Here is a 71,023-nt window from a genome sequence, read left to right as displayed (position 1 = left end):
AGGCCCCTTCTCCTCTCCCCCTACCCACTCCTCTGGGACAAGGGAACACGGAGGAGACAGCGGCAGAGAGCACAAGGGGAACGAAAGGTAAACACCTAAAAATTATACCTGGCTGCCATACATGTAAGAGCTAGCATTATCTCATTTCATTCCATGCCCATTTAACAGATGAGGAAAACTGAGACTCAGCAAAGTGCCGTCATCTGCCCAAAGTCATACAGCTCATACATGGAAGATCCACAATTTTCACTCAGGTCTGTTTAAGCCCCAACTCTCAACCACCATGCTGTGCCACCTAAAGAATTTTTTTGCCTCTTTATTATTCCTACTCTCTATGAGAATTTTCTTTTCTTTTTTCCCAGTCCTGATTTTGTCTTCTGTGTATATAAATGTATTTATAGTCACTTTAAGTAATTCACTGGCATCAAGATAACATCTGGGATGTGAGAGTAAAGAATTGAGAGTAATTTTTATAGCTTAAAAAAGGTTGCCATGCACCTTTAAATGAAATTAAAATAGTGAAGAGGCTTCTTCCAATATGATTCCTTCTAAGAGACTTCACCTCTGAAAATCTGTGTTTATCAATGAGCTCCCATTCAGTCTTTACCACTTCAGAGAGAGTAAAAAATCTAACTCATAAACCACCATCTTTTTATTACACTCCTCTCCTCTGTCTGCCTGTCTCTCTCTCTCTCTGTCAAACTATGGTTAATCTGAGTTGCCCATGGCTTAGCTTTATTCCCACACTACTGTATATAGGAATATTTATTTTTGTAAGGGAAAAATATAGCTGAATTCTTTTTTTACAAAAGTGAATGTTTTCTCGTCGAGTCCACACTTCCCCCACATTTTCTTTTGTTCTTCTTTTCTGAACTGAATCCTTTGGCCGCTTAAAAAAAAATTTTTTTTTTTCCCCAAGTCATTCTGGTCAATTTTAAGCATCTCTTTTTCAGGGTTTTGACATTTGAGAAAACTTCATCTAGGTCAGTGAGTATCTGCTGCTGAAAAGAATCTTCTGGAATGCCGTTTTGATTTGGCCTGACCTTTGTCGGCAAGTTCATGTCAAAGGTCACCAAGCACACAGAGTTGGGGGGTCGGCCAAAGCCCAAACAAGTGAATATGTGTCAAAAGCAATTTTCTGAAAGTGTTCGCCTGGACAAGCAGGCGGTCGGCCCCAGTGGTTTTTAGCCCCCTGAGCGTTCAGGGTGTTTCTCGTCGGGGCTGTGGGAACGACCCTTCAGGTGTCTTCAAGAAAGTCCCCGCCTTCACCTGCCTTCTCCCGCAGGTCACGGCAGAGCCTTGGCTGTCGGCCACCTGGTGGGTCTTTACTGAGCTGAGTTTTGCTCCCAGTTAATGTACTCGTGAAATTAATTGCTGCTTCTCAGGCACCGACGTTTATGCCAAAGCTGCACCTGAGAGCTGTCACGTGGGTGTTTTCCTCTGATCTATTTGCAGCTCTCACGTCCCACCCCTTACCCCCAACCCAAATACTAGGTTATCCCCTCCCCAATGTCTTCAAATCCTTTTCAGTGATAAGGCGCCTTGTATTGTAAACATTGATTTGCTCTTTTGAACAGATCCTTTTCGCATTACTCAATGTTCAAACGTGCTAGAGAAAAAAAAATTCCATTCACCCCTATGCTCCCCAGAGACAGTCACTCTTAACAAATTCTGGTGTCCTCTCAAAGATACATTGTGCATGTGTCGTCAAACATGCATATAGAATCTTTTCGCCTCCTTTTTACAAAAATGGTGGCATCATTTACCCATTATTCAGAGTGTTGCTCTCAGTGGAAGCCCCCTGCAATGCTGGCACATCTGATCACCACACCAGCTGACATTTCCCAGGGCTTTCTGAGCCCAGCACTGGGCTAAGCCTTCTATGTTTCTTTTCTCACTTTGTTCTCCCCATAAGTAATGAGGTTGACACTATTATTGTCTTAGCTTTGCAGGTAGATTGGAAGTTCAGAGAGATCTAGTGTCATGTCTAAGTGACATAACACAGCTAAGAAGTGGCAGAAATGGGATTTGAACCCAGGTCTGTCTGACACCAGAGGTCCCCGTGATATGAGCTGGTTGTTCTAAGGCAGAGACCAGGTTCATCAATCTGCATGATCCAGAGCATAGAGGGATATAGGCACCAGATGTTGAGCTGTGAGCCAAGCACAGAGCTGAAGGCTCAGGGTTCAAAGCACTGGCCGAAAGAGAAACACCCTATGCTGCTGACCGCTGTCTAGTGAAAACAAGTAAAGTGTTAGACACTGTGCATTATTTTTTAAGAAGTTCTTGCTTCTGGACCAAGGCCAGACAAATCCAGGCTGCTTCCTATAAATCACAGTGAGTTCAAAGTGAACACGAACCTTAGGGCTGTTACTGTCAGGATGTGGAAACAAAAGCTTTGGAAAAAACCTGGTTGAAACTAGAGTCATCCTCCCAACAGCCTTCAGAAGGAAAGGAAGAACTCAAGTGAGAGACTAGGGATTTGGGGAAATAAATGATGAGTCAACATAAAGCTGTCCTCTACTCTCTTACCCCAATAAAAATGCCCTACGGTGTAGGGTGCAGGAAGTAGGGCACTGGAGAAAATACACGAAGAAAATTGACCAGTGGGGCCCTGAATCCAGGGGATGATCTTATTCATCTTTTCTACCTCAACTTCCTCTTCTTTTCTAAAAAATTTTATTTATTTATGTATTTATGTATTTATTTACTTATTTTTAGCTGCGTTGGGTCTTCGTTGCTGCGTGCAGGCTTTCTCTAGTTTCAGTGAGTGGAGGCTATTCTTTGTTGCGGTGCGTGGGCTTCTCACTGTGGTGGCTTCTCTTGTTGCGGAGCACAGGCTCTAGGCACGCGGGCTCAGTATTTGTGGTGAACAGGCTTAGCTGCTCCGCGGCATGTGGGATCTTCCCGGACCAGGGCTCGAACCCATGTCCCCTGCATTGGCAGGCAGATTCCTAACCATTGCGCCACTGGGGAAGCCCCTCTACCTCAACTTCTTTAACCTCTTCCTCCAGGAAGCCTTCTTTCCTGACCTCCAGACGGAGTTGTTTTTCCTCCTCTAGGCTCCGATGGAACCACATGCTTTTTCTAATTTAGTGGTTGTCTCTTAGACTTGTACCTGCCTGCTTTACATGAGTGTTTTCCCCTAAATCAAAGGTCTGCCAACCTTTTTCTGTAAAGAATCAGATGATAAATATTGTAGGATTTGTGGGCCATATGGTTTCTGTCACAACAACTCCACTCTGCCATCGTAGCGTGAAAGCAGTCACAGACAAAACATAAACAAGTTCAAGGGTGGTCGTGTTCCAATAAAACTTTATTTATGGACACTGAAATTTGAATTTCATATAATTTTCACATGTGGCAAACTATCGTTCCTCTTTTGATTTTTTTCTCTCCAGGCTATTTAAAACTACAAACACCTTTCTTTGCTCTCAGGTTGTCCCAAAGCAGGTGATGGGTCACATTTGGCCAATCAGGGAGGGCCCAGGTCCAGATGTCACTGTAACTCTTAACCAATGAGTTCCCAGTAAGTGCAACTTGAGAAATAGCTGTTGAAGGAATAAATTGCACAAGGAGGGGGAGGAGGTAATGGTTAGAGACATGAACTCATCAGAAAAATATTAAATTTGCAAAAAAAATATTAAATTAGTTTTATTTGCTCTGAAGCGTCACTGCTTTTTCTCCCCTGCTGCATATTATGAAATGCTAATTAGCTCCCATCACAATCATGGTTCACAGGTCTGTTTGATCTCCTTTGCCAGGGTGTATACACGGCACCCTGCAGACCGAAATAACTCAGCACAGCCCTGGACAACCGCTCAGCTCCGTGTCTCAGAGGGAGGCCGGGCAGGGAGGCCCAAAGGAGGGAGCAAACTGGCAAGAAGAAATAAAACTGACCTCAGAAAACTTCTGTTCCAAGTTCATGTTGCTGGGTTGTGAGCGAGCTTTCCCGCATGATGGGAAAGTACTATGCCCCACAGGTAGTTAAAACGGTTGGGTGTCTGGTGCCGACCTTGCTGGAGGATGCACGGGGCACAGCACATTCTTTATCTGACCACAGACCTCAGGTGTCCCCAGGGCATAAGTGGTCTGCTGACAAGCAACCCACCTGCTCCCCGTTAGACCTCTATCCACCTGGGCTTCCCAGCTGGGCGCTACAGACATTTGGGGTGGGATACTTCTGTCGTCAGGACCTGTCCTGTGCATCGTAGGATGTTAGTGACATCCCTGGCCTCTAGCTTCTAAATGCCAGTAGCACCCCCTACCCAGGTTGGGAAATAAAAAGATGTCTCCAGGCATCATCGGATGTCCCCTTGGGGGCAAAATCCACCCCCCCCCCACCCTACCCCTGGTTGGGAAGCTCTATTGAAGACCAGTGACCGTGATCCTGAATACCTGTTCTCAAATCAGAGCCAGCCTGGGGTGAAACGTTGGCAAAATGAGAAAGAAAAAGGATACCAGAGGGAGTTTTTCATAGAGTGAAATGTGATTGATGTACCAAGATTGTCCTTCCTAGCTGTTCGTGCAAAGATGCCTTTTATGAAATGAGGATGCTGGCAGATGGCAGCTTTTTTCCATGAATGCTTACACCTGGCCAAATCAAGAGTTGGCAGTCCTATGTCAACCCACTCATTTTGTTGTTGTCGTTGATGTTTGACGGAGGGAAATTCCAGAGTCTAGGAAAGGCTGCATCAGAAAAATTGGATTTTTCCATTCTCTCTCCTTAAAGAGCTCCCAACTCCAGCAATTCCTAGTGGTTCCTCAACTATAAAATGAAATTAAACGTTGTGCCCATTTCATAAGTCTTCTGTAAAGAATAAATGAGAAATAGAACTTAAAGCACAGGCTTAGTTTCTATCCTGAAGATCCTTCAGCTTAGAGCCTGTAATTCGCTGGGATTCATGTAAATCTGGGATAAATGTTAGGGATTATTATTATTATTGATATCTTACAACTCCGTACGAGATATGACAGATATATATCTGCCTTATCCAGAGGCTCCATTCCTGGCAAGTTCTCTGACTCACATCATTCTGTGCAAAACAAAACAAGGGAGGTCCTTGAGGGTCCCCAAACTCTGTGCTCAAGGAAGGCAATTAACAGTGGGGATTTTTCCAACAGTCCTTTCTCCCTGCAAACTTGCCCACTTACAGGGCAGCATCCAGAGAGAGAAGGGAGAGGAGGCGTAATTACAGATTCGAAACGTGGTTCCAAAGAGCAAACAAGTCCGCGCTGGCAGCGCCCTTTAAGGACGTGTGTCATTCACATGTCGACACCCGCTAATTACAGGGTAGGGAACAGGAAAGTTGGTTGGGAGTGGCGGGGTGGTCAGCCAGCCCCCTCCTGCCTCTTCCTTTTAAGTGCTCATTAGGAAATAGTTCTCTCTGGGCTGATTGACATTCCTAACAGCCCCACCTCCATGCCAGCTTTCATGTCCTCTGGCTGGTGCCCCCAAAGGGCCTCCCCGCCCCTCTGTGCTGTTCCTGCTCCCTCCCCACTGCCCAGCAGGAGGGTGGGGAGAGGATGGGGCGGGCCAAGAAAGGTCATCAGGGGAGGCCATCAAGGGCACGGCCTGGACCTCCTGAGAGCCCTGGTGCCAATGCCACCCGATGTTTGGGGGACTTACCCACATTCCCTTTTGATCAAGGCAGAAGTCCTGATTCTCAGAAGAAGAAAACAAAAATTTAAGAAACTATCTTTTAATAGGCGTTTTAGACATGAAACGGCTCCCCGAGAACCATGGTTTGGGAGGACACGTAGAAATGAGTCAGAAACATACGGATTAGATTTTCCGTATGCAAAACCCCAAAACAATCTAAAAGGCAAGGAACAGACTGTAACTAGGCTGTTCTCGGGGTTGAGCAGCTGAGGAATTGTGGCCTTCCCCGAGCCAGAGGCACCCTCCTTCCAGACGGCTCCATCATTCCTTCTTTTACTCATTCTTTCGACACATATTTTCTGGGTCCTCCCACATGGCGAGCAAGCACCGGGCAGACCCTGGACATGTAAAACCAGAGGAAGCAAGCTCGTGGAGCGGGGGGTCCGGCTGGAGAGACGGTGGTGTTCGGGTAACCCCGCGAGCTCTCCCTGAGCAGTGCCGGGGAGGAAGCGAAGCAGAGTGACTGATGGAGTATTGAGGGGGGCCATGGGGGACGCCTTTGATTTGGGAGTGTGGCCAAGGCCCTCTGAGATGACTTCTGGCTCTTAGGACTTAGGTTCATGTCGTGCAAAATAAAAATACAGGGCAGGCCGTGGGGAGCTGGCACTTGAAATAAAGAAGGAAAGAACCAGCTTGGATAATAGGCATAGGTAGTCCATGGCTTCTGGGCGCTTCTGTTAGTGTTTCCTCCCCCTTATGGTAAGAGTTATTACGTGTACATTGTTTCCAAATTAAATTCTCTTCTGAAATTTCACCAACAGCTTCGATGTTCCTTCCTTCTTGGCTGAGACGGATGAGCTGGATGGAGGAGGGCACAGGAAAGCAGACCTGCTGGCTGGGCGCAGGGTGGTCCTGGGGCGGGGGACGCGCCCATCCCCCATCGCTCTGATGGGGGCTTCCCAGCCAGGGCTGAGCCCTCCCAGCCCTCTTCCCCAAGCATCCACCAGCTCTCGCAAGAGTCACGTGGGAATTGCACTTACAGTTTGCACACGAGCAGGACGAAGCAGAGGGCAGTGAACCCCGCTTTCAAAATGGATGAGCTACAGCTCAGAGAGGTGCAGGGAGTCGCCTAAGGTCACCCAGTGCGCAGGCGGCAAAGCCAGGACTCCAACACAGGACTCCCGCCTGCAAGTCCCACGTCCTCTCCTGCTTCCACCGCACATGCTTCTTTTAAGTAGAACCCACTGTGTGGGGAGCGGTCTGAGCTCCGTGGGCGAGGATGCGCCCAGCCTTTCCCGAATCTCTGCCCTGGAGATCAGTCAGGGCGAGCGAGCCCTTCCGGGGGAGTCACACCCAGAGCTGGTAACAGCAAAGAGGCCAAACGAGCACACAGGGCGGGTGGGGGAGACGGCCTTTGAAATGAGCCTGGAAAGGGAGGTGTAGGGGGAACAGGAGCCAGCACCCAGTGGGGACGTGCCCAGGAGTCAGGGGCGGGGGTGTCTCCGTGTGGCTGGAGCATCTCGGGACATCTCTTCTTGGCCACATATTGGCTAAGCCACCTGTTCTTGGGGACTCGGGACGCTGTGTCTCCCCCAGTCTCACTGGGGTTCTGGGGAAGGATGTGCCCTCTGCCCTCTTGGGGCTCCAGCCCGTGGCCGTGGGTCCCGTCTGGGGATTGTCTCACTCACTGTCTACACATGCTGTCCCACTATGGACACCACTGGGCTGTGGACCCCAGACCCCCTCCTGACTTTCAGTTAAAAAATCAAGCCCTCCCTGGAGACCTCTGTACGCAGCACCTTTCCCCTGAAGGTTTAGGAAAATGCAAGCAACTTAAAATGGAGGCATCTTCCTGGTAAAAGCTTCTCTGCCATTTCCACTGGTTTAAGCCCCAGCTTCTCCCCTCTCTTCTTCTCCTGCTTTCCCCATCCCCTTTGTTTACGTTTAGTGATCTCGTGTGTCTTGTCTTTTCCTAACTCTACTTAAAGTACTTCCTCACCTCCACACCCCTGGACATTTATGAAGACATTTTCCTAATACTCAATTCTCTACTGTCAAAAAATGCCGACACTTGGAGGGTTGAGATCATTCTATTCACTCGTCTGCATCAGGGACTGGGAAACTTTCTGTAAAGGGTCAGACGGTAAATATTTTAAGTTTGTGGGCCACACACCCTCAGTTTCAATCATTCAACTCACACTGCCTTTGTAGCATGAGAGCAGTTGTAGACCACGTGTCAGTGAATGCTTGGGGCTCTGTTCCGATAAAACTTCATTCATCAAAATAAAGCCCTGGAGCTGTAGTTTGAAGACCCCTGTTCTAATAATCAGTTATTTAGCCGAGGGAGAGCTACCCTACCCACCTTACTTTATACTTTATACCCACCTTACTTTCCAAGCATCAAAACCACTGAATCACAAGACAGGTATTTTCTGAGCACCCACTGCGTGTCCAGCCTCGTGCTAGGTGCCGTGGGAGGGTGCAGAACAGTTCTGAGAAATCTGCTCATGATTACCCAGTCTTGGAAGATTAGATAAGGGAAAACCCATATTCACCTGTGTAGTGGGTTGATGGTGTCCCCCCAAAATTCACATCCACCTGGAGCCTCAGAATATGACCTTATTTGGAAATAGGATCTTTGCAGCCGTAATTAAGGTAAAGATCAAGAGATCACATTAGATTAGGGTGGGCCCTAAATCCAATGAGAGTTTTCGTATAAGAGACAGAAAAGGACACACAAAGAGATACAGAGAAGAAGGCCATGTGAAGACAAAGGCAAGGACAGGAGTGATACTGCCACAAGCCAAGGAATGTCAGAGCCACCAGAAGCTGGAGGAGGGAAGGAACAGATTCTCCTCTAAAGCTTTCAGAGGGAGTGTGGCCCTGCCAACACCTTGGTTTTGGACTTCTGGCTTTCAGAACTGTAAGAAAATAAAGGTCTGTGGTTTTAAGCCACGCAATTTGTGGCAATTTGTTCTGGCAGCCCTGGGAAACTAATATTAGTATATTGGAAAATTTCCCAAAGTGTTCTTCACTCCTGTCCCCTTGAGAAAAAGAAGCAAAGGTCTCATCATGTTTGTGTGTCAGATGTTGGGTGGGATTTCTCTTCACATGAACCATGAAATGGAGACAACGCTATATGGGTTTGATCCCTGACCATAGAACTGTCTTGCTTTCTACTCTCATTAAATGACTCTCCTGCAGTAAGTAATATAAAGCAATTCTGCCAACAGTCTCTCGACTTGCATCCGTCTCGGGGGTAATGAAGCCAATGAGGAGGAGACCCCAGCTATGATGTCACAGCCCAAGAAGAAGAGGCCAGTCAGAGCCAGGATGCTCTGGACGGACCTGTGGGAAGAGGGAGGATGTGGACGCACTCTTGTCTGTTCAGAAGATCATGATGCTCAGAGACCAGCTTGCCTCAAACCCTTCCTGGAGGGGAAACATCCATATTGCAGAAAAGGAGACCTCAGACAGTCAAGACAAATCTAAGAAGTGGCCGGAGGTGGTACAGATGTGGGCGAAGAACTCAGGGCTTTGGAGCCTGATTGCCAAGGTTAGACTTCTCTTTCCACGTGCGTCAGCTCCACCTCAACCACAAGGGATGGAGGAGGCACGTCTTCCCAAAGGAAGGATGTTGGGTGGAGTTCTGCCCACTACGGGGCAGAAACCATCAACACAAAAGGTGAACAGCTCAGAGTGGGTTGTGTGCTATACACACTTGTGCACACATGCACGCATACCTGCACACGCACTCCTACACACAAGCCTCTCTCTACCCTGTGAGGCTTCCAGCTTTGGGCGGAGGGCAGGCCTTCCCTGGGGCAGCAGGCAGGACCCAGTGTTTGTAACCGGGCTGCCGAATGCTTCACACTGGATAGAGGATCAGAGTTCTGAGGGTGCCAGCAACAGGAACTGACTCTGGCTGACGAAGGAGAAGAGAATTTATGGGCAGGACAGGGGGAAGTGGCAGGGCAGTGCTGAATGAATGAATGAATGAATGGATCTGACATCTCCTTGGGAATCAAGGAGCTGCTGTTTGAGGAATCACACAGGCATCCTGGTGAGCAATCACCTTTCCAGGGATCTCTTTGGCACTCGATTTCCCCTCATATTTACAGTGTGCAGCTGTGGCCTCTGTCATTCCTAGGCACACAGTAAGGATCACAATATTCGCTGTTTTTAGAGAACTTTTCATCTAATGCCCTGCAGGGTCACTGCAAATGGCTGTAAAATCTCCCCAGAAAGGCACAGGAAGTGCTAATATTATACCACGTTCCCCACCCAAAGCAGAAGCACAGCCTCCAGCCAAGCTGGCCTGTGTGATCTCCCCCCGGGGTTTGGGGTGCCTTATCTGGGAGTAGTTGAGCTCACGCCTTAGATATCACCAGTATCCCTGCAAGGGAGGTGGAGAGCATTCATGACTTTCATCCCAATTGTATCATCCCTCTGGGGAAACAGGGGTGGGGATTATGACCCCAAAAGATTCCGAAGCATCCTCAATGAAATTTTGGGGGGCGTCCTGCAACATTTGCTCTAGCTTACCAACACTTTTCCCATGACTACCTCAGGAACCTCAAGGATCTGATTACTTTTTCCTGATGATGTTCAAAAGGTGCTTAAAAAAAAAAAAATCTCCCCACCATCCTGGGTCATGTGGCAGAGCCTGGGTGTAATTTTATATTTTTCAGAAGAATGGTTTTCTTCATATTTCCAAATTGCAAGGTCTCAAGTGGCGTAGCCATTTCAATAGGTCACGGACAGGATCGTGATGATCTTCATTTTACAGATGAAGAAAAATGAAACATTCAGAGAGGCCGTGATTTCCCCTAAATCAGAAAGCTTGCAAGCAATTCTCTGTGTCTCCCAGTTACAACCTCCAAATCTCCACTTTGCCCGCCGAGGACCACCCTTCTCTCAACAGATAATAATCCTTGAACCAGGTCGAAATCAGAACTCCGGCCGATCTGAGCCTGTCCTAGGAAGAAGTGGTCGGAAAACGGTTTCCATGGGTACAGATTTTGACATGATCAACTGCAAATGTTCACCACCCCAAGATGACAAAGCTCCAGCAGCTTCAAAGCTGTTAAGGATAGCTTTAGGGCAAATTTTAATTAAAATTAGATAGCGTATATGAAAAGCGTCTAATTTGTACTCCATAAAAGAGTTTGGGAATCACAACTACAGAGCCTCGGGACTGTGGCTGTAACAATTATGTTGCAACTTTTCACAGCACAATCACAACATGTTAATTTGTTAATGAATCAGTCAGAGCAGAAGAGAGAGCTCCTGACAGCGGGAGGAAAACACAGAGATTACATTTACATTTCTATTTTTAAATAAATTAAATGTTTCAAGTCAAACTCAAACTTCACACTGAAAGTTTTTACTTTCTACTGATTTTTTTTTTTTTTTTTTAAACTCAGATGGCCTGCTAAGATGAGAGAGTATCAAGATTCTTGGGATTTTTCAGAGAGAACTAAGTGATTTCTTTGTTTGAAGGTGGCTGCAATTACATACGTGCTAAATGTGTCCATTTAGTGGAGATGAAAAGTGGCCTTTTCTTCCTCTTTTCCTTTGTGAAGTTGTGGTCCTTATAGTAAATGTGGACTCGGGAAGGAGCCAGCGGAGGAGAGAAAGTAACAACAGAGAGTATGAGAAACTTCATTGTTGGTGACTCTATTTCTCAACAGAATAGAAAGAAAATTGAAGGAGGAAGGAAGGAGGGCAGCAGGGTGGGACCAGGGTGAAAAGAGTGATTTTCACCCCAAGGTGGTACTCACTCTGGGGGCCTGAAAGCATGTCCTCAGTTTTGCACCCTAGGTGCCTCGTTCACCTCACCCTAATCCCGGCACTGAAACCACACAGCCTGAGCTCACAAACTCCAACTAAATGGGTCCGATGGAGACCCACCATCCTCAGCATCCCCTGACATAAGGGAGGTGGTGGTGGTGAGGGAACCTGGAGTGGAACGATTTATTGGCTTTCACGGATTTCAATGAAATCACTGAACTTTTGTAGATTTTACAAAAACATATATGCCCATGAGAAGACATATCAAGGACCCTATTTACGGCCTTGGAAGGACCTGTACGAGTGAGGGGGCTTGAACTTGCTCTCCACGCGCTTCCATCAAACCACCTCTGCGTGCACCATCTCATATGTTCTTCATCAGATCGGAAGAGATAGATGCTGTTATTAACCCACATCAGAGAGGGGAAGAAATTGAGGCACAGAGGAGGTGCCTAATTGGAGTTGGGTCACACAGCGAATAACCTGCCGAGCTGAGATTTGAACTCACTTGCGTTGATGCACAACATCAGCTCTCACCTCCACTGGCCACTGTTTCTCCAGGGAAGGATCTCTGTGCACTCACTGCTCTAAAAGGGAAGGAACAGGGGAATGGAAGAGTAGATACGCACAGGTGTAACGAGTACAGGTGTAACAAGCACAGGGGTCTGGAATGGTGTGACGAAGACAGGCATAACACCTATGGGTGTTACAAACCCAGGTATAACACATACAGGTGTAACAAGCACAGAGGACTGGAATAGTGTAACAAGCACAGGTGTAACACTTACAGGTGTAAGTATAAGGGAATAGGATAAAAAGTAAGGCAGTGACAAATCTGACATGAAACCAGAATCCAGTGGAGAAGAACCATCTTTCCCACGGCCGGGTCTGACACTGGAGTGGCTGTGAGTGAGAAGCCCCTTCAAGGACATGATGGGGCAAAAAGGAGGATGGGCAGGGAGGAGGGAGGAGCTTTTCCATCATCTCCCAATCCTGAGACTGCTTCTTAAAAAAAATTTTTTTTGGAAGTTTTATCCTCCTAGATAAACAAGGTATGATGGTATTTTTTTCTGAATATAATGGGAAAATTAAATTAAGGAACCTCAGTGTAGTGGAAAGATTATTTTTCAATCATCCAGCATTTACTCTTTGGAATAGCTACCCGCCTCTGCTCTATGTGGTCCAGGTTGGCCCATCAACCCCACACCCAAAGGGTGGGGCAGAAGCTAGCTGGCCAATGAGAGTGCCCCATTTCCTTGGACTTCGTGATTGGTCAAGGGGTGGATCCAAGACCTGAGCTGACCAATCAGAGTCATTCCCTGGAATTCAGATGCAGATGTTGGTCAAGAAGGTTGCTGTAAGGATGCCCGTTGTTTGGGCCACTGATGCCTGTCTTCTTGCCTGTGGTAGAAGCCTGGCAGAGAATGAGGCCCAAGAAACTGAGGGAAGCAGAGCTGAGAGCCTGAAAGAGACAGAGAGAGATGGAAGAGAGCCCTGGCAGCAGAGCTGTGTGGGAAGCCTATCTCACTAAATCCCCATAGAGCCCCAGGAAGGAAATGCTGTTTCTCATCAACCTATATTACAAACAAGACAACATGAAATGAATTACCTGCGCAAGGTTCACAATGCAAACAAGTGGTGGAGCCCAGGGTTGGCATGTCTGCCTAAGAGCCCAGTTTAATCATTCTGCTGGTACCTAGTGAGACCCTGCCATGTGCTGACCCTGGGCTAGATGCTGTCGATCCAATTGCAGTAAACCCCGCGGCTATCTCAAGAAAGCCCATGGTCCAGAGGGGAGAGATGTGTGAGCAAAGTGGTAGAACTCAGAGGTGTTACACGGTCTGTGACGGTGCGTGGAAGGAAATCAGCCCGTTTTGCCTAGAGGGTTGGGGGGAGGGTCAGGGCAGGCTGCTCCAAGGAGGAAATTCGTCGACTGAGTCTTAAAGGTAGAGTTGGAGAGAGGGGTGTGGATAGAGGACACTTCCCAAGTGAATGCTTGGGAGAGTTGGAGACAGATGTATTCAGGTGCTGATAAATCAGTAGGAGGGAGCAGAGGTCGCAGGGCAGGGGGACCCATCAGGGTGGTTTTGGTTTCAGGTGATCAAGATTTACCCCTAACGAACGGAAGGAGAGAGGAACTGGCTCGTGTCAGTGGAGGGGGTCCTGGGACGCGTTCACAAGATACAGGACAAGCTGAAGGAGCTGGGGCCCCTGAGACGGGGGCAGGGGACTCCTCACCCCATGATACCTGCCGGTGGTCTCCATCTCTGCGGGTCTCAACCTGCATTGCCTCTGCTGCATTCTTGCCTCTGGCAGATGGGACTTCCTGTGGTGAAGGACACAGCTGCCTATGGTTCCAGCTTGCCAGCTCTGATGGAAAGAGGGTTCCTTTTCCCAGCAAATGTCTATCCATCCCAGAGAAGTTCTCATTGGTCCAGCTTGGGTTACAAGACTACCCCTTGGACCAATCACTAATGCCAGTGACATAGGCTACTATGATTGGCCAGCCTGAATCTTGGGACCGTCTTTATGACCAGGGGGCAGTGCCCAGAGAACATAAAAGTTTGCTAAACTGGATAAATAAATAAATAAAATTATATATCTGTATCTGTATCTGTATACCAATCTACCTACCTACCTACCTCCCAGCCAACTCAGTCCCCGGGGTAGACTAGGACAGTAAGGGACTCAGCACCCTTATGTATAGGAAATTTATTTCTTTATTTATTTTTATTTATTTATTTATTTACTTTTGGCTGTGTTGGATCTTTGTTGCTGTGTGCAGGTTTTCTCTAGTTGTGGTGAGCGGGGGCTACCCTTCGTTGCAGTGTGGGCTTCTCATTGCAGTGGCTTCTCTTGTTGCAGAGCACGGGCTCTAGGCATGCGGGCTTCAGTAGTTGTGGCACGTGGGCTCAGTAGTTGTGGCTCGCAGGCTCTAGAGCACAGGCTCAGTAGTTGTGGCACACGGGCTTAGTTGCTCCCCGGCATGTGGGATCTTCCCTGACCAGGGCTCGAACCCGTGTCTCCTGCATTGGTAGGCGGATTCTTAACCACTCCACCGCCAGGGAAGTCCCTAGGAAATTTATAATAGAGACAAGCAATACTTAGTGATTTAAAATGATCTCCAACCTTGGAGTCAGCAACGGATTCTTAGGTATGACAACAAAAGCATGAACAGCAAAAGAAAAATAGGTAGATTGGATTTGTCACAATTAAAAACTTGTGTGCATCAAAGGACATTATCAAGAAAGTGAAACAACAACCTACAGAAAAGATTTGCAAATCATGTATCTGATAAGGGTTTCATATACAGAATATATAAATAATTCCTACAACTCAACAACAAAAAGACAAACAACCTAATTAAAAAATGGGTGAAGGACTTGAATAGACATTTCTCTAAAGAAGATGTAGAGATGGCCAATAAACACCTGAAAATACGAGAAACCACTTGATACCCACTAGGATGACTATAATAATAATTTTTAAAAGTAAAATAACAGCATTGACGAGGATGTAGATAAATTGGAATCCTGGTACATGGCTGGTGGGAATGTAAAATGGTGCAGCTGCTATGGAAAACAGTTTGGCAGTTCCTGTATGATATCACTTATATGTGGAATCTAAAATATAATGCAGATGAATGTACATGCAAAACTGAAACAGACTCACAGATAGGGAAAACAAACTAGTGGTTACCAAGGGTGAGGAGGGGCAAATTAGGGGTATGGGATTAAGAGGTACAAACTACTGTGTATAAAATAGATTCAAAAAAACAAGGATATATTATATAGCACAGGGAATTACAGCCATTACCTTGCAATAACTTTTTTTTTTTTTTTGAACATAGAGTATTTGCAGTTTTGGGTGCTGCTTGTTTTTTTTTTTTTAATTTACTTTTATTTTTATTTATTTATGGCTGTGTTGGGTCTTCGTTTCTGTGTGAGGGCTTTCTCTAGTTGTGGCAAGCGGGGGCCACTCTTCATCGCGGTGTGCGGGCCTCTCACTATCGTGGCCTCTCTTGTTGCGGAGCACAGGCTCCAGATGCGCAGGCTCAGTAATTGTGGCTCACGGGCCCAGTTGCTCCGCGGCATGTGCGATCTTCCCAGACCAGGGCTCGAACCCGTGTCCCCTGCCTTGGCAGGCAGATTCTCAACCACTGCGCCACCAGGGAAGCCCTACCTTGCAATAACTTTTAATGGAATATAATCGGTAAAACTACTGAATCACTATGCTGTATACCTGAAACTAATGTAATATTGTGAATCAACTATACGTCAATAAAAAATTAATGTAAATAAATAAATGGCCTTTAAGTATGAAAAAAAAAAAAACAGTTTGGCAGTCCCTCAAAAAGTTAAACATAGAATTACCATATGACCTGGCAATTCCGCTCCTGGGTATATGACAAAAAAAGTAAACCAGGAGCTCAAATAGAGGCTTGTACATCCATGTTCATTGCAGCATTATTCACAACAGCCAAAGGATGGAAATAACCCAAGTGTCCATCAACTGATGAATGGATAAACAAAATGTGGTACATACATAAAAAGAAATATTATTCTTGTTGTTTTTTTTTTTAATGATATTTTTATATCTTTTTTTTTTTTTTGGCTGTGTTGGGTCTTTGTTGCTGCATGCAGGCTTTCTCTAGTTGCGTTGAGCGGGGGCTACTCTTCGTTGCGGTGCACGGGCTTCTCATTGCGGTGGCTTCTCTTGTTGTGGAGCATGGGCTCTAGGCACGCGGGCTTCAGTAGTTGTGGCTCGCGGGCTCTAGAGCGCAGGCTCAGTAGTTGTGGCGCACAGGCTTAGTTGCTCTGCGGCATGTGGGATCTTCCTGGACCAGGGCTTGAACCCATGTCCCCTGCATTGGCAGGCGGATTCTTAACCTCTGTGCCACCAGGGAGTCCCAGAAATATTATTCTTAAAAAAGAAAAAGTTCTGATACATCATGGCTGAATATTGAAATTGTTGTGCAAAGTGAAATAAACCAGACACAAAAGGACGAATATTGTATGATTCCACTTGTATGAAATACCTGGAGTAGGCAAATTCATAAAGACAAAAAATAGATCAGAATGACCAGGGGCTGGGGTTGGCGGTGGAGAACAGGGACTTATTGCTTAATAGGTTCAGAGTTTCTGTTTGGGGTGATGAAAAAAATTTGGAAATAGACAGAGGTGATGGTTGCACAACATTGCAAATTTAATTAATGCCACTGAGTTAAACAGCCAATTTTATGCTGTATGTATGTTACCACAATACACAAGTTTTTTTTTACATGATCTGTGAGAGTCACATTAAAGAATCTGGTCCTGTCACAGGTTCAAAACCCCCAAGGAATGTCCCTGGAGGAAGCCTCTCGGATTACTTGCATTTCTTCTCTCCAGGGAGTGTATTGTATTGGTCCAACTACCTCCATCCCACAGTGAGTCAGAGAAAAAAATCCAAACATAAACACACACCCAGGCCTTTGCTTTGCTGATGCTGTTTGAGCTGACAGTTTGAGCTGAAGTTGACCTAGAAGAGATGAAAAGAAAAAGACCTCTTGGCCAAATTCTGTTGAGGAGCTGATCTCAGGGGAAACCCCCCCACCCCACCAGACTGGTCTGGCTTAGCTTGATGTCCTCTTGGCCAATCCCAGTCAGCTTCTCTGGCAGCCCCTCCATCAGAAAGTAGACTCCCAGACACGCCTTCATATTTCAGATTTTGGTATAGGGCTTCCATTGCAGCATTCCTTATTTAAAAAGCAAACAAAAGCCCAAATGTCCAATAATGAAAGGTTGAATAAACAAATCATGGCACAATTGTGTAACAGATACTCTGCAGCCACAAAAATGATGTTGCAGGACCAATGTTAATAACCATTGTACAATGATGCCCAGTTAACCTACCAAGCCCTGTACAGGCATTATCATATTTAATCCACCCAACCACACTGTGATAAAGATACTATGAATCTCCCCATTTACAGATGGGTAGACTGAGGTGGAGAGAGCTTATATAACTCATTCAAGGTCATGCAGCTAGTCTGGCAAACCCAGAAGGTAACAGACTCTGTCTGTTTGGTTCCAAATCTGGCACTCCTGCTACCTGCTCTGTGTTCTTTAGAAATGCAGCCACTGAGCTGGAAAGATGCTTACAATATATTTAGTGGACAAATAAAATTTAAAGCATTATATATTTCTGAAGGAAATTCAGTAATGTATTTACATGCGTAGACTAAAACATGCAAGGGTATTAACCTAGTTTAACATTAGCTATGCCTTGGAGGTGGGATCAGGGGGGACTTTTCTTTTTCCCTTTATGCTTATAAATATCATCGAATTGTTCTATCTCTCTGTTGTCTTATACAGTAGTGACTAGCCACATGTGGTTATTTAAATGTTAATTAATTAAAATTAAATATATTTAAGGATGTGCTTCCTTGGTTGCACTAGTTGCATTTCAAAGGCTCAGGAGCCACATGTGACAAGTGGCTTTGGTATTGGATGTGCAGACAGACTGTTTCCATCACTGAGGAACATTCTAGGTAACAGCAATGATCTGTAATGATCGTGAATTTCTTAAATAATTGAAACTGTTTGTCAATACATCTCGAGGCAGCAGAAGAGAAGAAAAGGCTCTTTAAAACTAGGTATTCTCTAGATGTAGAGAACAAACTAGTAGTTACCAGTGGGGAGGCGCAATATAGGGGGAGGGGATTAAGAGGTATAAACTATTAGGCATAAAATAAGCTACAAGGATATGTTATACAACGCAGGGAATATAGTCAATATTTTATAATAACTATAAATGGAGTATGACCTTTAAAAATTGTGAATGATTGTATTGGACACCCGTAACTTAAATAACAGTATACATCAACTATACTTCAATGAAAATAAATTAAGAAATTTCAAAAAAACTAGGTGTGCCCCACACAGGCCAAAAGGTGAGGATGGAAGAGAGACCAGAAGCTCTTTTCCCACGTGCAGAAAGGAAATCGGGAAGAAGTTACAGAACTGTCAGTGGGCAGGTGCAGGGGCGGGGGGGTGGGCAGTCAGCTTCCCTTGCTGGCCTCTTTCATGGTCCAGGATGGCTGCTGCCCTACACAGCATCTCATCCCAAGGCCATAACCTCCAGAAACTGAGTGAGGCTGGTGCTTCCTGCGTGTCTGGTTTTAAGAGCAACAGAATGTTTCCCAGGAGCCCTCGGGGAGCCTCCCTTTACGCTTCACTATCCAGAATTACATCAAAATCCTGCGCCTGAAGCAACCACTGGCTTGATTTAAAAACAAAGTGTGGGGTCACCCATTGGGATCAGATACAACTCAATTCTCGACTTAAACAACAGCACTAGGATTGGAATCTTGGTTTGCAAAATGGCTGCAGAAGCTCCGGGTATCCCATCCTTACTGCTATGCTGTGGAAGAGAGAGCTGTTAGCCTCAGCAAACATCTCTGCCTGTTTTATTGACTCTAATCAAGTGATTCTCTCATTGAGTCATTGGGTGATCCTGAACTGATTAAGAAGTCTCAAGGTACCCCCAAGGCAATGAGCTAAGAATGGGGGAAGAAGTGCCCCAGACAATTACTGCACTTATTGCTAGAAGCAGAGAAGAATAGACATGGGGCAACCAGTGGTAGATTTCCACTGCAAGCTGGCAACCCAACAGTAAGGTCAGGCAAGGCAAAGTCTTGAAGGCTACCTCCTTCCCTTTCCTGAGAGTGGGGTCCCCCTTGGATGCGGCAAGATGTGTCCAAATACAGGGAGCAGTGAGAGTGGAGAGGGAGCGAGAAGAGAAAGGGCTGAAGACTTTGCTCCTAAAATTAAACCAAAGTAAACTCTCTTTTAAAGTCACCTGAGCAAGGAAAGGAGAAAAGAACGTCTCTTTGAGCTGCCCCTCAATGAAAGGGCCGATTTCTTTGCATGTTTCTCTAACCTTTTCTTTAACCAGGAAATCACAATAGGATTAACAATTTTCTGCAAAGACACTCTTTGGGTGACCTTCTCTGGGAACAAATTTGAGTGGCACCATATGCAAACTGCATTAGTTTTTGCCTTAATGAATTATGCATGCCTAAAAAGAGATATCTCTGTATACTTCTATATCTCCTTCTATCTCATTGCTCAGCCTCTGTTTCTCTGTGTTTATTAATTTATCTTCCACCCACTCATTTATCCATCCATCCATCCATCCATCCATCTTTCCATCCAAATGTTCCATCTGTCTGTTTATTACACCTTTGTGGATTTTCATCTAATTTGAGGGTCTTTGGGGGATGGTTTACTCTCTTTTCACTCTGCTTTATCCCCGAGCAGACACTGATCTATACCGCGACTCTTCACAGTGAGAGTTGAGACCACACTATGAATCATTTATTCTTATTTATTCTTAGAAAGTTTTGCTACTTGATATGCTGAGCCATTCCCTCTTAATCCTTAAGCAGATTCCAATAAGGATAAATGTGGCTTTTCAAGGCTTTGGGGATTGGGTTTGTATTTCCTCTGAATGCAGCATCATGCTGACACCCACTCCAAGGTAGAAGTTGGAAATGCCCCATTTAATCTGGGACTGAAGTAAGGTGTACCTTGCAATCAACATGTACGATTAATGTGGAGTCGCCTCCCCCGCCCTACCTCCAAGAAGTTCTTGCTAAATTGAAGTCTGTGTTATAATTTACAGCCTCTTAGAATCAAGGAAATACAGCGCTTATGAATCTCTAAAAATATGTTAAATCACGATTTACGGGACATGTTTTATCTTAATTTAAAATATTCCTTTTTAGGGAAACAGATACATTAAAGCCAGCACCTCTGCAGTAACTTCCCCGCAAAGATGGGAGAAGCGACAAGGGGAGGGTTGGTTGAACTCCTGCTACCTGCCAGGCTCAGGACCAGGAGCCCCACAGAGCCTGCATGGCCCAATTTACAGATAAGGGGTCTGAGGCTCAGAGAGGGGTAGCGTGCAGGCAGGACAGGGGCCCAGCCGGGGTCCTCACCCCTGTGCCGTTTGAGTACAGCAGGGCTCTTTACTGCGGCACTACTGACATCGGGGCTGGGTAGCTCTCTGTGGTGGGGGTCCTGTGCATCATGGGATGTTTAGCAACATCCTTGGCCCCTACCCACTAGATGCAAGTTGTAACAAGCATAATGTCTCTGGATACTGCCAAATGTTCCCTGCGGGGAGGAGGGGCAGAATCTCCCCGGCTGAGAACCACGGGTCTACACAAATCACAGCAGGCAATGGATGAGACCGCTCTGGGGTCTAGAGCCCCTCACCTCAAAATTGTTTCCTGTCCCTGCTCTGGGTACCACTGATGTCCTTCCTGGATAAGCACGCAGGTTTTGAACGTGGGAGGTTCCCCCTGCCAGGTAAAACTCAGCGATATCTCTTTGCCTCACCCCAGCAGCCAGCTCAGTGCTTTAGAGAACAAGTACTCTAATCAACTTTTAAAAGGTGAACTGAGAATCAACCTTCTCTAACTGGACACCCAAAGAATTATAAAGCAAAGGGAAGGAAGCAGGATATTGTAGTTTATGCCATAATGGTAATGATCTATGAGTTTCCGGGGCCGTAGCAAAATACCACAAACTGAGTGGCTTAAATAACGGAAATTTAATGTCTCACATTTCTGGAGGCTGCAAGTCCAAGATCAAGGTGCTGGCAGGGCCATTCTCCCTCTGAAGGTAGGCATCTCTTCCAGGTCTGCCCAGCCCCCCCATCCCCGCCCCCAGCTTCTGGTGGTTCCTGGGTCTGTAGCAGAACCACACTAGTCTTCACATGGTGTTCTCCCCGTGTCCAAAGGTCCCCTTATACAAGGACAGCAGCCGTATTGGATGAGGGACCCACCCTACTCAGTGTGACCTCATCTTCATTTAACTAATTACATCTGCAGGGACCCATTTCCAAATAAGGTCACGTTCTGAGGCTCTGGGGGTTAGGACTTAAAACATGAATTTGGGGAGGGACACGATTCAACCCCTAACAAATGACAATTGCCGAAGGGCCTTAGCCTGTGACTAGGCCAGGTACCCAGTGTTCTGGTCCTGCAGCCTCTCATTCCCCCCACAAACCCCTCTATGTTCGTAACCATTATTTCCCATTGCCTGGGGTTTACCAAGCTGAGTAAATCGAGGCTCAGAGAAGAGGAATTATTTGTTCGGAGGTTGTAATTTGCTTATGGGCAAGGAAAGTCTGTACCCCCGGGGCCTCAGTTTCCCCATTTGTAAAAGGGAGAAGATAATCATCCCCACTGTGTAGGTCTGCTATGGGAATTGCACAAGCGAAGATTTGTCATGCCCTTAGGGACGTGTCTGAGCTGTACTAATCGCTTGTGTATGGCCCAGAGCAAGAGGTCGATCCGAGAAGGCCAAAGCCACGCCAAGGCCGAGGCGGCAAGCGGTCAGGCCACAGACCCTATGGGATCAGCCAGTGCATTTGGTTTGGCCCCTAGTGGTGTCCTGACATTTAAATGTTGGAAGGCTTCACACAAGAATGTAAATTCCTGGTCTTGTTTGAAGAACCGGACAGTCGGGCATCTTTCCAAGGCCTTCTGGTCCGCTGGCTGCGTGTGAGTGTGTGGCCCCTGCTGGGCCTTAACCTGTCGCGGGATTTGTGTAGCTCCTTCCCCTGATTCTTTGAAAACATCCGTGGCCTCTAGAACCCCACCCCTCAGAGGACTCTGGGCCGGGAAATAGTCACTGGGTTCAGAAGGGCCACCCCTTTCCGTCCCCCACTCTGGGAGGTCAAGGAGGGAGCCCAGACCAGCCAGGCCCCATGGCTCTCCTCGCCCAGGTAAATCCCACATCCTGGGGGGGTTCAGGAGGGCACTTCGAACAACTCCAAGCTTGCTTTTTTTTTTTCTTTTTAAGTTTTCCGAGGCTCTCTTGACTCTCAGTTCACATGAGCTCGATATTATCTCATTGTGACAGCTAAATGTGCAAAGGAATTTGGAGAATTGAAACCAAATGTGCAATGAGAGTGCTACGTGGGGCGGGCCCCAGCTCCCTTCATGCAGGCAGAGGGTTCGCTCCGGGTTCTGCGGATGGCAACCCCAGCGGGGCGGTGCCCACAGGTCTGGGTGAGCCCCTGAGTATTGATGGCAGAGGTGAGAACTGGAATCTAAGCCTCCTAGAGCCACAAGGATGTCTTGAGACATCGCTGCAACCTCGGCACGTTTGAAAGGGTGACACTGAGCCCCAGACGATGAGACACATCCCATGTCCCCCAACATGGCAGAGGAAGCAACTCTGTATGCCTTGATCAGCTTCCTAGATACCTTTCTCCTGTTTTATATTCAGAGGAAGTTCTTTTGATCCATTTTTTTCTCTGGGGTTAGACAGATCTGTGTTAAAGCTCCAGCTCTGCTGAAGAAGATCCTGGGAAGATTATTTTAACCATCCTGCACCTTGGTTTCTCCATCTGTAAATTGGGAGGAGTCATGCCACGCTAAGAAGCTTGTTCATGCTTCCATTCATGCCTTCAGATAGGATGAATTTGGCTGCAAGCAACGGAGGACCCAAGGGCCTGCCGAACTGAGCGCTGGATGTAGAGCAGAAAGGACATTAAGTCTGCCCGCAGGAGCTTGTCATCTTTCAGCAAATATTTGTTGAGCATCTACTACATCCGGGGCATTGTGCTAGGCCCTGAGGATACGGATGCTGTTCTACAGTCATGCAATCAAGGAAAACGTGTCAAGCGCCTTTGGGGGCAAAGCACGAGGTGGCCGTGATGGAAGCCAGGAGGCCAGATAGGAGGGGAAGCAGAGTCGAGGAGGGGAGCACTTGGACTAAGCCAAAGGTTCTCAACCAGGGGCAACCCTTTCCCCAGCCAGATATTTGGCAATGTCTGGAGACATTGTTGGTTGTCACAATTGGGGGCGGCGGAGCGTTGCTACTGCATCTAGTGCGTAGAGGCCAGGGGTGCTCCTAAACATCCTCCAACGCCCAGGACAGCCCGCACCACAGAGAATGAAGCTGCCCAAGTGTCACCAGTGCTGGAGGTGAGAAATCTGGCCTAGGGGAGTAGCAGTGGGCATGGAGAGAAGGGGCAGACTTGAGAGAGAATTACTAGTTGAAATAAATGAGACCCGGCTGTGGGCCCCTCTCTGGGTTTGCCCCTGAGCTATGTCGTGTTTGCTTGGCTCACTTGCGTCTTCTTTGCCTCCACTCTCCTTTCTTGCTGGAAAATACTAGCAGCAGGAGCTCCAGGAGCAAAGCCCCCAAGACACTCCCGCCTGGGCTCCCACTGCACCGGCAGCCGGCTCCTGGCGTGATTTGGAGCCAGAGGGGAACAAATAGCATCCAACGTCTTTGAGAATGAAACTCAGGTCTTGTTTTTCAGGTTTAAAAAAATGGAGACCGGTGGGCAGTTGAGTGCTTGTTAAATAACCTCCTGATCTTTCCGTTCATATGAAAAGGTGCTGTGTCTGTCTTGAGATGAATGTGTATACCTTTGCTGAGGGAAAGTGGTGGAGAGGGAAGCCCTGAAACTATATTCCTGGGAGAGACTGGATACGTTCTTGTTAATTCCCAAAAGATGTGAACCCAGACAACCACTAAATACCCAACCCAGAGCTAAGAAAACTCAGTAAGTGGCTTTTAGGAAAATAAAAATAAACGGGAAAACCCCAAAGAGGAAATACGCCCATTCAGGGGAGCGTTTTGGTAGATGGGATCTTGGTCTGGCATCTGAAAGCAAAGCCTTGGCCCCTGCCCTGCAATACTTGAGACATCGACATTTGACAAATAACTCCATTCATGAACTCATCATTTACTTGGTGACACAGTGTCCTGGGCCACAGGCTGGAGGCTGGTGGTACAGGGCAGCAGTAACCAGTCCTTATCCTCATGGAGTGTAAATGTATCCATCTTGGTCTTCATAACTCGACAACCTGGGCTCCATTCGCCCACCTGGAGCCACGCCCTTGCCCCACCTTCACTGGCAGATGCCAAGAGCTGACATTATTTTCTAATAGAAGACAGGAAGTTGGTGTCATCCCACCACCAGGGAAATATTCAGAGAGCAAGCTTTCAGTTGCCATGACAACTTTAGTGTCAGAGCTCTGTCTATAGACTTTAGAAGTGTGTGTGTGTGTGTGTGTGTGTGTGTGTGTGTGTGTGAATTTGGGGTGGGGAAATGAATACTCTTGACTTCAGGCAAACATTGAGACCTTGAGAGGGGATGTGAGCTAAGTCTATTGGATCTTGAATGGTGTCAAAGGCTGAATGTGAACCTGTTTCCCAAATCCTGAAGTACTAATCCCAGGGGCTTGGTTTGAAGATAAATAAATAACGATCAAGTAGCAATCTCACAAAAGCCAGCATTTAAGAGAGGCCTGAAATAAAAGTTAATACTCCCAGTCAGGGGAAGCAGCAGCATGGCAGAAAGAAGGCAGGCGTGGGAGATGCAGATGAAATTTTAGGTCCCTGACTCTCCTCTTATTATCAGCTTGGCTTTGGGCAAGTGACTGAGGTTCTCCAAATCTTAGTTCCTATGTTTGTAAAATGGGGGTAATTAGGATGCCTCCTGCCTAAGGTAGTAGGGGTGGGGTGCCGCCAAGTGCATGGCAAGGAACAGCATGTGCAAAGGCCCTGCGGCGACTTGAGAAGAGTTCTCCTGATGCACTGCAGGGAGGCCAGAGAGCCAGGTGAGTGAGGGAGATGGTGTGAGACAGGCTGGAGGGGGTGGCAGGAGCTGGACCACGAAAGGCCATGGGGGCACAGTGGCGGAGGATGTTGGAGTGTTAGTCTGCATCCTAAGAACACAGATCTCAAAGTATGGAGTCAGCACCAGCATCTTGGAACTTGTTAGACGTACAGATTCTCAGGCCCCACCCCAGACCTCCTGAACAGGACATTCTAGGAGCGGGATCCAGCAACCAATGTCTTCACAAGCCCTCCAGTGCATCAATTTGATGCATACTCAGAGTTTGCAGACCATTGTTAAGAGCAATAGGAGGCGGTTAACGTGTTTTAGGCCAGGCAGTGAGAGGGTCCGTTTCCGCTGGGGAAGTCTCTGGTCTGTCTTGCTGAATTTTGCTGGGTGTGTGTTACCTTTGCTCAAAGAACGAGAATGATATCTAGGTAGGTTTGTAGATAAAATAACTACAGGACAGGACGTTTAGTTAAATTGGGATTTCAGATAAACAACACATACTTTTTTAGGATAGTATATCCCATAGTATATCCCACAACTACAAGCACCGAATTCGGACCCAGGCTGGTTGAGCCATGACTTGTTTCCTGGGACCCTTTTGGAAGGTGGAGGCCATCTTTGAGATGTGCCCATTGATACGATTACTCAGGGCACCATCACTTCCAGGGGAATGGTCTCAGCTTCTACGAAGTGACTCATACTGAACTGATTAGCTTCAGAAAAAGAAATAATAAAAATGACTGAGTGGTTGTTTATTACTGGGCTGTGTTTCAGACTGCTCCTGTGTTGCAATCACTTGATTTACAGTTTTTTGCTGGGTAAGGAGCCGTGTTCCACCCCGTTCGCCCGCCAAGCCCTTCTCACCTGCCAGGGACACCTGTGAAGTTGTTGAAGCTGTGCCATTCACAGCGAGGCTGGCGTGGCTTCAACGGGCTCTGGCCCTCCTTGCAGGCCCACCCTGGACAGTGGGCCCGTGCAGTCCTTCACTGTGATTTGGTTTTCCACCCATCAGCCAGGCTAAATACACGGCATACCCCTTGCCTCAGAACCTCAGAGTTTTCCTGGTAAATGTTTACCTGGCAGCTCTCCATTCAACTCAGGGCTCCACTCTCATGTGCAGGATTTATAAAGCTTTGGAAGAAGATAGACTGACATCTGAATGTTGGCTCCCCCCACTTCCTGGCCGGGGCTGGCACAAATTCCTTTATCCCTCTGAGCATGTTTCCCGTTCTGTAAAATGGAAATTATGGGAAGAACAGACCCTCATCACAAGGTCGCTGTGAGATCTGAATAAGGAATGCCTGTCACATGCATCTCAGTACAGGAACACGTGGAGGGACCTGGCGGTGGGTGTCCTCCTTCTTGGGGCGGGTCACAGCCAAGCACCTGGATGAAGAACGCTGGGGTGAAACAATCCAGATGGGAAACAGGCTTTAAGAAAATGCTGGTAAAATGCTAGGACACTTGGAAAACGGTTGCAGCTTGTTCTGGTTTCAGACAATAGGAGGGAGAGGTGGGAAAAGGGAAATATCTTTAGTAAGAAACAAATATAGTCTTGTTTCTGTGCTTTTGAAGATCTAAGTAGATTAGTCTCCTCTTCTAGTTGGAATTTTTTTAAAATTTATTTTATTTATTGATTTTTGGCTGCATTGGGTCTTCATTGCTGCATGGGCTTTCTCTAGTTGTGGTGAGCAGGGCCTCCTCTTCGTTGTGGTGCGCAGGCTTCTCATTGCGGTGGCTTCTCTTGTTGCGGAGCATGGGCTCTAGGCCCGCGGGCTTCAGTAGTTGTGGCTCACGGGCTCAGTAGTTGTGGCTCACGGGCTTAGTTGCTCTGCGGCATGTGGGATCTTCCCGGACCAGGGCTCGAACCCATGTCCCCTGCATTGGCAGGTGGATTCTTAAACACTGCGCCACCAGGGAAGCCCTGGCATTTTGTTTTATGTGTTTTGTGTTTTAATATCTTTCAGGAGTTTGGGATTATGAATCTGCAGATGATGCCAGAATCAATCTCATGGGTGCCTGCCATTTTCAGCTGCTAATTTCTTCCCCCTCTGAAGTTGTATTGCTTTAATGTTACTTTATTCCATGACATCAAATAACCCCCTCCCCTGTGCATTATGCAATATACATTTGCTTCTTCCTCTGGAAAAAATAAACTAATCCATCCACACTCCTTTATAAGAGGAGAATGTCCATGTTGGAAATTAGGGGCAATAAAGAGAGAAAGGAAAACGCACTCAGATTCCAGCCACTCAAAGGAATGCTCATTCTTTTAAAATAACATTTTTGTTCCTGATGATTATCTGAAGTTAAAGGTTATTAAAGTAGAAATTTGGAAAATAAAGATGTAAAAAAGAAAATAAAAATTCCACTACCCAGAGATACTTACCATTAATATTTCAGCATATTTTCTTCTATTCTCTAACACACACACACACACACACACACACACACACACACACACACACACACACGACATTTGAGATGTAATTATATAAACTCCTTTCATTACTTACAGTTTAGAGTGCAGTTTTTAATCATTTAATTTCAAGCCAGGAGAATTTTCCCCTGTCGTTTTGTCCTCCTGGAAAACAATTACTTCTGTGGTTGCACAACAGGCCATGCCTTCCTGTGGTTCTGCCATAATTGAACCATCCCCCATCGCTGGGCATTTAGGTTGTTTCTAGCTTTGTCCCATCATATGGTGCTCCCTGGGTGTATTTGCCCACGCATCTGTGCCCACATCTCTGATTATGGCCTAAGGACAGATTTTTCAGACTCTGAGTCTTCAGGGAATGCATCTATTTTAAAGTTAAAATTAATTAAATGTGAATCTTCTTCTAATTTTATGTTGATGCTCGTAGAGCCAGTGGGAGTTCCCAGGCTGGAGCAGAGCAGGGGATGAAGGGGTACAGGGTTAGGAATCCCTCTCGAAACTTGGCGATTTATCTACCCGGGGGAAGGAGAAAGGAAACCTTGGCTCCACCTGAAACATCTGTGCATATTTCACAGCTGCCAACACAGACTTTGGTGTAACGAAACCACAGAGCCCCCCACCGGTGCCTGACACGAAAACAAGACGGTGCGAGCTCGCCAGAGATGTTGTGGGGTCGGTGGACTCCATTCCCAGAAAAACACGACTTGCTCACCGTTACGACACGTCCGCCTGGAGTGTCCCTACCACGCTCGGTCTGTCCCAGCCTCCACTCCTTCTGACTGAGCCATAAACTCGCCCAACCCGCAGAGCCCGTGGCAGCTGTCCCGGGATTCAACCAGTTGCAATTTGGAATGGGTTGAACGCTGATTTTTATCTCCCATGAATAATGCCAGGTTTCCTGGGATGAAAGGGAATCGCAGGGGTGAGACTGCCTACTGGGAACGTGGTGCGCTCATGCCCCGGCATGCAGCGCCCTGCCCTTGCTGCCCAAGACCCCCAGCTCAGGGCACCGGGGCCTCCCGAAAGGCACCTTAAACACCAGACACCGTCCCCAAGCCTGACACCGCCTTCATTGCTGCCCCTGAGAAAGACAGTAGGATTAGCACATGCTTCAAACTCCAGGTCCTACTGTGTGACCTTGGATGAGCCACCTAACCTCTCTGATTATTAATACTACCTCCCTTAGAAGGTTGACGTGAGGATGAAGTAGGTTAAGGCATATAAAGCACTCACGACAGGCCTCCCGTGGTGGAATGATTTCGCCATGAGCGTGTGAGCTCCATGGGACAGACACTTGGTCTTGTTTGCTGTGACATCCCGGGTGCCTAGGACAAGGCCGGGTACAAAGTGGCACTCCCAGACTGGGTGCTGAAGGCATGCACGCTGCTCACCGGAACCCCGAGTCTGAGGAGAGTGCCCAGCAAACCCTGATACGTAGCTTTTGAATCCAGGAATGCATGCGGCTTCACCTTGGGTATGGGTATCCGGATCAAAACACCGGCAGCAAGGACCCTCGAGTCCATCTCTTGAGCCAAGCCCGGCGCCGGGCACCAAGAATCTAACCTCTGTTCTCTAGGGCAGCTCTTCCCCTTGCTGGCAACTAGCACAGACAGAAAATGATAATATTTAGACAGTGCACTGGGGTCAACCGGACAGGTTTGCGGGAGTCTGCATGGAACTTGGTGAAAAAATGCATTACATTTAAAATACTCTATAATTATAATAAGGAAGACAAAATACAAAGGATTATGGGGATATATTTAATACTGGGTTTTGTTTAAGATTTCCAAATAAAACCTTATCACCTTTTTAAAAAAAAACTTGGACTTGCTTCGATTAACAAACCTAGTTTATGTCAGAGCTTATGATTGTCATGACGGCACGATTCCTGAGGAGGGGTTTTGCTGGAGACGTCTTCGAGTCTTCATTGTTACTATCTATAAGAAATTTTGAATAAATAAGGAATAAAATCTTAAAACTTTTAGAACAACATTCATAAAAGGAAGAAAAAAACAAGTGAAATGACATTTTTTAAAAATCCAAAGGTCTTGAAAAAATGACACGTGTAATATTGCAATATCTTATGTCGGGGTGAAAGAAGTTCACACCTGATCAAACTTCTCCACATCTTGCATTTCAAAATAATGTTGAGGCTCCAGTTTTCAGAATTTGCACTTTCCTGCAGTGGCTTGGATGGTGCTAAAAGTGCACATCAGTCGCAAATAAACAGAAGTTGCAATTCCAGACAGCCTATAGCTGGCCCAGCTGGAGACACAGCCCACCAGCTGAACCTCAGGCTGTACGCCACGCGGTATTCTACTTATTTAATATGTAAATAAAAATACAGCATGTCAGATGAAAGTGTTGTGTTAGAAACAAAGCACGATGAAGTAAGGAATGCTGGGGTTGGGTGGCTATTTGGCTGTTCCATTTTGGGGGCGGGCGTCTACTGGCATCTAGTGGGTAGAGCCTGGGAGGCTGCTAAACACCCTACAATGCACGGGACGGCTCCCACCACAGAAAATCAACCGCCCCGAATGTCAGAGATGTGCAAGCTGAGGGACTCTGCTCCAGGGCTTTAGAAGTCATTATGATGACCTTGGCAGTCAGCCTGAGCAAGAACTCCATTGCAGGGATTCCCGCGAGCGACCTGATCCAACTTAGGTTTCAACAGCGCCCCCTGGCTTCTGTGTCGGGAACGGAAGGCGCAGGGGCCAGGATGGGAGCAGGGAGAACCGGGAGGTGCTGGCCGACAGCCCGGGTGAAAGGATGGTGGCCTGGCACAGGTGACAGTGGATCGGAGTCCCTCCCTAGCTGTGGTCTTATCTTCTCACCCAGTAATTCCACACCTGAGCTACCAGCCTAAAGAAATAAGCATTACAAAAAAAAAAGATTAAAAGGGATGGGAGAGGTTCAGAAGGGGATCAGATGAAAATGCCAGAGTCATGATTTAAAGAAAAAAACTGGTGGGAATTTCCTGGCGGTCCAGTGGTTAGGATTCCGTGCTTTCACTGCCGAGGGCCTGGGTTTGATCCCTGGTTGGGGAACTAAGATCCCACAAGCCCGGAGGGGCAGCCAAAAAAAAAAAAGAAGAAAAAAAGAAAAAGAAAAGAGTTGGGAACAACATCCACATCCAACAGCAGCGGCCAGGAAGGAAGCAAAGGGGCAGCCTATTGGCTGCTGTGTCCCCCGTGCCTGGAAAGGGGCCCCATCGTAGCCAGTCGCAGGGACTGAGTGATCAGAGAAGGACAGTGTACCCAGGGCCTCCACGGGCTACCGGCAGGTGCTCAGGGGACAGACCTGCGAGTGTAGACAGAAGGACACGCAGGGCAGGGCTGGTGGAAGGATTTGCATTCAGGTGGTAGAACATCCAAACAGTAGGTACTTAGAAGAGAGGACAGCCAAGCCCAGCCTGCCCACCGGGGCACATGGGGATGCAGAGAGCAGCTGAAGGTCCCAGGAGAGCAGGCCAGCCTCTGGGGAGGGCGAGGGGTGACAGAGCCTGAATCCAGGTGGGGAAGGGTCTGGGCAGGGGCTCAGCACCAGGCATCGCCCCCTCGAGGCCCAGCCCCTGGAGTTTCAGGGAGTCTCCTCCGCCCCTCTTCCCACCTCCCTCCACCCGCCCGCCCCATCCCGAAAGCCCTTTTCCAAACATTGGGGTGTAATTACAGTCAGCAGCATTGTTATGGGGCTCAGGGAGAGCGAGTGGGTACAGGGTTCACATCTGGCCTGCTGGGGGTGGTCGGGAGGTGTTTCCAATAAACCGGGGCGTTTTTAATGAGTCCTTTACAGCCGCTAAATGATTAAACCAGAGATTGACAAGATGACTGGTAGCACTGAACCTTGGCAACAAGTGAGAGGAGCAGGGTCCCACCCTGCGGTACCCTCGGGCGCTCCTGTAAGTTACGGCAGCAAAGTACAAGTGAGAGCTGGCGGGGTGCAGACTTGTGCAGTTTAATTGATAAACTAATAAGCACCTGTATATTTCATAGTGATGGGAGCCTTGTTTTCTTTTTCTTCAGGTCTGATGGAGATGCACATCGAGAATAGCCTCTGTCTAACGCCTGCAGTAGGAGGTTCCGCTGGTGTATGGGACCAGGCCTGCCTGGCGGGGGTTGACCAAGCAGATAACATGCAGGACGCCCAGGTAAATGCGAACTTCAGATACATAGCAAATGCTTCTTTTAGTGTAAGTGTGTCCCAAGTATTGCATGGGACACACACTAAAAAATTATTCATTGTTTATCTGAAATTCAACTTTAACCGAGTCTCCTGAATTTCATCTGGCAATCCCATTCCCAGGGCAAGACTTACTTGAAAAAAATTAACGGGGCGGGGGAATGATCCCAAAAGTGACCTTCTCATAGTGACCTGCCAGGGTGCGAAGCGTTCCAGGAACCTGTGACAGGCAAACTGTCCCACAGTGGTTTAGAGGGAAGCTTTGGAGTCCGGATTCAAATCCTGACTCTGAGCAGCTGGGTGACCTTAGGCAAGTTATTTAACCTCTGTGAACCTCAGTTTCTCCCCGTGTAAAATGGGCATCATACTAGGACCTATTTTATAAAGGTGTTTTGAAAATGCTGTGATGTAATTCATATAAAGCACTTAGCACAGGGTTGGCACTTAGTAAGCCCCCAAACACACGTAAATGAGTATCCTTTTGTCTGTTAAATTTAATTCCTTATGGAATCCGTATCTGAATCCTCTGATGGTCTTTCTGTTAAAGGGACAAGATCAGAAGGCCTGTGCTGGAAGAGGCAGTGGCTCAACCCTAAAAGGTTGGGGCTTTTGGCTGTCAAAGTCAGAGAGGACAGACTCAAACGGTCTATGGGGTTCTAAAAGGACAAACCCATCACACACTCCTTTGGAGGACTGTACGGGGATCATCTGGCAGAGACACCTCTTCTGAGCTGGAGACCCAGGTAAAAGGTAATCCCGACCGACCCCCTGGTGCTAAGTCTCACCTCGGGGGCGGGTGGGGGGGTGTGGGTGGGACAGATGGACCCAGGACCCTGATTCCATCCCACAACTGCTCAGGTCACTTGATTTTTGAATTCCCCTCAATGCTGAGCACTGGACCAGGTTCAAAGTAGAATCAGAACTTTGCCCTCCAGGAGCTGATATTGTGGAAGGAAAGATAAGCATGAATTCAAGTAATGGGAAATCAGGGCAGAAAAGGACTTTTTTTTTTTTTTTAATTCATTGAGCAACTGTCCCTTGCCAGATGCCATTTGCAGATGCCATGTCATTTAATGCATTCCTCAGCCCTTAGAGTTTGTGTGTGGAGGAAACCAAGGCCCAAGAGGGGAAAGAAGTTGCTCCAAACAACACAACTGGCGAGTAGGGAGCTGGGATTCCAACCCAGATTTGCTGCAACTCAAAGGATCAAGGCAAAATTTGGTCTCAGAGAAACAGAGGTGTTGAGATGATGGGCACCTCTGGAGCCCGAAGGGGAAATTCTAATAATTTACAGAAGAGAAGGAAGAGCTGAACTATCCAATACAGTTGCCATGAGGCATAAATCGCTGTTTAAATTTAAACTAATAATTAAATACAAGTTCAAGTTCCGTTCCTCGGGCACACGAGCCACATTTCAAGAGCTCAACAACCACATGTGGCCAGTGGCTACCATACTGGATGGAGCAGATGTAGAGCATCTTCATCGTCGCTGAAAACCCTGGTGGATAGTGCCGTCAGTCTAGCGACTAAGGAAAGTTTCCTGACTCTGGAACTTCATTTTCCAAGACCTTAAAGAAAAGTATATTTCATTTGGGCTCCCAGTGAAAAAGTCAACTGTATATAAATGTTTGGGTTGATTAAATCTAAAGACAAAACCTAAATTCTGAATTCCTGTGAGGAAGGTTCCAGAGCCTTAAGAAAAAATTCAGGATAGAGTATGCATGTATGCTAAAAAGAGTACCGGAGTCCTAAAGCTCCCATCCTAAAAGTTCTAGAACGCTAAGAAAATAAGCTAGAGCCCTTAAAAAAGTATATGTCAATTCTTGTCTTTTTTTTTTTTAACATCTTAGTGGATTGTCTGATGAGATGATCATGTTAAGATGTATTTGGAGACTATAGAACCCGAGGATTAGCTGGTTCTTGGGCACAGGTTTCTAAATTGACTTTTGGGTGGCCACATCCAAACTGCAAAGCTGGAGACCCTATGAACAGCTGAAGGTGTACTGAAGACAATTCCATGAGGAAGGGAAATGAAGGTAAAAACATATATCATTAGAATTACATTTGGTTGCCTATCACAGAGAACTCAAATAAGTGACTTAAATCAAGTAGGCCTATTTCCTTCTCATTTAAAAGATGTCTAGAGGAGAACAGGCCAGGACCAGCAAGTGACACCCCGTCATTGTGAATCCAGCTCCTTCTGTTTTACTGCTTTTCATTCTTAGCCTGAGACTTCCAGCTGCAAGTCTTCTCACAGTCCAAGATGGCTGCTGGAGCTCCAGCCATCATGACTTATTTTAGACAGGAGAAAGGAGCAAGGGGGTTGCCATGAGAAAAAATGGCACACTTCTCAGCTAAGCCAGCCTGCCTTTAAGAAGCTTACTGAGCTTCTTAAAGGAAGCTCATGCACTGACTTTCCCTTACATCTCATGGGCCATTTCTAGCTACAGGGGGTCTAGAAATAAAGTCATTTAGCGGGGCACATCACCACTCAGAATAAAAGCAGGGTTCTCTGAGGAAGGAAGGAGAAATGTAGGAAGGAAAGAAGGAAGGACGGGAGGAAAGAAGGAGAGATGGTATTGGCTAGGCACCCAGCAGTCCCAGTTACATATGGTACAGGGTGTGGCTACTTTGCCCTCAAACACCAAAGAGCAGATTAGGAAATTCAGTCTGCTCACTGGTAGGGAAAGGCAGGGGTCTCAAACGCCAGTGCCTACAGAGGTCAGGTATAACACTAGGGAGCAGTGAGGGCTGTGGCAAACTGGAGGACCCATGCTCATCTCCAGGAGGCATCCGCCACTCACCTCTGCTTGATTGTTGTTGGAACCAGGCCTATTGGTCCCAGGGTTTTACTTTTGTTTGCTTTTTTTTTTAAAGAGCATTAAGAAATCTAGATTGTATTAAAAAGGGAGAAATAATGCTATTTGTAGCAACATGGATGGACCTAGAGATTGCCATACTGAGAGAAGTAAGTCAGAGAAAGAGAAATATCGTATGATACCGCTTATTTGTGGAATCTAAAAAGAAATCATACAAATAAACTTATTTACAAAACAGAAACAGACTCACAGACTTAGAGAATGAACTTATGGGTACCAGGGGGGAAGGGTGGGGGAGGGATAGTTAGGGAGTTTGGGATTGACATGTACACACTGCTATCTTTAAAATGGATAACCAACAAGGACCTACTACATAGCACAGTGAGCTCTGCTCAGTATTATGTAACAACCTAAATGGGAAAAGAATTTGAAAAAGAATAGATACATGTGTGTGTATAACTGAATCACTCTGCTGTACACCTGAAACTATCACAACATTGTTAATCAACTATACTCCAATATAAAATAAAAAGTTAAAAAAAACTAAAGAAAAAAAATCTAGATTGTAGAGTGTGATGTCTCAAATTTTAAATGCTGAGTTTACAACTATTTTTAAACATTTAAACAATGTGAGTGGCAACTAAAATTGGCATGTTTTGACTCATGGGAGGCTATGAGTTTTTATCTCCTCATTATAGAGAGGAAAATATAGTAACCCCACCATGTGGAATTATCTAATGAAATTTGTGTATCAGTTGTTAAGGGGAAGGAGGCAGGGTTAACTAAACATAATCAAAACCACCAAGGCTGGGAGATGTTTGTGACTTTGGGTGCTTGCGGTGGCAGCCGAGTGAGGGACCCAGGGCTGCCGGGGAGATTGGATGGCCAAAGCACATGGATTATGAACGAGGTGCCCCGGGCCTCTCATTCAGCCCTTCTTATATGTTGCAAGCTCCAGAGTTGCAAAGTGTCCCAACCTCCCAGATGTGCTGGGGCCAGGTCATGTGGAGGGTGGTGAGGGGTCACCCCCCATCATTTCTTGTGAGCCTCAGGGGAAGGCAAAACCCGATCCAGTCCGAGCCTACTTTCCTGCAGGCTCTGCCTTTTCCCAGTTTCCGGATGGATTCCTTGGGGGATGAGACAGCTCTCAAACTCCGGTCCGAGATCTCAGGGCCCGCATTACACATAGAAGTTGAAGGTCAGCGGGGCTGCACTTGAAGAAAAATTCCAGGGAAGGGGGTTCTCTGGCCGTTCAGAGCTGAGCCCAAGACGTCAGGCAGTGCACCAGTGTCCCAGCTTGCTATCTCATCTCTAGATAAATGCCAGTCACACACATAACCATTCTGTTGTGAGCACACAGAACGTTCAGGATAAATACCCTGCTTGGTTCTGGCGGTCGACTTAACCTCCTAATTTTGGCACTGACTGAGCTCCCAAGAAGGGATTATAGATTGATCCCCACTCAGGGCCACTAACTGTCCTGGTTTTCCTGGGACTAAGGGGGTTCCCAGGATACTGGACTTTCCACTTTGAACTTGGATGAGTTGGTCACCCTATCTGCACCATCACTTTCCACAGAGAGCCTCACTTCCCATGACAGGGATGGGGCAAGGAAACCCGTAACTGCCTGCAAAATGGGTCAGAGAGGGCGGGAAGGCTTCTCGGGAAGACTGAAAAACAGCCCTGAGTTCTAAGGAAGGGCTTAGAGTCATCCCAACCCACCGAAAACCACAAGCAGCAGAGGGGCTCCGTATGGAAAACGAAGTCAATAACAGCATGGGGGACGCTCCTTCCAGAGTTTATAAAAAAAGGTTATCTTTGTTCAAGACCTAGAGAGGTAAGAGGCAGTCTCCACTGTACCGAATTTTCCCATTGTTCTTGGTACAAGGTGCAAGGCAGCACAGATCGTATGATCCTGTATTTGCTTCAAAACAAACCCAACTAGAGATGCGTGTTGGCAAGTTTGCATGAGCACACAGGGTGTGAAGGACCACACTCACAGCTGTTAACAGAAGGCCCTCTGGGGGTGGGGTCGGGATGTGGATGAGGCAGGCCTTGAATTTAGACTGTCCTGTGTTGCTTCAGTTTGTTCACCAATTTCTGAGACCTAACACCTGCCAGCCTTTAGAACAGAGCTTTCATTTCTTACAGCTTAAAATGCTTTGTACTGAAAGCTAAGTTGCCATTTGCAAGAATGAATGTTGAACCGCCAGAGAAAGCAAGTTGCAGCCCAGAACGTGGAGTATATTGCATTTAAAATAGACCTACAGGTGTCAAATATTTGCACAAGCATTAAAAAAGGTCTGGGAAGATTCACAAGATTGGAACGTAAGTTTATACCTGGGAGAGGCAAAGGTAAGGTATCAACTTGTACTTCTAAGCCTACCCTCTCCTATTTGGGTTAACTTTCTTTCCCCAAAGAGCGTGCACTTTGGTTTTTTCCTTGTTAGATGGCATCTACCGAGTTTCCAGCTAACAGAGCAGGTGGGCTTCCTTTGAAGCAAAATCTAATATGTGAAAACCTCAGCATTCTCGGATCTATAAGAACGAGAAGGTTCCTTCCCATAGGCCATCTCCCTGGTGCAAAATAGGACACATTTTATATACCTTTCCAAGAACAAATCCCAGTGTAATTAATTAAGCCTATAATTACAGACCAATCTTTAAAAATGTAATTTGTAATTTCCCTACAAAACTCATTTTGAACCTGACTTCTGATGTGGGCAAAATTATATTGGAACCAGTTTTTACTACTTGGAGATTCTGGATAAACCAGGCTTCATTTGTGATTGATTTAAATATATTGTCATTTCCGTATTTATTACTTAATAGCAACTAGTATTTATGAAGCCATGCTCTGAAGAGTTCACTTTATTTAAAGTTCAGAACTGCCTTCTGGGTGTTGGAGAGACACAGCTACTCCATTCTGGTTTTTCTGTACTATTTATTCCTTGTTCATGTTCCTTCTTAGGGCCAACAGTTTTCCAGGCCAGGCTTCATTCTGCTTCTGGCCTTTAAAAAAATCTCTGGATTTGAGAAGGACCCCCTGCACACGAGTAAAAGAAGTGGGAAATTTTTAAGGAGAGTGAGAGGCCTTGACCTTTGGGAGGGAGTGACGGATTCCCAAAGGCTGCCGTCCTGACAACCCTTTGGATGTTTTGCTTTGTAGGAACAAAGATGGCTCGTCCGTCCTTGTCCTCTTTACTCTCGGTGTTTCTGTAGTTTGGGCTTCTCTCCCGGCTGTTTGAGTTATCAAGGTAATGCTGGTAGACACACACTCTCTTTAAGAAGATTCAAAAGGGAAATACTCTTAGGGAAGAGGTGGGGGAGGGAGGAGGTGAGCAGGGTGGTGAGATGACTGGTTTTGCCTCCCCTACTGCGGCTGGAGTCTGAGCTGATTGGTCAATGACACAGGATTTTATTTGTAAGAGAGGTGAGGCCTCGCTTCCCAGCTGCGAGGAGGGAATTCTGGCCTGTCGGGGCAGATAGGCCCATTTCCCAGGTAAGGAGAGTCAGGGGAACACTTCTGGCCCGACCTGGCACCACCTGCACTGGGCAATGATCTGAGACCCACCTGTGTCTTTCTCTCTCAGAATTGAGCAGACAGGAGGGTCTCTTGTCCTTTGGTTTTGAGTAAAGAAGTTGGGGCGGGGGGGTGAGGCTTTCTCCATACCTGGGGAAGGAGTCTCTACCTGTGAACACCTGCCAAAGGGGCATCCAAACCAAACCTTCCTACCTAAATATTTCCTGATTTTTGCCCTTCACCCACGAGACAGTTTTCTTATTAAATTGCTTGTAGTGTCTCAGAAGGATTACTCATTCTGACCAGCGGGAGGAACCGCCCCCCAAATACCTTCTGAGTCATTTGGGGTTTCTATCGCCTTGCAGAATCGTTGAAGTGTTCCTTTTGTTGAAAAGATGATTATTAGGAAACACCTTCGCCAGCAGTGTGTACATGTCACCACATGTCCCCGGGGAGTGGAGCCCTGTGAGTGTTTGCAAGAGGGTGTTTTGGGCAGGCTCAGGGAGAGGTGGCAGCGTGGCCTGTGCCCTCAACGCTCTCCCTGCGAGGACCAGAGGGCGACCCGGGACCCGCTGCGCCCAGACACCTGGCTGCAAGCTTCCCAGGCCTGGGTCTGCTGAAGACGCAGGCAAGACAGGAGAACAACGGTGAACTCTACAGAGATCTGGGCCAGTTGCTAAAGTGCCTACAGACCATGTGACAAGGCACCAGACATCCTCAATCTCTCAATCTTCTAGCCGTAGGTAGCTGGAAGGTTCTGTTTCTGCTTTGCGGCAAACTGTCTTCTAAGAATGAAGACAGTTGCTCCAGGCACCCCCCCTCCACAAAAAAAGGCATTCATTCCCTTTGAAAAAATATGAACCACCATTTTTTTTCACTTTTTAAAACTATATTTTCTTTTTTTAAAGTTTATATTATTTTATTTATTTATTTATTTTGGCCTCACCATGCGGCTTGCGGGATCTTAGCTCCCTGACCAGGGGTCGACACAGCAGTGAAAGCGCCGGGTCCTAACCACTGGACCGCCAGGGAATTCCGGGAACTGCCATTTTTTAATAGCAAATTTATTTGCCAGGAGTTTTCAACACATTAGAATTAGAATTTGGGGGGGCAGGAGGGGTAAAAATTCTGATGGTCAGGACCCCACCCCTGACCAACAGAATCAGAATTTCTGGGCATTTTGATTTTATTTTTGAAAGCTCTCCAGGTAAGTTTAACGTGCAGCCAGGGCTGAGAACCACCGATTTAAAGAAAGGAGGCTTTAACTCAAGATGACAGTTCAAATCTCAAATGCAAAAAGGGAGAAAGAGTCACCAGGTAAGTTTCCACAAATTCCAAATCTCCCTGCTAATAAAGGACATCTCTGGTAGCTGAGATGGGAGAGCCTGCTGCAGATTTGTTTGGGACCCAGCCAAGAGGATTTGGCATTCTTGTGGCCCCCTCTGCTGGCCATGAAAATCAGCCAATTCTCCTCTGAAAGGGATTGTGCAAAGGGGCCTCCCTATTCACTCCTGGGTGGGATGATGGGATGGACTTCTCAGATGCTGGGGTCCACACAGTAGGAAAATTTACAAAGCAAACACTGAAAACATTGGGCGGGTTGGGGAGAGAGTTATCCAACCTTTTACATCTCCCAACACCATCGTTTCAGAAAAGAGAAGACATTTTTCTCAGCAAAAATATAAAAGGAAAGCAATTGCCAAATAATATTAGCTTTTAGAAGTAAATTTAGCCTTTAGAACAACCTTACTGCATTTTCCATATTTTTCTTATTTTGCATCAGGCCAGTGAATCCTCTGCTGGAACTTGAGTTTGGGAAGCACTAGCTGAAGTGAGAACTTTAAGAAGTTATTCTTTGCTCATTGGTGTAAAGCAATATAGTAATCAGAGCCCGCTTCACGGGCATGTGAAGGCCCTGTGCTCGGAAGGACCCTGTGCTTGGTTTAATGCTCTGCTGTCTTGAAATTCTCAATAATTTTTGAACAAGGAAATCTGTGTTTTCATTTTGCACTGGGCCCTGAAAATGATGTCGCTGGATTTAACTGGAAAATCTGCGTGAATGCATGGCTTTCAGTTATTCGATAAATATTGATGGGGCCTCTGTTGGTATCAGGCACCGAGGACACAGCGATGAAAGAAGCAGGGAGTACGTGCCCTCGGAAGGCTTGCTTCCTAGGGGGGGTCACACTGTGAATGTTGGCCAAGGGGAAATTAATAAATAAGATAATGAAAAGATGATTCGTCTCTGGAGGATATAAAATGGGGTAAAGTGGTGGCAAGTGCCAGAGAGCAGAGGCCCAGGAAGGCTTCTGGGAGGAGGTCACTCTGGACCTGAGAAGAAGGAGGAAGCAGTCGCTTAAAGCACAGAGCAAAGGCATCCCCAGGAGGGAGCAGGTGGTGGAGACCATGGAAGGGGCTGGGTTTTACTCACAGTGTAGAGAGGGCTTCAACCACTGAGGTGGTTTAATCAAGGGAGCGGCAAGGTTGGGGTGACATTTGGGGAGGACTGGGCAAGGCCCAAGTGGAAGCTGGGGGGCCAGCTGGGGGCCCAGGTGGAGGCCACTCTGCTTACACCAGCGTTCTCAGCGCGGCACTACTGACGTTCGGGGCCAGATAGCTCTCTGTTGTGCGGCTGTCCTGTGTCCTGTATGATGTTTAACAGCATCTCTGGCTACTACCCACCAGATGCCAGTGGCATCCTTCCCCATGTGTGACAACCAAAAATGTCTCCAGACATTCCAAATGTTTCCTGGGGGCCAAAAACACACCCTGGTTGAAAACCACGGGCTTAGGGTGATGGTGGAAGGCAAGGAAGGAAGGATTGGACTCAGGATCTATCTGGGAAATAGGGCAAGAGAACTAAAACCGGCAGTTGAATTGGGGGTGCGATGTTGAAGGGAGAAAAGGACTCCAGATGACACCCAGTGATGAATAGTGATGAATGGCAATGCCATTCATGCTGAGATTTGGTGTGAGGGGTGGGGAGGGAGCTGCAGGTTTGGGGGAGAAAGCATTACCAAGAATTCTGTTTCACTCAAATAGAGTGGCTTCCTTCCCACCAGACAGGAACAAGTAATGGTCTTTTCAACTGGCGGAAAATACCTGAGCCAGTTTCCTTTGACATCTTATTTTTTTCATCCAACAGCTAGAAGCCCTGGCTGACCTCTCATGCAGATGGCTCTGAGGGATGGAAGTCAGAGATTTAAAAATCTCAGGGAGATTACAGCAGGAGGGGCTGGGCCCTCTCCTCTCACTCTGACTGTGGAATTACTGCGTTCAGCCCAGGACAGCCCTCAGGTAGCAGCTCAGCGGTTCTTACACTCCCCCGGGGGACCCCGGTACCCACCGTCCACAACAATGGCCCCGGTGATGTTGGATCACCATGGCAACCCGCCTTGCCACATTTTCTCCTTGTTCAAGTTCTGTCTGCACAACACGAGGCCAGTAAAGAAATGACAAATGCAATCAGTTGTCCTCTGATTTTGCTGCCTGGGGAGAAGGAGGTTGGGCACACACAGCCCAGTTGTTTGGGAAAATGGCTCCACCCCCTGGTGAGGAATCCTCAAATTCAGATTGCTAATGTCAAATGCATCCGCTATGACAGTCGCCCTGGGGGTACGGCTTGAGGTCTGGAATAACATCACAGTTATAACTGCTCAGGTAGTACCCGAGTTCCTGGGGTCCCAGTGATACAGGCAGAATGAAATGCATTTCTTTTTGCTTCCTGTTGACAATTACTCTGACTAGAGATGAGGCCAAATTAATTGGTGTAAATCACATCCAGCCTTCCTCTGGTCGGTGGCTCAGGGCTCCCAGGATTATAACTTTATCATTAGCAGGAAGGCAGAGCTAACCGAGAGCACAGTAGAGGGGATATGGCTGGGATCTAGCAAGAGCTCTAAAGACAGACATGAGTCAACCCCAGGATCAAACTCTTCCTGGCTCAGGAATCTGGGACGAGAGACTTCCCCTCCAGCTCACGTGCCTTAGAAGGTCAGGCCATGTTTGAGGGTGTCTCTATTGTCCTAAACACCCGTTGATCAGAGTAGGCACTGAACCAGGGAGGAAGGAGGCCCTAGGACTCAGCCTTGCCATGAGATCTGACCTGAGAGTCCTCGGGCTGAGCTGGGGGCTCTTCTCCATCTTGCAGACACTGCATTGGGCCATATGGGACATCTTGTCATGTTCAGTGACCTTAGGTGTCTGAGGGTATTTGTGTGTGTATGTGTGTGTGTGTGTGTGTGTGTGTGTGTGTAATTTACTGGTCAAGCCTTTTGCCCACTTGGGGCCAGTGCTTTGTTCATCATTCAGTTTTTTATTTGGAAACATCTATTTGTATGAAATCTCCAAAGGATGATGATATAGCTTTCTTCCTTAACTGGCTAGTATGAATTCTTTAATGAATTTCTTCTTATTGAAACATTCCTGCATTTCTGGAATGAATCCCATTGGTCATCCTGCTGTACTTTTTAGAATTAAAAGGCCCTTTCTCATTCTTCTCTAACTCAAAGTTTTCTTGGCAGTGAAGAAATTAATGTGAAAAATCTACCATCGCTCTTTATTTTTTATTAAATAATTTTTAAAAAATATTTTTAAACCATAAAATAGGACTGTGCTGGGACTTCCCTGGCAGTCCAGTGGTTAAGACTTCGCCTTCCAATGCGTGGGGTGCGGGTTCGATCCCTGATAGGGGAGCTAAGATCCCACCTGCCTAGCGGCCAAAAAACCAAAACATAAAACAGAAGCAATATTGTAACGAATTCAATAAAGACTTTAAAAGTGGTCCACATCAAAAAAAAAAAAAAAAAGAAAAAAAGAAAAAAATAGGGCTGTGCCGTACCGTGGTTCTACATAGTTTTTTTCAACTCAACCGAGTTTCCAGGAAGAATACAGCACTCTGCCTAATCCTGTTTCTCTGGTTGTTCCTTATGGGAACCTTCCTTTCTCCTGTGGCTCTTTCATCATGGGTTGTCCTCAGGGTTTTGTCTTCAGATCTCTTCTCTTCTCATTCTGCCCAGCCAACATCTTCCACTCTGGGCCACCTGCAGATCTGGCCACCTCCTCCCTGAGATGCCGACCCCATCCCCACTCGCCTCGTGGCATGAATGCCCCCCTTCCCTCCCAGGGAAGCCAGTGACCTTGTCCAAAGCTTCAGATCAGGGTCAGGGGGGCAGAACGTCTAGGCCAGGCCAGGGCTCCCGGCGGGCTGGTCTTTGGCAAATGCACCCCCAAAGGTGATTCCCTTGTGTTCCCTTCGGAACAGATGCAGTCAGTCCACGGAGGAAAACCACATTTTGTTTAGTCTTTTCCTGGCCCAGAAGGCCTGGTATTTAATAAGCCCTGGAGCCAGCCCCGAGGGGGACTGGCTTTTCCGGGCTCCAGGCAGCACCGAGAGCTCCCCCCTACCCAGGTTGGGGGCTTGACCTGTTGGTGGCTGGCTGGAGTTTTCTTCCAGCCTCACCTCCCCCATGCCGCCACTTTTTCCATCAAATGGAAAGAAAGACTGCCCCTGAGGGGTCAGTCCCCTCCCCAGGAATGCCCTGGGGCAGCTTCTCCAGTTTAAAGGACTCCCCCGCCCCTGCTGGGCCCACCCCGAAGGAGCTCACGGCGACCTTTGACCTCTGCTTAGCCGATGTCATGGTTCAGCCAAGTCACACTTGGGGTCTTGTTACCCGAGTGAGTGCTTTACCGGTGGAGAAGTAGCAGTCAAGAGAGCGGCTCTCTTTAAGATGGACAAGAGAGATTTGAGGGACTGTTTCCCAGCAGCCCTGCCCGAGGCTTGGCTCACTCTTAACCAAGCTCCACCAGGCCATGAGGGGGCGGCGGGGAATAGAGATGGACCAGACAGGCTGTGCCTCCTAACTGGTGTCTGACTTGCTCCCAAGTCCACTGTCAGAGTCGGAATCAGAATCGGCTGCTAATGGTCCGCTTCTCTTTGGCGTCGCCTCCACTCCCTCTGAAAAGCAAGCTGTCAAGAGCTGAAGGCGTAAAACACCAACAGAGGGATTTCATGCATTGGGGAAGATGTTGGGATGTCCGGGGATGCCAGGACAAGGGGTTACATGGACCACTGATTAAATTCTTGGTTTCTGTCTCCCTAAACAAGCACATAGTGGGGCCTAAATGCACACGGGTTGACAGAAAGTTTTGTTTTTTAATTAAGATATTACACACTTAGAAAAATATTTCTTAAAAATACAAAGAAGAAAAAAAAAATTGCCGAAAGTCCTGTCACTGAGACACAACACTATTTCACGTTGGGATGACCTGTCTCTGGGGAATCACTCCAAGCCAGTCCAAGGATGTACCCAGTGTGACCTGATGAGACGTCATGTTACCGAGTCTAAAGCCAGTCCAAGGATGTACCCAGTGTGACCTGATGAGACCTCACGTTACCGAGTCTAAAGCCAGTCCAAGGATGTACCCAGTGTGACCTGATGAGACCTCATGTTACCGAGTCTAAAGCCAGTCCAAGGATGTACCCAGTGTGACCTGATGAGACTTCATGTTACCGAGTCTAAGTTCATACTGTTCACCACACGACAGGCCAATACATCGAGAGACCAGGGGATGGGGCAAGGGATAGTGACTTTATTCACCATCTTCCTCAAGTTAGAATTCAGGCTTTTTTTTTATAGGAAAAGGGAAGAAAGTCTGGCTGGCTGTTTCAAAGTTCTTGGTGCAGGAATCCTTTGTTCTTGTGGCTGTCTACACAGGTCTGGTCACAATGTTCCTGTAAATCTCCAACAAGACAAATGGTATTCTCGGTTCTGCAACATTTAGTCTCTATACGAGTGGAAAAGTGTTATAACTTTAAAGGTCTGAGCCTAGGGTTAAGTCGGGTAAGGGGCTATCAGGCTCTTGGCAACATTCTTTTACAAAAGTTCAGAGCCAGCAGGACGAAGCACAGGCCGCAGAGCACAGGGTTAGCGCTAAAGGGATAGATCCACTGTGGAGTCAGGTTTGTTCTTCCCTGTTACGCCCACCTGACCTCGCCACCACGACTGCTGTTCTCCGTTTTAAATAATTCCCGAGCCTTCCACTCTGTGGCTCATAATGTCACTGCCCAGATGATGTCAATTGATATTAAAATAAATGAACGGATGAACAAGTGAACAAGTAAATGGATAAATACATGAAGGCAAGGAGGGAAGAGAGGCCTGGTTAGGACATTCATACAGTACAGAGAGGTACAAAACGGAAAATGCTTCTGTCTCTATGTCTGTCTGTCTGTCTCTTTATCTGTCTCTGCTCTCCGTCCACCCCTCTCTGGTTATAAATACAATTACACATGATCTCCTTCAATCTTCACAACAGCCTTATGCGGTAACTGGCAGCTCTCCTGTTTTTTGATGGCAAAACAGAGGCTCTGAGAGGTCGCCTGCCTTGCTCCCAACCACGCAGGTAGTCCATAGCAGAGCTGAGGTCGCACCCAGATCTGTCCAACGCCTGCCTTTCTCCCATCAAGGTGTGTGTGTGTGTGTGTGTGTGTGTGTATGGAAACAGATCCCGCGTCAGGATGTAACTTCGAGGCTCTCTTGCTCTCTATAGCCTTGGGAACCAGCAGCCTTAGCATTTCCCGGGAGCTGTTTAGAAATGCAGTGCCTCAGACCTCCTCAATCAGGAACTGCATTTCCACAAGACCCCCGGGTTATTCTTGTGGACATTACAGACTGACAAACACCGGTCTACAGCACCTCTCCCGCTGCTGGACGGGATTAGGGTACATTGAGTCACCGCTTTCCATGGGAGGAGGGAACTACTTCATTCCCTGGAGACCACGCCAGGCGATGCTGTCACCCTGGGGCTGAGCCATGGAGCCCGGCACTGCTTTCATCTCCCTGGGGCCTTCGGAGCTGCTTCCATCGCTGGCACAACTTGGCAGAGAGTTGAGACTGAACGGTCAGATCTGGAAGGATGATTGGGCCGTGGTTGCCCCTGGCAGCCCCCAGAGCAGTCTGCAACCCAATCAGGGCTTTCTCTTTTCCACTAAATCACAGAGAAGTTTAAGGTCCTTCTCTTGCTCAGCCTTCTGCAATGAGATCGGGGAGGGTTGAGGGACTCACAGGAAGGGGAAAGGCCACCAGAGGGCTGGTCCCAGCTCAGGTGTGGCTGGTCCCAGCTCAGGTGTGGCTGGTCCCAGCTCAGGTGTGGGTGTTCCCAGGTCCTTGTGTAGAACCAACATCTATTTGTCAAAGAGCACTTGGGTCCTGGAGAGAGCCGTCAGGTGGCGGCCATCAAGCTGCAGGGTCCGGCTCTGAAACTTTGTAATATGGTGAATGTAATTATATAGAGTTAATAAAATGTTTCCAACTACTAATAAGAGCCATCGTATTGCATGCTCCCCACATGTCTGACATATGCAGGGCTCTGACCGTATTGATAGAAGCAGAAAGCTTCCGCTCAGAGCTTCACTCAATCCCAGTCCCAAATCCAATTGCTGTGAAAACTTACCCAAGTGTGTAACTTCTCCATGCCTCACTCCCTCCTCCGTAGAACGGGGGATTTAGAACACGAGCACAGATATCCAGAAACAGGAGAGCGCCTGATGCCCTGTGGTGTATCACACACCGGATGTGGCTCGGGGTGTGGGAAGGAGCAAACTGCTGACACACCTGCAACACCGTTGGGGCTGATGCCGCTGTGGGAAGGAAGCCAGACACAGAAGAGGACAAACCGGATGATTCCACTCACAGAAAGTTCTACAAGAGGCAAAACTCAATCTCATAGTGACCGATGGTTGCCTGGGTCGGGAGGTAGGGGGAGGGTTTCCTGGGGTGAAGGCCATGTTCTGAATCTTGCTCTGGGCGTGGCTTCGAAGGGATGTGCATTTGCCAAAACTGATTAAACGCAGCACTTAAACGCTGTGCATTTTCTTGTCTATGAATTACACCTCAATAAAGTTATTTTAAAAGTATCAACGAATAGTTCAAACGATATGTTTGGGCAACACAATTTTTAAAAATTTGTAATCTAAGTATAATATAGCCTTAAAACAGAATTCTATAGTCCTTTAAATAAATTCACAATTTAAAGCACTTAGCATAGAGCCTGGCACATAGTAGGCCCTATGCAGGTGATAGAAAATCATCCTGATAACCTTGAGGGAGTGCCTTTATCCCTGTTTTACAGATGAAGAAACTGAGCACACAAAGGGTGAGTGACTGACCGTATCAGTGTCCTGAGGCCACTGTAACAAACTACCACAAACCAAGTGGTTTAAAACAGCAGAGATTTATTCTGTCACAGTTCTGGAAGCTAGAAGTCCAAAATCAAGGTGTTGGAAGAGTCACGATCCCTCCGAAGGCTCTAGGGGAGAATCCTTTTGCAGTTTCTGGCAGTTGCCAGCAATCCCTGGTGTGTTCCTTGGCTGGTGGACCCATCACTCCAATCTCCACCTCCAGCATCACGTGGCTTCTTCCTTCAGTGTGTCTGGGTTTCTCCTTATCCTACCCTAATCCAGTGTGACTTCATCTTAACTAATTACATCTGCAAAGACTCTATTTCCAAATCAGAGTCGCATTTACAGGTACCAGGTGTTAAGACTTGACCATATCTTTTGGGGGGGACACAATTCAATCCGTGACACTTGTCCAAGACAGCGCAGCTGCTAAGTGACAGAATCTGGGTCCACGCCCAGGTTTGCCTGGTTCTGGGACCCCTACTCTGAGCCACAGCACTTTCCATCTCTGCGCTCATCCAATGAAGAGGCAGCTGCAGTGGGCCAGGCCCTGGGGACCTGGATTCCGTCCTGGCCTCAGGGAGCTCAGGTGAGCTGTGGAAGAGAGTTGCAGAAGGGCGGTACCACGAGTGCTCATTCAGTTCTGGAACACGGGCGCCCCGAGGATGGGCCAGGCACTGTCTAGGGGAGGGGCAGGGGAGGTAGGGCAGCAGGGGGGTGCAGGAACAGGCTGGGGTGGGCAGCAGGGCGGGTGTCACAGGAGAGGACACTAGCCCCGAGGCTGGAGGGTGAGTTGGGTTGTGTGGGGCTGAGAAGAGGTGTTCCGGGCTGGGGGATGGCGTGAGCAAAGGCTTGGAGGGGGACACTCGCGGCCTGGCCTGGTGCGGCTAAGGTTGGGAGAGATCGACCCAGTGAGGTCAGCAGGTGGCCTCCTGTGAACACCCCTGACCCCTCCATCCCCACCCGAGGGGCCTTTCCTTCAGAACTGTCGCGGTGAACGTGAGTGGCTGAAAGCAGGTGCAGGGGTGATGCCCTGGGACACCACCCAGATCTGGCACCAGCCGCTGGATCCTGGGCATGTCGTCATCTTTCCAAGTTCTGCCTGCAACGTGGGGACAGCAGTCTTCACTCCACAACCTCAGAGGGTGTTTGAAGGCTCCAAACAGGACTTGGGCAGTATCTGGGCTTAGGGAAACAGGAACATGTCAACAGCGGTATGGAGAGAGAGTTTGTGACTGTGATCTTGTTTGGAAATAGGGTTTCTGCAGACACAGACAAGTTAAAATGGGGTCAAACTAAATTAGGGTGGGCCCCTGTCCAATATGACTGGTGTCCTTATAGGAAGAGACAAAGAGAGATGGAGACACACAGTGAGGAAGCCATGTGACAGTGGAGCAGACTGGAGTGACACGTCTACAGGCCAAGGAACACCAGGTCGCCAGGTGCCACCAGAAGCCAGGAGAGAAGCCTGGGACAGATTCCCCCTCAGAGGCTCCGGAAGGAACCAACCCTACAGACACCTCGATTTTGGTCTTCTGGTCCCCAAAACTGTAAGACAATAAATTTCCGTTGTTTTAAGTCATCCAGTTTGTGGTACTTTGTTATAGCAACCCCAAGAGCCTGATGCAAGTGCAAGGAAGGACAGAAACAAAGCTGGTAGTGGTGGGGGAGTGACAGTGAGACAGTGCCAGCGGGTACCGGGGAGAAGAGCATCCCAGGTGCAAAGCCTGAAGCTTGGGGAAGCATGTGACCAGAGCAGAGGCAGCGACCAGGAGAGAAGGGCTCAGAGGGGGAACCTGGGCCAGCTCACGTGGCACGGTGCGGGCCAGTGGAAAGACTTCAGTTTTTACTCCAAGTTTTAAAATAGTCTCTCAACACTTCTGCCTCTTCGGTTTAATAACAGCTTTATTGAGATATAACTTACATGCCATAAAATTCCAATTCTTTCCAGTGTGCACTTTAGTGGTTTTTAGTACATTCACAGAGTTGTACAACCATCACCACTATCTAATGTCAGTGCATTTTCATCACCCCTCGAAAGAAACCACATGCTTTTACTCTGAATTGAACAGGAGGCCATAGGAGGGCTTGAGAAAGAGTAGTGTGAACTGACTTCCATTCCAGCGGGATTACTGGGCTTGTGTGAAGGTGAGGGCTGGGAAGAGCAGGGCAACCAGTTAGGAGGCTGCGGCAGTAACACAGGTGGTGGCTTAGACCGGGGGGCAAGGTGAACGGGATGAAAAGTGGTCAGACTGGGACTTCCCTGGTGGTCCAGTGGTTAAGACCCTGCGCTTCCACTGCAGGGGGCGGAGTTTCGATCCCTGGTCAGGGAACTGAGATCCCACATTGCCGTGCGGTGCGGCCCAAAAAAACCAGGATGCATTTAGAAAACAGGGTCAATAAGCTGTGCTGACAGGTGAGTTATGGAGGAGGAGAGGGAAAGGCATCATGATGACCCCGGAAATGAGCACCTGGAAGTGTTGCGCTGACACTGAAGGAGACCGGGAGACTGTGGGAGCACAGATGGGCAGGCAGGAGCTGAGGCTCTGGCGGGTCAGTTAGAACGTTTATTGCCCAGCCAGGCGTTGAGATGGTCACTGGATACACTAGCCAGGTATCAGGGAGAGGCCCAGGCAGAAGGTGGAAATCCCAGAATCTTCTGGACACGAGGCTGGATGAGCTCTGCAAGGGAGTGAGTAAATATGGACAGAAAAGAGAAGAGATCCAAGAATGAGCCCTGCCCTCCCCCCAACCCCCTCCCCAGCATTTAGGAACAGCAAAGGAGACCAGGAAGAACCAGCCAGAGAGATGGGAAGGGTGTTTATGGTGATTACCCCTGAGTTGTTGTAACAGGGGTGATTTTTTCCTTCTCTTACCATAATTTCTTACTGTGAGAGTGTCTTATTTTTATAAACTTCTAAAAACTAATTCCTTCATATAAAATGACTTCTTTCATGTACACCTATGGGATTATCCACCCAGCATCCCATTTCTAGGAATAGAAATTCTTTGTCCTCCCCCCCGAACCCCCCACCATCATTCATTTGGTGCCAGTAGAAGCACCAGTATTATAATATGACCCCTCCCCCCGACCTCCTGCTCTCCTTTGATTGGTCCAGAAATGAGCACAGGATCCAAGCTGAGCCAATCAGAGTCCTTCCCTGAGAAATGCTCTTTGTGTACCTAGATGGGAAATTGTAAGCCTCGGAAGGTGTTGACAGCCGTGTTATCTTCCGTGTGGCCCTGCGAAGCCAAGGAAGCTAGTCTTTGTAGAAAGAAAATGAAGCAGATGTGCCGAGAGGAGAGGTTCCTGAGCCCTGACTCAGGTTCCTAAGGCCCAGCTGCACGCTGCCCTTGCAGCCTTCTATCAGATCCCCTTGGTATCTGAAGCTGGTTCCGATTGGGTTTCTATCACTTAAGACCAAGAAGCGTGGTCCACGTTCCTCCACAAGCTGTGTGTATGGCACTCCCTGTGTGCCAGGTGCTGAGGAAAATGTCTCAGCTGGCCTCCAGGAGTTTCTACTCCAGTGGAGTACAGACCTCCTGCCTCATGGCACTTAGAGTCAGCACTCGGAGGTGCACAAAGCACTTTCCTGCACACAATCTCTTGATCTTCAAGTCAACCCTGTGGACTGAAGATACTGAGTTTCAACAGACCTGCCCCGTCCCATGCCTGTAAATGACAGGTTGTTTTTACCCAAAGTTCTGGATTCCTCTTACTGCTTCCTGACTTCTGAAAACTTCAAAAAGATGGGAAATCTTTCCCACATCGCGGGCTCCCTGACTCCTCAGGCAGTGATCTCTCTTCTGCCCACACCTGCCTACACAGTGCCGAATTCAGTGCCAAATTCCAGGATGAGGCAGAGTCGCTCCCCGCTGATTCACAAATCGCTGGCTGGGCCCACGTTGTGTCATGGGGAGCAGATGTGCCCAGCTTCTCGTTGGCTTCATGGATCCCTCCCAGACCCACCTCACTAATCAGCAGTGAGGAGGTCACGCCTTTTACCGCTCCCCAGGGATTACAGTCGGAGTGGCCTGTCTAGACCCTGCTCCAGCTCTTTTGGTTTCCCATGACCCAGGCCCTAACATGAACCCGGGGCACTGATATTGGAACGCCCATTCTGTGCTGTAAGTCACAAGCTCAAAATCAGCCCGGTGGTTAGGAGTGTCTGACCGGTTGGATTCTCTTAAGCATAGGAGACAGTGGGTCTCCTTGGTCCATGAAAGTAATGGCGGCCCCAAGGGGCTGGCTTTATGGAGGTTGTCTGCCTCGTGAGATCTGTGGGGACAGCTAAGCATCTTGGCCACCTGCTCACAGCTCCCTCCCCCAGAGTGTCACTATCAAACTCTGCTCCCATGGAGCTGAGGGAGATGGGAAATAAACAGAGAGGACAGTTATACATTTCGATTAGGGCTATGAAGACAATCAAGCAAGGGAAGGTAGAACACAGTGGCTGGGAGAAGGACAGTGTGGATTGGATGGTCAAAGAAGCCTTCCTGGAAGCAGTGATTTAAGTTGTGAGGTCTAAATTATAAGAAGGAGTCAGGCATGTGGCCATCTGGAAGAAAAGCATTTCTGGCAGAGAGGGCTGCAAGTGCAAAGGCCCTGTGGTGGAAGGAAGCTGGGGGAGTTGAGGCGTGGGCAGGTCTGTGTGGCTGGAGTGTGGGACCCCCGGGACCATTCTGGGGAATGATTTTGGAGAGAGACAGAGGGCAAATGATGCAGGGTTTGGAGGCCTGGGGAAGGAGTTTGGGTTGTGTCCTAAGACAGTGAGAAGCCACTGGAGGATTTTAAGCAGGGGGTGACAGTGGCCACTCTGACTCCCCTGTAAATACTGGGATGGAGGGTCTAGAGAAGGACCAGCAAGGCAGCCAGGGCAACTGTCCAGGGGAGGGAGGGCGGTGGCTTGGGCTATGGTGGCAGAGGGGAAAGGTGGCTGATCCAGGCTGTATTTTGGAGGAGGAATTTTGGAATATTTCCTGGGCAGGAAGGGAGCAGCCAGAATCAGGGTACAGCCCAGGTCACTCCCTACCTGCATACATCAAAAAGAGCTTCTGTCTCACTCTGGAGAAGGAAAGACAAGCCAGAGGGAAAACTTGGTTTTCTCCATCTTTTTTTGGGGGGGTGACGGGGATGAAAACAAACTTTCCCTAGACCAGAAGGTGACTGTTGTAGGACTGCAGGGCAAGGTGTTCACTGGCACTGCCTCTCTGGAGGCCATAGGCAGTGCCCATCAAAATAGAAATGGCTCAGCAATTCTACTGCTAAGAATTTATCCTTCAGGTCTCCTAAGCCCATGTACACAAAAATTTAAGTACGAAGATATTCACTGTAGCCTTGTTTGTGAGAGACTGGTGTCACCCTGAACATCTGTCAGCCCCTAGTTTAAAAAACTAGCCTCCTAGGACTTCCTGGTGGTGCAGTGGTTAAGAATCCGCCTGCCAATGCAGGGGACACAGGTTTGAGCCCTGGCCTGGGAAGATCCCACATGCCGCAGAGCAATGAAGCCCGTGTGCCACAACTACTGAGCCTGCGTGCCGTAACTACTGAGCCTGTGCTCTAGAGCCCTCCCCATAATGTCTTTCACAGAGTTGGTGATTAAAGGTTGATTGACAAGAGACATAATCCAGCTCCCGCAGTCTCGGGGCCCTCTGTCTTTCAGACTGGGGTCTTCAAGGCTTGGGGAAGGGGTCCAACTTGGTCTAAGGAGTGACCCAAGAGAGGGGAGCATGAGGTGAACAACTGGGTGGCGGAGGGAGACAACTGGCTTGGAGGAGACCCCTCCCCATTCTGGGGCAGCCGCTGCAGCCCAGGACGTGTCAGGACATCTCGCGACATCCAAGCATTCCCAGCCTGGGCCAGGGGCGGGCAGGAGAAGCCGCTGGCATCTGGGGGGCCCTTGGGTGAGGAGGAGCCAGCCCCCCGCCGTGGGAGCAGGAGGGATGGGCCCCACAGGCCTGAGAGCTGGGGGGAGGGCAAAGCCACCCCAATTCAGGCACATCCCACCTGCCTGGGAGGCCGCCGGGGGTCACACTTCCCGGCTGGCAATGCCTGGGTGCGCGCGGTAGGCTCTCCCGCTGCATCAGGGGGGTTTGCAGGCTGGGCCGTGGTGAAGCCCCAAGGGACCAGGTTTCCCAGGGCCGCATGCCCAGCGGGGGGGCACAGGGGACGCTGTCCTCCCCGGGCAAAGTCTGCAATCGTCTTGTAACCTCTCCCCACTCCCCGCACCAGTCCACGTGAAGACCCTGCCTCGGGGCCGAGGGTTCACAGGCCTTTGGAGGCCTCGGCTGCACTGGGGACGATCGCGTGGCTTCAGGGAGGGGCTTTTCCTCCTTGTAGTCTTCTGTTACTTATTTTGTTTTTAATTTTAATTTAAAAACGGAACATAAAAAACCTTAACGTGCTGTGGCAAGCGCTGCTTTTGTACCGTGAAGAAGAGTTGGTAGATTCCCCAGGATGGTGGGGGTGGGTCGGCCTCCACCTGATTTGGAAGAGTCCTGGGTTTCTGGTTGACATCCAACCAGGGTGCTAGCCCCCCTGGCCCAGCCCCCCTGGAGGCCTGCTCAGCTCCTGGCCTCATCTCCAGGGCCCAGGTGCAGAAACCCTGGTCTAGCTCGGGAATTTGTCACACAAGTCTTTGCTGTGGATACAGTCTATGGAGGCTTTTACTTGTGGGTCCTTTAGGAGATTTTCAAAAATCACGTTAACAGAACGCAAATTTGGGCACCAGAACACGATACGCAGGAGAAATCCCGCGCTGTCTCATCCTCATACACGGCTTTTGCACAGGGTCCTCTCTCTACGTGAAAAACACCCCCACCCCCACCGCTGCCTCCTAACAGCCCACACCTGGCAGGGCCTGGCTGGGATGTCTCTTCCTCCAGGAAGGCATCCCTGACCTCTCAGACCTTGGTGCTCTTAGGGCCGCCTGTACCCACTACCCGGTTCCGCGTCTGCTTTGGAGCAGCCGAGCAGGCAACGCCGTGCTCCAGCCTCCCTGCTGCCCATAAAAGCCCACACACCTGCGAGGTTATCCTCGCAAGCTCTCAGCACCTACCTGTCAGTCAGGTGACTTCAGAGGGCAACATGCACACCTCTGTAATCAGAAACACCCCTGCTCTGGCGTTGAGACTCAAATGCATCGATTTCCATAATTGGCTTTAAAAGGCAAAAGTCGCATAAATGAAAAGTGCCCCTGGGTACACTGGGCCAACTCACGGGCTGCAGCTGCTTTTCCTCTGGAAGGAAACAGGTTGGTGTTTCTTCTACTCAGCACCACATAAAATCAACCAAGTTAAGCCAGGAAAATCATGTGGGGAAGTAGGGAAAGAATAAGCTTTGGACAACTTGTCAGTCAGCTTAGAAGACTTTTAGCTATAAAGAAACAGATTTCTACCAGAGATGCTTTAAATAATACACATCTTTATAACGTCACATGGTTTAAGTCCAGAGGAGGGGTGGCAATGCTAGACTGCTCATCCAGGGACTTGTGGAAACCAGCAACAGGATTCTTCTACCCTCCACAGGTCAGCTTTGGTCCTCAGACTTGTATACTGGAAGCGCAAGAGGACTGCACTTGCTCCAGCCATCACCTCCTCATCAACTGCATCCAGATGCAGAGAAGAAAGGTTTCCATCTAGTGTCTCTTTTCAAGATTAAAGAAACCTGTTCCCAAAACCCCGTCAGTGACATCCTCTCAGGGCTTGTGGGCCAGAACCGAAGCCCAAGCCCTTTCCTGGCAACACTTGGTGAAGGGGATTGATTGCCCCAAATGGCTAAGACACAGGCTGGCAAACTACAGCTTGGGGCCAAACCCATCCATCACCTGCTTTTGTAGATGGCCACACCCATTCACTTACATATTGCCTATGGCTGTTCCCATCCTACAACGTCAGAGGTCACATGCCTAAAATACAGAAAATGTTTTCCGCTTCCTGGTTTAGACTGACAGGGGTTGCTTTGGGAAAGGTAGGGGCCATCCCTGAGCAAGTAGACTTGTCCAGTGAGAAAGGGTGGGGAGCAGGGCGGAGTGGTTTGGGTAGGAACCCAGCAGTGCCTCAGAAGAGCTATGTGTCTGGGGTGACCCTCGGCATTCTGATGCTCATCTCCGCCGTCTGTAAGAGGTAAAACCTTTTGTAGCAGCCGCAAGGATTAAACGAGGTGATAGACTGAAAGCACCTGGAACAAAATAGACCCTAGAGTGTTTTTTATACTCCCTTCAAGAATTTTCTAATGAATTCTAGGCTGTTAGATTCTCCCCCCAAAAGGAGGCTGCCAATGGGATTTGTGGTTTACTAATTAAAATCAAAACATTGCTTCTGTTCTTACAAAAGTCAAATTACCCAAACTAGAATTGGTTTTAGGAGCTTTCTTAAAATCAGAAAGAGCTGACAATAAAAACTCCAAAGGAGAATTGTGCAATGTGACCACAGTGGGTGGCAAGGAGTGGATGGGATGTCTTTTCTCAAGGTGTCAGGAGTCCAGGGCTGTCTCGCTGACGGGGATCCTTCTGTGGGCTGCAAGTGGGAGCAGGGACAAGATGTAGCACCAAGGGTGTCCATGGCGACAAGCATTGAAGTTTGGGATCCCAACTCTGTGCCCCAAGAACCTTTATTAATATCACAGCCACCCCATGTTTTGAAAGAAAATGACTGCCAAAAAAATGATCTCATTAATTTGTTTGTATTCCTGTAAAAAAAAAAAACCAGTCAAGAACATATGTATTGGCCAATCTGGGCTTCTGCTGAGACCAGAGACCAAGGGACATAAGGCAGAGAATAGGCTGTGGGTTTAGACGGACTGGATTTGCACCCTGATTCTGCACTTTTGGCTGCGTCCACCTGGGCAGGAGACCTCTCTGAGACTCAGTTTCTTTATCTGTAAAATGAAGATCACAACAATGCCTCCTTCCTAAGTTTCTCAAGAAGATTTGATAAAACTAATTAGGATTACAGATGATGTTAAAGTGACCAGCACAGGGTTCATATGTAGTATATGCTCAACAAATATTAGATATTATATTAGATAATTAATATATTAGATAATTAATATAATATATTAGATAATATATGTAGCTCCATCACTGCAAGGTAGATACTAATTCCATTTTTCAGAAGAGGAGACTGAGACGCAGAGAGATTAAGTAATTTACCCAACGGCACACAGCCAGGAAGTGGCAGAGCCAGTGTTGGTGCATGGGCCTGAGTGGCTCCAGAATGTCAGTGCGTAGACACCAGGCTACGAGACCGCTGGATGGAGACAAGGAGACCCCACCGAGCTGTGGTCACCCTGGCCCAAAGCAAAGAGCTGGGGGTTGTTTGCATTTGGGCCACCTCGTCCTAGGAACTCTTGACAGCACTGACAGTAACTCACAGGGGCACATGCCTGAGCCCACCCCAAGGTGGGGACCCGCAGGAATCCTCCCAAGCAAGCAGGAGAACCTGGGAGAAGCAGCCCCAAGGAGCCACGGGGAGCCTGGAGGACCTCCTGGTAGCCAGCAGAGGGCAGCAAACACATCTGTAAGGGAGGGCAGCCTGGCTGGGGAGCCAGAGGCTGTGCTGCCAGCACAGGACCCCACCCAGACGCCCGGTGCCCCTTGTGTGTGCCCTGACATAGGAACAGCAGAGGGGACCCCCATGGCCTTGACTGAGGGCCAGAGCTGAGGCTTTCCCTGATCACCACCGGCCTTCCCTCCCTCCCTTGGGAGCAGGCAGTGGTAGGACTCTGGCCCTGCACAGAGGGTGTCCAGTCACGTGGCGGGCAGGGGGCAGGGGACACATCCCAACCACCACCGCCCTGGGGCTTCTCACACCTCCAGCCAATTCCCGAGGGCGGGACGTGCAGGTGTATAACCCCCAGGAGCAAAATCCCACAAAGCGGGCCCAGCTTTTTCCGTTTTAGAGACGCAGAGGCTGAGGACTGAGGAAGGAAAGCGTTAGACAGAATCATGGCCCCCAGCGAGGTCCACATCTCAATCCCTGGACCCTGTGAATATGTCACCTTGCACCTCAAAAGGGACTGCGCAGTTGTGATTGAGTTAAGGTTCCTGGGATGGGGCAACCCTACAACCCTGCCCGCCCACCGGAGGCCGTGAGGCTCACACACACTCACACGCATGCCCCTTCTCGCACGGGCTGCTCAGACGGCATCTGCCATCCCTGGAGAGCCTGGCCTGGGCCCCTCCGTGGCCCCCCGCCCTGGTGACCCCAGATCCTCAGACCTGCCAGGAGAGCTCTGGGAGCCCGGGCGGCTGTCACTTGTTTGACCCTCACAGTGATCCCGGGCGGCGGGGACTGTTATAATCCTCCTCCCACGGGAGGGACCCCAAGGTGCGGGGAGCCCACGGGCCTGGCCCGGGCTGCTGGGTGGCAGTGCTGGGCTCCACCCAAGCAGTGACTCCAGAGTCTGAGTCTGTTGGCACACACGTCCCCCCCCCCCCGCCACTGCCCCCCTGACACCAACAGCAGCACAAGAGCGGAGCCACACGAAAGGGCTGTGGTCCCCGGGGTCCGTGCCCCCACCAGCCTGTGAGCTGCCTGCAGTAACTCGGCGCAGACTCGGCGCCGTAGCACCGCCCAGATGGATTATCGTCAGTCCCACACGCTGCTTCTAACTTTCTCGTGTTCTCGTTTTCTCCTTGAAGCTTGGCCTCACCCTGTGGCTCTGTGTCTGTCCCTCTGTCTCCCTCTCCATCTCTTTGTCTCCCTCTGTGTGTCTGGGCGTCTCCATCTCTCTGCCTTTCACCTTGTCTCTCTCCACCGCCCCCGTTTCTGTCTCTCCGTGCGTATTTCTCCGAGTCCCTCTGTCCCTCTCTATTCCTCCATGCCCGGCACTGTGTCCACCTGTCTGTGTGTCTCTCCAGCACTGTGTCTGTCTGTCTCTGGGTCATCTTCCCACTCAGCCTCCATCTCTGGTCTCCACGCACGTTTCTGCGTGTCTCTCTCCACCCCGGCCCCATCCTGCATCGTCCCGCGGAGGGAACAGGCGGCCAGGGTCCTGCACAGAGTCCGTGGACGTTTTTTGAAGCTCCCTGTGGAAATGCAGTGTCCGTGGTCCTCTCGGGTCCCCTTCACATGCACCAAGTCCAGGGCCTTGGTGGAGGACAAGGGGGCCCAGTGAGACCCCGGGGACGCTGGCTGGAGTCTCCCGACCCGAGACTCTGCTGAAGGGCTCAGCCCACCCGCTTCCAGCTTCCCTGCTCCCTCCCCGGCTTCTCAGGCGGCCACCTCCACCATCGCCTCTGTGACCCCCCTCTGCGGAAGCCCCATCCTTCCTTTCAGACAACGGGGAGTAAGGGGCAAAAGGAGACTTGGAATCAAAGATCATAAAATCCTTCCCTGGAATTTGCTGGAAGCAGAAAAGGCCCCCATAAAAGTCTTCCAATCCCTCCTATTCGGTTTCACGAGCCAGTTGTCTGGGTAATTGCCGTGAGCGGCCCAGGCATCAAAGCAGCAGCCCCCAGGGCCCCGCCCCACCCTGGAGGGTGGTCAGCAGGGGGACAGCCAGGGCGGAGGGCGAGTTTCCTCTGCCTGTGGATGCCAGGCACTGAGCGACAACGTGCCATCCACCATTACTATCAGCGGGAGGGTGGCGCTCCCTGCCAGGTCCCCGTGAGTGACCTGGGACACAGGAGGGCAGAGACTTAGGACCTCTGCTAACTGTGACCCTCCACCACAGACCCCAAGGCCCTCGTCAAGCTTGTTCAGCACCCTGGTCTGGGCTGCACCCCTCACGTCCCCCCACCAAATCCCTCCCACTCTAGGTTCCCTCACCAGAATAAAAGTCCGTTCTGCTCAAATGAAGTGGCCGCTCCTGACGGGTGAGAGCGCGATTAGCCGGCAGACCCAATTTTGCCCCCAAGACCCAGTTTTCACCCTGCCATCCCCTGCATGAGGCAGCCCCTTGCTGCTCACCGTGTGGTCCAGGACCAGCAACACCAGCAGACCTGTTAGAATTATGGAATCTCAGGTCTGGGTCCATTGCTGGGGCCACGCCTGGCATCAGACTCTGCATTGTAGCAGGATCCGTGGTTCGCGTGCCCTTCGCAGCTTGGGAAGCACGCCGGCTGTACCATTTCGCTTGCTCATCTTTGGACCCCAGTCCCTTGACTCAGAACCTGCCACGGGGACGCTCAATATAAGTGTGTTTTCTCTCTGTTATCTTCCTCCACCTCCTCTGCCTCCCTCAACCCCGGCTTCTCTAACAAAGGAACGGCTGCAGGAGGCCCCAAAGTCTCGGAGAGGGCCAGGCCAGAGGCCCGGAGGTATGCCTCAACCTCAGCCTGCAGCGCCTGCCCTCAGGCTGGGATCAGAAACACGTCCTCACGAAAAATGGGCACCCGGTCTTTTCCACGTGCAAATTACGGGCACGTATTTTTTCCTTAGAACTAATTTTTTTTTTAATTTCTTTTTTTTAAAGTTATTTAAATTATTTATTTATTTATTTATTTTTAAATTTTTTGGCTGTGTTGGGTCTTCGTTTCTGTGCGAGGGCTTTCTCTAGTTGAGGCAAGTGGGGGCCACTCCTCATCATGGTGCGCGGGCCTCTCACTATCGCAGACTCTCTTGTTGCGGAGCACAGGCTCCAGACGCGCAGGCTCAGTAATTTTGGCTCACGGGCCTAGTTGCTCCGCGGCAAGTGGGATCTTCCCGGACCAGGGCTCGAACCCGTGTCCCCTGCATTGGCAGGCAGATTCTCAACCACTGCGCCACCAGGGAAGCCCGAACCAATTTTACAGAAAAGGCAAATCTTGGTCTCTCTCCTTTTCTTCGCTTTTCATCCTACGACATGGATGAACCTTGAAAACATTATGTTAAGTGAAAGAAGACAGATCCAACTCCAGCTGCCATGTTCCTTCCTGTCAGATGGAGGGGACGGACACAGGGCTGGCAGATAAAACACAGGATGCACAGTTACAATTGAATTTCAAATAAATGACAGATACTTCTTTAGGATAAGGATGTCCCACATATTGCATGGGATATACTAAAAAAGTATTCATTGTTTATCTGGAAATCAAATGTAACTGGGAGTCCTGTATTATTATTTGTTATATCTGGCAACCCTAAATGGACAGGATTGAGTACGTAATTAATTAATAAGAATTTCAAGGTGGCGACAGGAAATTTTAAACTGAGCATGGAGACCTTGTGAGCAGGGGGGCCTGCATGACTGACCGAGTTGCCCGCCCACAAATAGGCTACACTGAGCTGTGACCATTTCCTTCCTGTCATGTGGAGGTAATGTCCTGACCACTCCCACTCTCTACCACGCAGGACAGGGGATATGGTGCCTTGATGGGTGACAGAATTTAGGTGACCTCTTAAGAATCCAGGAAAAGAAAGGTGAGCTCAGCAAGTTTATCACCTGCTCCGGACCCCCCTGAAGTCTAAGAGATTCAAGTCAGCATTTAATTGTACCTGTGTTTTCTCTTATGAGCAGTCTCAAATCCCTCAGGAAAGCAGCTTTAAATAACCATAATTCCTAAAGGAGCCATGGTCATGGGATTAAGGAGGGGAAATGGAGCTTCCATCGCTTCTGTAATGACTGAGTACTTTTTAAAACAAAGCTGGATGTCAGGAACACAGATAACGTGTGTTTAGATAGCATTAGTATCCAAAGTTTTATAAAAAAAAGACAAAGAGGTGTGAGCCACATCCTGGCCTAATAAGTGTCCTGCCATGCAGCCTGGAGTGACCTGAACCTTCGTTTTTACATGCCACCTGGATGACCATCCAACTGCAGGAGCAGGAATTCGTGTTTTCCCTAATCAGTTCTAAATGTTAACATTGGTTAACCAACTTTACAAGCTAACCAATGAATAAAGAACTCATATCCAGAATATGTAAAGAACTTGCACAACTCAACAACCAGAAGACCAACAGCCCAATTTAAAAACGAGCAAAGGACTTGACATTTCTCCAAAGAAGATGTACAAATGGTCAATGGGCACGTGCAAAGGTGCTCAACGTCACTAGTCGTTAGCGAAATGCAAATCTGAACCACAAATTCACACCCACTAATACAGCCATAATTTTTAAATATGGAAAATAACAAGTGTTGGTGAGGATGTAGAGAAATTAGACCCTTTGTACATTGCTGGTAGGAATATGAAATGGTGCACCCGCTGTGGAAAAAGTCTTGTGGTTCCTCAAAAAGTTAAACAAAGAATTACCAGGTGATCCAGCAATTCCACTGCAGAGTATATACCCCAAAGAATTGAAAACACGTATTCAAACAAATAAATGTACATGCATGTTCATAGCAGCACAATTCACAATAGCCAAAAGGTAGAAACAGCCAAATGTCCACCAACTGATGAATGGATAAAAAAGTGTGGTATATAAACACATACGTGGAATATTACTCAGTCATAAAAAGGAATGAAGCACTGACACAGGCTACAACATGGATGAACCTTGAAAGCACTTTGTTAAAGGAAAGATGCCAGACACAAAAGGCCACATATTGTATGATCCCATTTTTATGAGATATCCAGAATAAGTAAATCCATAGAGACAGAAAGCAGATTGGGGGTTTCTAGAGGCTGGAGGGAGGGGAGAATGGGGAGCAACTGTTTAATGGGTACGGGGTTTCCTTTTGAGGTGATGACAAGGTTTTGGAACTAGACAGAAGTGGTTGTTTGCACAACACCATGAATACACAAATACCACTGGATTGTTCCTTTTAAAATGGTTAATTTTATGTTATGTGAATTTCACCTCAATAAAATTATAGTAACCATTGCTTGGTGAAAATCATGGAAATGTATTTTAAATTTTTATTATGACCCCCAGCCCTGAACTGCCACACCCCAGATTCTGTTGAGCTCCGCGTGTCTGCTCAGCAGGGAATTATGCATTTTGCGTATAATTCTTTGGTGACATTTGCCAGCCAGGGACCAGAGCTAAGGAGTATTGGGGTTTTAAGGCTTTCAAATGGTGCTGCTACTACACCCCAAAGCAGAGAAATGAAACAAGTGTTTGCTTCATCTACCTAGAGTTACCTGGGTTTCCTTCAATCTTCTTACCATGTGAAAAACATCTGTTCAGAGAATAGTAGAACAAAACACATTTTCCTATTTAAGAATTCCTTTGGCTCTTTCTTGGGGTCCCCTAGGACTACTCATTGGTTTTGTTTATTGAATTTGTTAACAGGGTATTTTTTGAGCAGTTTACTTTGTTTCTACCATTCTATCTTTGAGTTGATACCGTGGATTTTGGACAATTCTTTTGACTCTGAAAGTTAGTTTCTGAGCGATCATAAAATTATGACGAAATGAGTCCTAAATAAATTGAAGTTGTAAAAACAGTCACGTGGCCTCCCCCGAGCCCGTGCCTGTATGAAGAGAAACAAGGAGCAAGGCCAGGTGAGGCCTGAGACACCTGCCCACACCTGACCTGGGGAGGAGGGTATCAAGGGGTTTGGGGACAAGCTCACCGGGGCAATTTCTCAGAGGAAAAATGGGGCACTTTCACAAGAAAAAACAGGGAAATGAACACTGGCACATAAAAAGAGTAGATATCTGACTCCACCAACTGTAAAGTAGGCAAAAGAGGGCTGTAACACCAAGCAAGATGACATTTCTTAATTGAGACATAATTCACACACCATAACATGTATCATTTTAAAGTGTACAATTTAGTGGCTTTTAGCATGTTGACAAGGCTGTGCAACTCTCACCACTATCCAATTCCAGAACTTTCATCGCCCCCAGAATAATCCCTATACCCCCTAGCAGTCACTCCCCATTTTCCCTCCCCCCACCCAAGTCCCTGGTGCAACTTAAAAATTTAAATCGTGGTAAATGTCATTGCGGATTGTGTGAGATTCCCATTGTGCTTTTGAAGGACTGACCATAGTTTAAGGGACCTGCCATCAACACCGGATAGACACACTCTCCCTTCCTGATAGAAACAGCCCCGACCCAGATGATTTCTGGGTCAGTGCCAGCCGTATGAACCTGGCAGTGTGTGTGTTATAAAGCCAGTCCCTTAGGAGCCAGCGGTTTAGAACCAAAAGCCAAGCCAATCACAGTTCTGTTCAGGTCAGCCGTGGTGGTTGACCAGATCTCTGCACAGAGAGGCCAGAAAGAAATCATGCCTTGAGCACTGTGCCGATCTAAGAAGCCAGGAGCCTGGGGCTGAAAGCCAAACAAGAGGCTCCCGGGGGAGTAGAGAGAGGGTGCTAGGTGACGGGGCTCTGAGGTCAGGTCGACCTGGATTCAAATCCCACCGCTTGCCTGTGTACGACCTTCATTTCTCTGGGCCTTAGTTTCCTCCTCTGTAAAGTGGAAATGATCGTACCACCATCGCAAGGGATCAGTGTTGTAGGAGCAGATGAGCTCATGCACGGGCCTCGCTCTGTCAAGCCCTCAGTTCCTGTTTATCCCCACCTCTGTAGACTGCACTCTTGTGTCCATTTTACAGATGGGAAAACTGAGGCTCAGCCAGGGGAGGAACTCATCAAAGAGCACCCGCCCATATCATGAGGGCTGTTCAAAGACACCCCAGCTCTCTCTTTCTGAGGGCACTTCCCTGCCTTCTTGGAGTTGGGTGTGGCCATGTGATTTGCTTTGACCGCCTTCTTTTTTGCCTCTGGTCTGGCTGCTGGTCACATCTGAGAGGGTGGCTGCTCTGTCTGCCTGGGTCCCTGGGTGACCATGGTGAGCACCATCCCTCCGCCATCCTGCAATGGGCATGTGCTATGGATGAGAAGTACAGTACATCTTTGTCGTTTTAAGCTATTGAGAAGCTGGGACTGTTCGTTACCACAGCATAACCCAACCCACCTTGACTGACACAGTCACATGAGCGAGAGCTAAGATTCATACCCTAGTCCGTCTGACTCCCAGGCCTCAGCCCCAGCTCCCTGCCTTGTTGGAGAGTCTGGGGCTTCCTCAGGCCCACAGCCGGTGCTTCCGAGGCCTGGCATCGGCAAGTAGCTCTGAAAGCCCACTAAGGGCCATGAAGAAAGATTCAGCAGGTGGAATTCTATGATGACCCCTCAGCATAATCCTCTGCATCCAGAGCGGGGCCTGTAGACAGTTATGTTACGGGGCACAACTGACCTTAAGAAAGGAGCCAGTCCTCAGTGTGCCTGAGCCAACCAGGTGAGCCCTGGAAAGACATGAGGCCTTTCCTGGACAACGCATACAAGAGATTTAACGTGCGGGAGAGTCTCTGTTGCTGGCTTTGAAAGTGGAAGGGGCCACGTCACCAGGAATGGGGCTGACAGCCAGCCAGGACACAGGATGTGTGTCCTTCCACCACAAGGGACAGAGCTTGCTACAACCTCGTGTGCTGGGAACAGACATTAGAGCTTCTGAGGAGAGGACCGGCCAGCCGACATCTTGATTTCAGCCTGGGGGTCCTTGAGCGGGGAACCCGGTCACACTGTGAGCTCCTGTCCCACGGAAAAGAGAGCAAATAGATGGTGCTGTCTCACGCCGCTGTTTGTGGCCATTTGTTATGCGGCACTGAAAGCTGATACAAAAGCTGGTCCTTTCACGTATCCACTGGGCTGGGAGGAAGCTCAATGAAGCCCCAGCTTCTCCCACTGTCCTCGGGGTCCCTTCGCCCAGCACATCCCAAGACCCCTCCAACCTCCCCTCCTTTTCTTCCTGCTACTGTCCTAATTCCCCTGTTACCCCCTTCAATACCTGCTGGACAAATGTGTCATGTGACTTGGGGCTCTCCTCGCAAGGGGTGAAAAAAAAAAAAGCTTAAGCTCTCAAATGCAGGCTTCCAGTCAGAGCTGGACATACCAGGCCGACTTGGCACAAGGAATGCCAGCTCCTTGCCAACGCAGTTGAAAGAGGTTTTTTAGTCTCAAACAAAGCTCTCCCTTTGAGGATTAACTGCCAACAGGGAGTTCTTTGTTTTGAGTAGAATTTAAGATGATTGCTGAGATAGGAAAGGGGAGAAAGGTGACACCGCCAAGATTGCAGCGTGTAAATCCTGGATTATACAAAACATCATTTTTTTTTAACTTGTTGGCAAATATGGACGCATATCACGCCGACACTCTGAAACATCCATTTGATTTGGGGCCCTGTCCCTGGTCTCACGTTTCACGGCAGGTGATCCCTTCAAAGATATGCACGGACATATGTGGGTCCTCGCAGAGAGGAAAGGCCTCTTCTCACTTGTCAGCTTTTTATGTTGTTAGAAAAAAAGGAAAGCCATCCTCAAGATACAGCCCCGGTGTTGTTTCCCAAGGTGGAAAACTTTGCAGATGGGAAGGAGGGATGGGTAACTCTGACACGGGGCTAAAGGCCTTTGTTTAGAAACAATCCCTGGCCTGGTGTTCACGGCCGTTCAGAACACACTGCCCTGCGCTTTCTGCTCTCTGAATGGAGCCTGCTGGGGTGAAGGGCCCTGCCTCCGCACGGCACTCTCACACCTCAAGGCTTGGCCCCCATCTTGCTCTGCATAAACTTCAGCGTCCTACTCTGGGGCCAATGTCCTCATGACCTGGCTTTCCTGCTGCATCTCTGACCTGTCTCCCGGCTCTCTGTTCCACCCAGTCTGTGCCTGGAACACTGCCAGCACATTCCTGCCCCAGGGCCTTTGCACAGCTGCTCACTCCACCTGGGCTTTTGTTTTCCCAAATGTCCACCTGACTGACTCTGTCTCTTCTAGTTTGTGCTCAAGAATGTCATCTCCCTGGAGAGGCCTCCCTGGCGCCCCCATCTCTCTTCTCTACTCACCGGCTTCAGATCACAGGTTTCATTTTTAATTGTCTCTCCACCCCCTCCAGAGTGTGAGCTCCATGCTTTGATTCACACCGCGCCTGGCTTCATTGTAGGATGTGGGCCAGAAGAGGGACAATTACAATACACTGGGGACACAGCCAGAGTCTCTGTCCTCCTGGGGCTCCTGCTCTGGGACACGTCCTGGACCCTGGGCTTTGGGAGAGGGTGTGAGTGTCACAGGCGAGGATGGGGAGCTGGCCGTTTTCCCCACCTCCAGTCTGCATTTGCCAAGAGCCCCAGACCCTGCTGACCCCCCTCTGTTAATGATTTGGGGGCCGCTCCATTTGTCAGCTGTGCGTTTTGAAGCTTGCGGGCATGGGCTCCAAGCTGTGGTCGCCCCTCCGTGATCTCAGGTCAGGGAAGAAAGTCAGGACACAGATAATCCGAAGCAGCTGAAAACCCCAGCGGCAACGCTGGTAACACTGGCTCGCGCAGGCGACTGTGCTGGGTCCCACCACGGGGCTCCGTCCCAGCCTGGACAGCCGCGGCAGAGCACTGGACACCTGCTCTATCCTCATATCTAAACGAACTTTTTGTTTTACTGAATGAATCCATCTTTCATTGTATGTAAAGCTTTTCTCCTTTACTTGCAAAATAAGCCTAACTACTATAGTGGGAAGAAAAGATGTTCTCTATTTTTTTTTTTTTATGAAATTGCATATCGTTTATTTACTAAGCTAGAACTTACATTTAGTAAATGTGGTTCTGTGAGTTCTGACAAACATCTACAGCCATGTAACCACTCCCACAATTAAGATGCAGAGTTCCACCCCCGCAGAAACTCCCTCTGTTGTGTGTCGTCTTCATTTAATCCTACATCAACCCTGAGAGGCCGCCGGGCTGTGAGGACAGGGCAGGGGTTCTGCCCTCTTGCACACCCTGAATTCCACTGCTCAAAACAATGCCTGGCATATAGTAGCTGCTCGATACACGTTAGCCGAATGACTCAGTGAATGACTTTGGTGTTATTGTTATGATCAGTTTACAAAAGAGGAAAGGAGGATTAGAAAGCATAAGCACCATGACAAATAAGAGACAGATCCAGGATGTAACCACAGGTCTATTGTTGTTTACATCTCCAGCCCCAGTCAGTGGCTCTCAGAACCAGAATCCCCTTGGGTGGGACTCCAAGGCCCACCTGGGCCAGACCTCTCGGCACGGCCTCATGCGAATCCAGCCTAATTACTTTGAAACACTGACTTCTGTCTCCTTTTGCTTCTCAGGTTCATGGGCATTCATGTAAAGAATGCTTGGGAGTGGGAAGGAGGCCAATTGACCCTCCTCGCCACAGGGAAGAGAAAGGAGTCCTAAACTGGCATTCTGCATCCTCAGGTCCAGCCCTGACTCTGGCACAACTTGCTATGTGACCTCATGCAAGTATCTTGGCCTCTCTGGGCCAATGACAAAAAACCCTGCTCACGCTGGGTTAGGGAAGGAAAAGGGAGATGTTTCCCTGGCTAATCGAGGTGTCGGGGAGTATACTGATTTAGATATAGCTTGACCCAGGGGCTCTGACTATGTCATCCAGACTCAAGCCCCCCACCCTTTCCCTGAATGGGTGGCTCGGGTAAGGGGGGTGCCGGGGCCCTGCATCTCTCATCCTCCAGCTTGGGCTTGTTTACCAGCAGAGGCAGGGGCCCAAGAGCCGGAGTGGAAGTGTGCAAGGCCTCTCATGGCCTAGGGCTGGAACCGCATGCAGACTTGTCCAAAGCGAGTCACAGGCCAGCCCAGATTCCAGGAGGTGGGACAGACCTCACCTGTTAGCGGGAGGTACCACACAGTCCCCAGTCCCAGTGCAAGCAGTGAGACTACAGGGAGTGATGGGGAATGTGGCCGCTTACAAAATCTACTGCAAGGAGGAGGGATGCGAGAACCCGCGCAGGGATTTCTATTTGTCTCAGCGCCCCTGAGGGCAGGAGAACCTCCAACGTCACTCATGTTCCAGGTCCAGCTGCAGTGGGAGCTTCTCCCTCTGGCGAGGTCTCCCTGCCCCTGCCTCTGCTGCATCCCCTCATTTCTTTGCTGGGCAAACCTGCCTTCGTGCAGCTGAGGAAAGACCCACAGGGGCCCTGCCGGGCTCGTGCAGTCCCAGCGCCTGAGGTTTCTGGCCGCAGGCGCCAGCACACCGCCGACTCACGGGTAGCCAGAGTGTCCCTCAGCTTGGCGCTTACTCCCTCAGCCACCAAGTTGTAAAAGCTTCCGTGGCAACGGCCAGGAGAGCCCTCTTGCCCTTTCACAGAGCTGGTGTCTGGGTTGGCCCGGCCAGCGAGGATCCTTCTGGATGTGCAGTAAATTCTGACCTTTGGTTCAACCCAGCTTAACGAGTGTGTGAGGCTGACAGAGGCCTGGCCGGGTCCCCAGAGCTGCTTCGGGGTGAGGCCTCTGGTCGCGGGGCCAGCCCTTCCCCGTGATCTCAGCGCCCCTCCCACTCCCCACAGAGCAGGGGGGCGGGCGCAGCTGTGGGGCGGCAGTTTGGGAAAGAGACTGCAGCTCTTCCGGAAGTGGGAGCGGAAATGCCGAGGGCTGGGGAGCCCGTGTGAGGTCAGCCAGCGTCTGGGGGTCCCGCAGAGGCCTCGGCGGGGCTGGGCGTCTCGGAGCCGCTCCCGCGGGTGCACACACTGCGGCTGTTCACGGGGCGGCTCTAGGTCACCTGGCTTCCCCACCTGCCACTCACCTGTTCCGTGACGTGAGCAGGATGGCTTAAACCTCTCTGAGCGCACAGGGGTCATCGGCAGGGAGGGGTTAAGACCACTCACTGCCCGGGCCACTGTGGGGAGGAAGAAGAGGCGCGTAGAAGCACTCGATAAATATTACATCTAATTGTTCTTGGGGCTTCCACCTTGGGAGCTTGGAAGGTGCACACGCCCAGCCCAGCCATGAGGGAGCTGTATTCTCGCTCTACTTGGATGCCGAGAGGCTCCGAAGACAAGCCTGGAAAGGAGGACGTAGCCCCTTTATCAACAAGGAGAGCGGCCAAGTGAAGGCAGGGCCGTGCCCAGGGCCACCCAGCTAGAGGGTGGGGCTCGATCTCACGACACAAACAGCACCCACCGACCGACTGCCCACCCGCCCACTGCTCCAGAACATGGGCTGGAACTTCACCCCGTCCTCCCAGCTCATTGTCACCACGCCGTCCCCCTCTCATAGATGAGGAGCTGCGGTCCCGCAAGGCACAGCCCCGACCCGGCTTCTAAAAGTCTGTAAGTACGTGACTAGGTGTGGAGCACTTGCTTAGATGAGGCTGCAGATGGGGGCAGGGCTTTGGGGGTCAAGGCTGCTCTGCTCCTGCAAACGGGCTCTGTCCTCCCCCACCCTACCCCGATCTAGAAAAAGTCTTCAGAAAAGGGCAGCTCCCACTTAGGGGACCCAAGGCGGCTCCTGAAGACAGCTTTCAGCTGACCCCCATTTCATCTTCCATGCCCGCGTAATGATAGTGATAATAATAACAACAGAAACAACAAAAACAGCTACGATTTGCTGAGACTTGACAGTGTGTGCCAGGCATTAAGTATTCTAGCTGCACCAGCCCAGTTTCTCCCCACCTCAGCCATAGCAATGAGGTACTGCCTTTAACTCCCATTTCACAGAAGGGAACACTGAGGCCGAGACAATAGGTCGCTGGCTCCAGGTCCTCAGCCAGGAAGTAGCAGAGCCGGACTCAGACCTAAGCCGCCCCCGCCAAGGCCCTCCCACCCCTCCCACTGCGAGGAGGTGCTGATGAGAACGCCTTCCAAGGTGCAGTGCTGCGGTTCACTTGGCTCCTCTCTCGGAGCTGGAGATGTAGCTGTAGAGAGTCACGGGTGGGCTCTAAGGTGGGGTGGTGCCGTGGCTGGGAGCACAGGTTCTGGAGCCAGGTTGCCTGGGTTCCCATCAGCTGCACTCAGGAGCCACTCTGATCCTCCGTTTTCTGAAACAGGCAGCAGAGATGATGGAGACGTTCTGGGGATTTGACGAGATGATAAATGTAAAGTGCTTAGAATTGTGCTTGGCACAGGGTAAGTGCTCAACAAATGATTATTACCTGGTCTGGTCTGTACTCCTCGCACAGGGACAGTGTGTGGAAAATCCTGGAGGCAAAACAGAACACAACATCCTCGGGGCAGGACAAGCAGCTGGAGACGGGGTAGCCAGATTGCGGACAGCCTCAGGCTGTGCCATGGACACTATCTCAGGGCAAAGATGAGCCCTCGGGGGGTTTGTGCAGAGCCTTGATGGGGGCACCTGTGTATCTTTAAAAGTCCATCTGGCAAGGCTGGGGGCAGGGAGAGGAGGGGAGGGAGGGGAGACTGCTGGGTCATCCAGGAGAGGAAGGATGGTGGCCGGGACCAGACCGGTACAGGGGACTTGGAGGTGGGTGGCCAAGATGTATGTTAGACGGGGAGTCAAGAGCCCTCGTTGATCATACTTTGCTTATTGTTTAATAACCTGCACTTTCACTCTATTAGGGTTGACCTCTATATAAATACAGACCTACTTTTGAACTGCATGACGTCACCAGTATTCAGCTGTTCTGATCTACAAAAACAGGAATGCCATATTGTTTGAGCAAACACATCACTGGTTTCCAAGGACTGGCTAGTATTCCATTTCGTGACTGTGCTTTTTTTTTAATGTCCCGTCTTGCTGAACATCTCTGGTATTTTCAGTTTGGACCTATTCTGAGCCCCACTACACTGAATGGTATTTTTTATACTACCTTTGTGTGCCGGTCCTGTTATTTCCAGAGCTTTCTTTACCATGTGTGCTTCGCTGGGCCTGCTGAAAGCCAAGGAACAGCAGAGGGGCACACGTTGATTCTAGCACTTACCGAGCTGCTTGCTCCTGGCAAGGAGAGTTTGGCGTTTCTGACCCCTTCACTCCCAGCCAGGAATCCCACCCTGCCTGACCCGGGGGCTTCAGGAAGCTGAATGCTCATCCCAGCCTGGGAAGGGACCGTCCCACATGGGAAGGGGAAAGGCAGGCGCTGGCAGCCCTGAAGGTTAAATTCCAAGTCTCCCGGGTTGATGGCTCCCTCCCAAGCCTCCTCCCTTTGCTGAGTGTAAATTGGGGCTCTCTTCAGGCGGAACCTCCCCGACCTCTGCCCTTACGCTGCC

At 48.9% G+C, this 71,023-nt stretch overlaps 4 long non-coding RNA genes across 7 annotated transcripts; 2 read left to right on the top strand and 2 right to left on the bottom strand.

The window, feature by feature from the left end:
- Positions 1-11,690: 11,690 nt before the first annotated feature.
- On the bottom strand, positions 11,691-28,447 carry LOC309612981. 3 transcript variants are annotated; one of them, XR_014235448.1, is made up of 4 exons: positions 28,023-28,447; positions 27,553-27,620; positions 15,578-16,915; positions 11,691-15,211 (listed from the first exon to the last, which is right to left on the bottom strand). It is a non-coding gene; the product is annotated as an uncharacterized lncRNA (long non-coding RNA). The 3 variants fall into 3 exon arrangements; XR_014235447.1 differs by having other exon boundaries at positions 27,553-28,447; XR_014235449.1 differs by lacking the exons at positions 27,553-27,620; positions 28,023-28,447 and adding an exon at positions 21,008-27,486.
- An 8,362-nt stretch (positions 28,448-36,809) lies between these two features.
- On the top strand, positions 36,810-41,347 carry LOC309612979. The gene is made up of 3 exons (XR_014235443.1): positions 36,810-37,973; positions 38,360-38,737; positions 41,140-41,347. It is a non-coding gene; the product is annotated as an uncharacterized lncRNA (long non-coding RNA).
- A 2,781-nt stretch (positions 41,348-44,128) lies between these two features.
- On the bottom strand, positions 44,129-46,561 carry LOC309612976. Of its 2 annotated transcripts, none has more exons than XR_014235439.1 (2): positions 46,449-46,561; positions 44,129-46,257 (listed from the first exon to the last, which is right to left on the bottom strand). It is a non-coding gene; the product is annotated as an uncharacterized lncRNA (long non-coding RNA). The 2 variants fall into 2 exon arrangements; XR_014235440.1 differs by having other exon boundaries at positions 44,129-46,026.
- Positions 46,562-58,266: 11,705 nt separating this feature from the next.
- LOC309612983 lies at positions 58,267-70,625 on the top strand. Its single transcript, XR_014235451.1, has 2 exons — positions 58,267-69,130; positions 70,376-70,625. It is a non-coding gene; the product is annotated as an uncharacterized lncRNA (long non-coding RNA).
- The last annotated feature ends 398 nt before the right edge of the window (positions 70,626-71,023 follow it).

The sequence above is a fragment of the Balaenoptera borealis genome (genome assembly GCF_965194805.1).
Source record: "Balaenoptera borealis genome assembly, chromosome: 16".
Lineage (NCBI taxonomy): Eukaryota > Metazoa > Chordata > Mammalia > Artiodactyla > Balaenopteridae > Balaenoptera > Balaenoptera borealis.
The sequence above is the reverse complement of the archived record's forward strand: the minus strand, read 5'-3'. Positions and strand labels throughout refer to the sequence as shown.